The following is a 68,687-nucleotide window of genomic DNA, read 5'->3' as shown; positions in this document are numbered from 1 at the left end:
TGGGCGATAGAGCAAGACCTTGTCTGAAAAACAGAAAAAGGTGTTAGCCCAATAAACTATACTGAATGAATAAATGTCAATTCCTCAGGTTTCTTCTGATGGCCAATCTTTTTTTCTCTTTTTTTTTTGAGACACAGTTTTGCTCTTGTTGCCCAGCTGGAGTGCAGTAGTGCCATCTCAGCTCACTGCAACCTCTGCCTCCCAGGTTCAAGCAATTCTCCTGCCTCAGCCTCCTGAGTTGCTGGGACTACAGGTGCACACCACTACACCTGGCTAATTTTTTTTTTTAGTAGAGTTGGGAGTTTCATCATATTGGCCAGGCTGGTCTTGAACTCCTGACCTCAGGAGATCCACCTGCCTCGGCCTCCCAAAATGCTGGGATTACAGGCGTGAGCCACCTCACCTGGCCCTGATCCCAACCTTATAGCACCCTCCACATCATATCTTCTGGCGGCACCCATTCTTTTCCTTGTAACTTTTCATGTAGTTTGTCCTGATCTATTGATTGGTTCATTTGTATGACATCACCCCCTTGGGCTGTAAGCCCCCACAGGGCTTATGTTCTTGTCTGTCTGTTCACGACTGTGCCTTCAGCACTTAGAACAATACAAAGCACGTTTTCAATAAACATCTGGGGAAGAACAAGCGGACTAACAGCTCCCTCCCCTGCAGCCCCGGGGTTGGGTTTTGCTTGCACCTTGTTGACTCATAGGCAGGTACCCTCACCTGCACAGCAGGATGACACGCAGCTGTGACCAAGGTTCAGGGGAGTGGGGGTTTGCACCAGGAAGGAGTCACCATCCCAGAGAGGGGTGGATGCAAGAAGGGCAGAATGATATAACCTCTTCCTTCCACCAGCATCCATGGGAAATTCATTTGCCAAGCACTAGGCATGGGAGTGGGGCAGGGTGAGGCTCTCCTGCTTCCATGGCCTGGGAGAAGAACTGAAAGTAAACTAGATGTATGGGTGAGGAGGTTTTAATTAACCCAGACCAAAACACAGACAATTAAGTCAACAAAGGAGCTACATTTTGGTGTACAAGCAAAGAGGGGAAAAATACAGCATCAACAAAACCAGGATCAAAAAGGGGCTGATTTTGGCTGGGTGTGGTGGCTTATGCCTGTAATCCCAGCACTGTGGGAGGCTGAGGCAAGTGGATGCCTTGAGGTCAGGAGTTCGAGACCAGCCTGGCCAACATGGATGGTAAAACCCCATTTCTACTAAAAATACAAAAATAGCCAGGCATGGCGGCATGCGCCTGTAATCCTAGCTACTCAGGAGGCTGAGGCACAAGAATTGCTTGAACCTGGGAGGCAGAGGTTGTGGTGAGTTGAGATTGTGCCACTGCACTCGAGCCTGGAGTCTCACTCCAGTCGCAACCAAGTGAGACTCCATAAAGAAAAAAAAAAAAAAAGGACAACTCCAGGCCATTCTCAGTTATGGAGACAGTTGCCAAAGTCCTGAATTGAATCATGGCACATAGGAATAGAGAGACACATGGGTGGAGAGGGGTAGAGAAGATGGAACATAGTTCAAAGCAGAAGAAACCCCATCTTTTGGTCCCCAGGTGGGTTAGGATTCTGACGCTTATCACCCACTCTTCTCTGCCCAGCCACCTCCTGGCATGGGAAACTCCATCATCTCGGCCCTGGACCAGGGCAGAAGAACCACACCTGAGTTTGCCTAGGAATTTGGCTCTGTCCCTGGAGTGTGAAACCGGGAACAGATTTGATGAGCTCAAGCTTCTAGAGGTGGCACAATTAGTCACCTTGCATAGGCAGAGCCCAGAGAAGGCAGAAGCTCCTGGGTATCTGTCCTGGGATTCCTGCCTTTGGGTGGAGTCAAGTGTCCAGGAGCTGGGGAGGAACCCCGGGTCCTCTGAGGGGAGTGGGCCTTGGTGCCCTTGTTTGAGCAAAGCCTGAAAACACGTGCAGATTCTCGCCACACCTGGGCACCCACACACATAGCTCTGCCACCCCCGGCGGCTCACACCCTGCACATTCCTTCCTCCCTGGCCTTCCCACCAGCAATCCCACCTCCACCCCTCTCAGTCTCTCCCTTTGGCACCAAAATCCAAATATCTTTCACCCCTGCACCCACGGTACCTACCTCCTGGCTCTCGTTCTTCTGGTCTTAGCCTCCCTCCGAACTGGCTCCTAGATCCATCTGCTGCTCCAAGCCTGCCCACCACCACCTGCCCTTCCTTCCAATGCCCCTTTCACACCCGAGGCCAGACTCTCAGCTGTTTCCTCTCCAACCCAAGCCAATTTGTTGACACTTGGGACTTCAGGTTGGGGCTTAGGAGGCCCCGTGGGGGGAGGGCAGGAAGGATGAGTGCCTGGCCCCAGCCCAGGTTCTGGCTCACAGGCTCCTGCTGCCCCAGGTCTTCAGTCCCTCCCCATGGCTGCCTCAACCGGCTTTTCAGGAGACACTGCGTCCTGTTCCAGCTCATGGCAATCAGCCCCCTGCCCATGCCCAAGGGCTGGGAGGCAGGAGGTCTGGGTTCTGTGACAGGAATGGGATCCTGCCTCCAAAATCTGTGACACTCCCCAAGGGACCCTATGCTACTCTGGCGACCCAGGCACCCTTCCCTCTAGCACCCTGTGAGACCCAGTCTTGGGCTTGGAGTCTCTTCCCTCGGCTTCTTCAAATCTATCCATTTGTCCAGTCAATACATACTTACTGAACCCCAGGCAGGGTTCAAGCTGCTAGGAATACAGCAGTGACCAATATGACCAATTTACATTCCTGCTGGGTGAGACAAGCAATAAAAAATAAAGGTAATTTCATATATATATATGTTTTTGCTATGAAAACAAAAGGGGTGATACTATAGAGTATAATTAATGCCATGTTACGGTCAGGGGAGGTTTTCTTGAGAAGGTGGCATTTAAGTCAAGTACAGATGAGGAGGAGCCAGCCATGTGAAGATCTGGGTTCTGCATTCTCTGCAGAGAGAGGAGCACGTGCAAAGGCCCTGTGGCAGGAATGAGCCACTCTGTTTGTGGAAGAGGGAGAAGGCCTGTATGGCTGGAATGGAATGAGTGAGGGGCAGGGGCCAGCCCAGAAGAACGAGGTCTGATGACTCCCTCAATCCCCCTAGGATTCTCCTCTTTCCTGTCAGTGCCTCCCATCATTCTAGCCCCTCATTGCTGGAGGAGGTGGAGGCTTAGATGCCTGAGAGGAGTGCAGTGTTGAAGAATCACCTGCATCCCAGGGATGGAGAGTGGTGGAAGGTGGGTTTGAGAGAGAGGAGGCCTGGACAGTGGGTGAGGAATAAAAAGAGGAGGTGGTTGGAAGGGCAGACACTCATCTCTGGGGTGGAGGGCAAGGAGCAAAGATGCCAGAGTCCTTCTCTATCCATGACTCACCCTCTCTTCCTCCTCCTCTTCATTGCTCAACTCCGAATCTCCCTGGGAAACACCTCCTTGACTGAGGACCAAGTCAGTGCCTCACAGGGGTAATTGAGTCATGAGGGGTGGAGAAGAGGGAGAGTTAGATAAATAGCAGTGTGGCTTCCCCGGCTCCTCTCTGCATCCTTCCCCACCTTCCCAGCAATATGCATCTCGCACGTCTGGTCAGCTCCTGCTCCCTCCTTCTGCTATTGGGGGCCCTGCCTGGATGGGCGGCCAGTGATGACCCCATTGAGAAGGTCATTGAAGGGATCAACCGAGGGCTGAGCAATGCAGAGAGAGAGGTGGGCAAGGCCCTGGAAGGCATTAACAATGGAATCACGCACGCTGGAAGGGAAGTGGAGAAGGTTTTCAATGGACTTAGCAACATGGGGAGCCAGGCCGGCAAGGAGTTGGACAAAGGCGTCCAGGGGCTCAACCACGGCATGGACAAGGTAGCTCATGAGATCAACCATGGTATCGGACAAGCAGGAAAGGAAGCAGAGAAGTTTGCCCATGGGGTCAACAACGCTGCTGGACAGGTTGGGAAGGAGGCAGACAAACTGATACACCACGGGGTCCATCATGGGGCCAACCTGGCAGGAAGTGAGGCAGGGAGGTTCGGCCAGGGGGCACACCATGCTGCGGAGCAGGCCGGAAAAGAGGTTGGGAGGTTCGGCCAGGGGGCACACCACGCTGCGGAGCAGGCCGGAAAAGAGGTTGGGAGGTTCGGCCAGGGGGCACACCACGCTTTGGGGCAGGCCGGAAACGAGGCTGGGAGGTTCGGCCAGGGGGCACACCACGCTTTGGGGCAGGCCGGAAACGAGGCTGGGAGGTTCGGCCAGGGGGCACACCACGCTTTGGGGCAGGCCGGAAACGAGGCTGGGAGGTTCGGCCAGGGGGCACACCACGCTTTGGGGCAGGCCGGAAACGAGGCTGGGAGGTTCGGCCAGGGGGCACACCACGCTTTGGGGCAGGCCGGAAACGAGGCTGGGAGGTTCGGCCAGGGGGCACACCACGCTTTGGGGCAGGCCGGAAACGAGGCTGGGAGGTTCGGCCAGGGGGCACACCACGCTTTGGGGCAGGCCGGAAACGAGGCTGGGAGGTTCGGCCAGGGGGCACACCACACTGCAGAGCAGGCCGGAAAAGAGGCTGGGAGGTTCGGCCAGGGGGCACACCACGCTTTGGGGCAGGCCGGAAGCGAGGCTGGGAGGTTCGGCCAGGGGGCACACCACGCTGCAGAGCAGGCTGGAAAAGAGGCTGGGAGGTTCGGCCAGGGGGCACACCATGCTTTGGGGCAGGCCGGAAACGAGGCTGGGAGGTTCGGCCAGGGGATCCATCATGGGCTCAATGAGGGCTGGAAGGAGACAGAGAAGTTTGGGCAGGAGATCCACCATGCTGCCAATCAGTTTGGGAAGGAGGCAGAGAAGCTCGGCCAGGGGGTTCCCCATGCTGCCTCACAGGTGGGGAAGGAGGGTGACAGAATAGTCCAAGGCCTCCATCATGGCGTTAATCAGGCTGGAAGGGAGGTGGGGCAGTTTGGCCACGACATTCACTACGCAGCAGGGCAGTCTGGGAAAGAGGGAGACATGGCAATCCATGGTGTCCAACCTGGGGTCAACCAGGCCGGGAAGGAGGCGGGGCAGTTTGGCCAGGGAGTTCATCATACCCTTGAACAGGCTGGAAGGGAAGCAGACAAAGCCGTCCAGGGGTTCCACACTGGGGTCAACCAGGCCGGGAAGGAAGCAGACAAAGCCGTCCAGGGGTTCCACACTGGGGTCAACCAGGCCGGGAAGGAAGCAGACAAAGCCGTCCAGGGGTTCCACACTGGGGTCAACCAGGCCGGGAAGGAGGCAGACAAAGCCGTCCAGGGGTTCCACACTGGGGTCAACCAGGCCGGGAAGGAGGCGGGGCAGTTTGGCCAGGGAGTTCATCATACCCTTGAACAGGCTGGAAGGGAAGCAGACAAAGCCGTCCAGGGGTTCCACACTGGGGTCAACCAGGCCGGGAAGGAAGCAGAAAAACTTGGCCAAGGGGTCAACCATGCTGCTGACCAGGCCGGAAAGGAAGTGGAGAAGCTTGGCCAAGGTGCTCACCATGCTGCTGGCCAGGCCGGGAAGGAGCAGCAGAATGTTCATAATGGGGTCAACCAAGCCAGCAAGGAGCAGCTGCTGAATGTAGGTGAACAGGGATGGGGAAATGGGGGACAGGGGCGTTGTGGGGAGGGAAATGTTAAACCCCTGGGATATTTGTGGGGAGGTCCATGTAGCCTTTGTTTCGTGAAAACTTGGGCAGCTGTATCACTGTGCTCCTCCCCATTCCATATCTCCCTTACAGAGGAGCTGGTGGCAGCTAGTCAGATGGTGTGAGCCACTTTATCTGCAAAGCACGTATCAGACAGGGTGGTGGGCACCCCGTCCCACCTTCAGGGAGCTGCCCTTCTGGTTAAGGGGGCCTCAAGTGGGGACCGGGAAGTGCCTCCTGGGGAATGGGAAATAGTTCCTGAGATCAAGATCCAGTGCAGTGCAAAGGGATTGAGTGTTGAGAAAAGCCGGTTAGGAGACGGAGCATGAGGAGTAGCTCGTGGAGATGAGCCCTGGCCTCTGTAATCTTCATAATAACCCTCTGACGTAGTTAAGATGAGGCTGCTGACGCCCTGATGCCCAGATAAGGAAACGGAGGCTCAGAGAGGTTAGGGGACCTGCCAAGGTCCTGGGCTAGTGCCCAGCTTTGCAGAGGGCAGGCCAGGGTTCTCTTCCCCTACCTTGCCCAGCCAAGAGAGGTTTTCTGGAAGGTTTCTCTCACTCATTTATGTAGAGGGAACAGTGGCCGGGTGCAGTGGCTCATGCCTGTAATCCCAGCACTTTGGGAGGCCAAGGCAGGTGGATCACTTGAGGTCAGGAGTTCAAGAGCAGCCTGGCCAACTTGGTGAAACCCCATCTCTACTAAAAATACAAGAATTACCTGGCCATGGTGGCAGGCACCTGTAATCCCAGCTACTCGGGAGGCTGAGTCAGGAGACTTGCTTCAACTTGCGAAGTGACCCAAGATCATACCACTGCACTCTAGCCTGGGCAACAGTGAGACTCCGTCTCAATCAATCAATCAATCAATCAATAAAGTAGACGGAACAGACACTGGAGGCAGGCAACTAGCACCACTGACAACAGAACAGGCACCAAGGAGGGAGTGTGGGGAGCAGGAGAGGGTGGACTCTTGTGCGCTCCACTCTCCAGGGATCCACAAGATGTGACTGGCTCAGACCTGGAAGCCCAGAGCCACATCTGCCGCCAGACAGAGCCAGGGATGGGTAGGTGGGGAGGAACAGTGCAGTAGAGGAGTGGGCACGGCAGGCTGCGGGATTTGGGGCTGGCAACAGCAGCCGGGGATTGAGGTGCTGCTGGTGTGCATGGCTGAGTGTCTGGGGCTGGGTTAAGGACAGTGATCAGTGGCGTTAAGGATGCAGCTAGACAGGGCATAGAAAGGTAGATTTGAGGTCAGGGCTGAGGTTAAACTAAGGTCCTGATAGTCACGTGGGTCCCCTATCTTCCCTTTCCACCAGACCCCTCCTCAGTGACTAAGGGCACTTGGTTAAGGAAATGAAAGGGGGCTTTGGGAAGGAAAAGGCAGCAGGAGGCAGAATGCCCACAGTGAGGAGGCAGTGGGTTAAGCTGCACCTCCCACCCAGCCCCAGTCACCCTGGAGGGGACCAGGTAACTGGGGAAAAGGAATGGGGAGACACCCCCGCCCCCACTCCCTGCAGGATTGAGGGGTTGGAACAAGAGTCTGGGCTTTGTCCACAGGGCAACCATCACGGCGGATCTTCCGGCCATCAAGGAGGGGCCGCAACCACGCCGTTAGCCTCTGGGGTAAGTGCGGACACCAGGGTAGGGGAGAGGAGGCCCCTGGGAGTTCCCTAGCGTGGCTGTGGGTCAGATGCTGGAGACTGACCTTCTTGTCCTTGAATTGCAGGCCTCGGTCAACACGCCTTTCATCAACCTTCCCACTCTGTGGAGGGTAAGTGCCACACGGTCTCCTTCCTGCTCTGTGTCCTGATAGATACTCTAACCCTGACCCCTTCGCTTTGTCTGTTTGGACAGCTCCCCCGAAACCAGAGCTGCAGCCTCTGCAGAGACCCTCCAACCTGATTCCCAGCCCTGGGCTCCCCTCTCTCCACCTGCTCCCTCCCCTTCACACCCTGCCCTCATCTTTTGGGTGCTTTTCATTTCCACTGAGGCCCACACAAGCTGGCAGAAGAGACCTCCAGGCCCAGGTGCCCCTGGGAGCCAGGGAGGGAGGAGGGTGGCTGGCTGTTCTCATTCCCTCTCTTTCCCTGTCCTTGTTCCTCGATTCCCATTTGCTGACTGGTTTCCCTCATGTCCCCACTCTGCTGCAAATGCCTCTGCTCCATGCTCGGAGGGGGAGCCTGTGGCTTTGTCCTCTCCCTGGTGTGATGTCACCCCAGTGTAGAGGCTCCTGTGGAATCCTGGTTCCCACCTGGGGCTCAAAGTAACCTCCTGACTCTCTTTCTTTATTTTAATTTATTGATATGGAGTCTCACTCTGTCTCCTAGGCTAGAGTGCAGTGGTGTGATCTCGGCTCACTGCAACCTCTGCCTCCTGGGTTCAAGCAATTCTTCTGCCTCAGCCTCCTGAGTAGCTGGGAATACAGGCGCCTGCCACCATGCCCAGCTAATTTTTGTATTTTTAGTAGAGACAGAGTTTCACCATGTTGACCAGGCTGGTCTCGAACTCCTGATCTCAAGTGATCTGCCTGACTTGGCCTCCCAAAGTGCTGGGATTACAGGCATGAGCCACTGTGCCTGGTCTCTTTTTGCATTTATTCTATTTGCTGCCTGAGACTGGGCACAGGCCAGGGTGAGGGTGTGTCAAGGAGGTGGAAGGCCCACCCTTGTGTATCCTGGGCTACAGAGACAGCAGAGCATCCTCTGAGGCTAAACACATGAGGCTTGTTGGTTCCTGCAGAGGCCCCAGCCCCTCTGCCTGGGAGGGCTGGCTTCCTTGTGCTCTTAAGTCCAGATGCTGCCTTCCTGAAGCTGTTCCCCAGAACCTAACTCTGGGGCCAGAGCAGCCAGTGCTCCTCGAGCTTCTCCTGTGAGGCAGGGCTGACGTCTGGCCCACCCCCGCTTCACAACTGTGGACCCTGCATTCACCCCTACTCTCCTTCTCTCTTCTAGGGCATTGCCAACATCATGCCCTAAACTGACACCCCACCTTGCTGGGAGACTAATGCTGCCGTTGTCACATCAGCTGACATGACCTGGAGGGGTTTGGGGTGGGGGGGCAGATTTCTGGAGTCCCTGAAGGGGGTCCTACTGGGATTTGTGAATAAACTTGATACACTATGCTGTCTCTTCATGGTTCCCTGGGCTCCCTAAGGAGGGATGGACAGGGAGGCAGGAGGGGCTTGTCTTTTCTTGTTACTTTGCTGAAGGAGTCGGGTCGTCCGATGCACAGGGTGGGTTGAGCTGGAGATTTTAGGCTGATCAGCCGTAAGCAGGCAGGTAACAGGGACAAACTATGCTTTGCTGGGGTGCAAAGTTCGTTTCGTGCTTGCTACTGGCAGGAGGACTTGTGCAGGGAAAACCACCACAGGACACTGGTGGGACAGACATGCCGGGAGAGAATGGCCTGGGCTCAGGAGGTAGCATCCTCAGTCAGCGGGGTTGGAAGGCCAAAGAATAACAACAATGACTTGTCTGTATTGTACAGTTAAGACTTGCCAGGCTGCCTGCCTGGAGCGTCACCTGCATGACATCATTGACTCCTCCCACCCACCCAGTTAGGTGAAAGGCACTGCTATTGCCCCATTTTATAGAGAAGCACGAGGGCGCTTGCACAGGTTAAGAAACCGACCAAGTTTACACAGTCAGTCAGTGGAGGGAGTGAAACAGTGAAGAGCTACAGAGGATATTCGGGGAAAACAGAGGTCTTTGCCCTTTGGCATCAGCAGGGAGGGGGAATTGGTGAATAAGTAAAGTGAGACAGGGTGGGGGAACCTCTCTGAAAGGAGGGGGAAGGATGGAAGGCTCAGGGGGAAGACTCGCTGGTGACAGGAGCCACCTGAGTGGAGGGACAGGAAGCCCCATTTTCAGATCTGTGGACCGTTCACAGACCAGAGGAACAATGATTACAATTACTGGGTATTACTAGACTCAAGGTACTGTGTAGTGTTGTTCATATTCTTTTTTTTTTTTTTTTTTTTTTTTTTTTTTGAGACAGGGTCTTGCTTTTTTGCCCAGGCTGGAGTATAGAGCCATGATCATGGCTCACTGCAGCCTCAACCTCCTGGGCTCAAGCAATCCTCCCACCTCGGCCACCTGAGTAGCTCGAACTACAGGCACACACCACCACACTTGGCTAATTTTTTTTTTTTAGCCGGTTGTGGTGGCTCATGCCTGTAATCCTAGCACTTCGGGAGGCTGAGGAGGGCGGATCACGAGAGCAGGAGTTTGAGAGCAGCCTGACCAACATGGGAAAACCCCATCTCTACTGAAAATACAAAAAAAGAAAAAAAATTAGTCGGGTGTGGTGGCACATGCCTGTAATCCCAGTTAGTCGGGAGGCTGAGGCAGGAGAATCGCTTGAACCCAGGAGATGGAGGTTGCAGTGAGCCAAGATCATGCCACTGCACTCCAGCCTGGGCCACAGGGTGAGACTGTCTCAAAAAAAAAATTTTTTTTTTTTGAGAGACAGGGCCTCACTATATTGCCCAGGCTGTTCTCAATCTCCTGGGCTCAAGGAGCTCAAGAGACTCTGCTGCCTCAGCCTCCCAAAGTGGTGGGATTACAGACAGGAGCCACTCTGACTGGCCTGTTCATGTTCTTTAGCCATTTAAGTCGCCCATAACCCAAAGACAAAAGCCCTCTCATCGTCACCATTGTATGAATGAGGACGCTGCGGCTCAGTGGGAGGAGGGCACTGGCTGAGAAAGCAGCAGGCCTGGGTCTGGCTCCCTCTGTCGCCAGCAGCTGACCTCTCATGGTTGCCCCTGAAGTCTCTGTAACACTCCCAGGCACTCACCTGGCTGCTGGGAGGCTTGCGTTCCATTCAGAAGCAGAGGTCTGAAGGCAGCCTACTTCCACCTCTAGGGACCACGATTTCCTTCTGTATAAAGAGAGGCAAGGATTCTACAAGTCTTGCTTCCAGCTCCAAAATTCCATTAATTGTGGGACCAAAAATAAGAGACAGTGTTCTCGCCCTGGAGGAATTCACAGCGTTCCTGGGAGGCAAGGCCTGTAAACAGAATATGAATGCAAACACAGGAGGCCCTGTGTCAGTAAGAGCTCAATGCGGGGTCGGGGGGCCCGCATTTGTACAAAAAATGTGATGCACAGGACTCCATGTTTGGGTCCCCTTCCATGAATACTCCCATCGTGGAACCCGTCTTTCTCTCTCCTGGATTTCCCCTCTGGAGTCCCGTTCCACACTCTCTCGTGGAAGCCTGTCTTGCCCTCAAAACTCCATCTCTCTGTTCCCTTCCACTCAGCGTGGAAGTTGCTTTCCTCTCCTGGATTCCATCTTTCTGGATTCTCAGTGTGGGAGTTAGCTGTTTCTCTCTAAATAAATCACTTTCTACAACACTTCTTGAGTTCGGCATTTACTGCGCACTGTGCAATGGTCTCCTCACCCATACTTAGGAAGTGACTGACCAAGAACCTGGAGAAATATCCTCTCAGGGGAACAGAGAGGGCACCCCTGAACCCCAATATTACATTTTCATGAGCCAGCCAGAAGAGGGGTACAGCCAGGAGAGGGGTACACTAGGAAAGGGATACAGCCAGAGAAAAAGACTTCAAAACTGGGAGTAAAACTGGCCCCATTCTGTCCTGTGGCCACAGCCAGGTAGGGCTGCGGGGAACCTGAGCGGCAGAACCTCAGAGGCACAACCCCAGCTGGTCTTAAGCAGCAAGGCCCAGCTCTCTCTCTCTCTCTTTTTTTTTTTTTTTTTTGAGACAGAGTTTCTCTCTTGTTACCCAGGCTGGAGTGCAATGGCACAATCTCGGCTCACCACAACCTCCGCCTCCTGGGTTCAGGCAATTCTCTTGCTTCAGCCTTCTGAGTAGCTGGGATTACAGGCATGCGCCACCATGCCCAGCTAATTTTTTGTATATTTAGTAGAGACAGGGTTTCACCCAGCTCTTAAGTGGGGCGGGCCAGCCAGAATTAAAAGTGCAGTTTTTTTTTTTTTTAACCTCCAAGCTCTCTGCTTTCCCTCTCCTTCTCTATCCTTCAGATATTATCTCTGGGACCAAAACCTGCAGGAGCCTTTGGGGTGGAAAAGGTGAACACCCTGGCTTTCCGCTCCTTCCCCTCGGGGAACAGCCCAGCCCCGGGGGTGGAACTGAGCATGCCAGCCTTCCGCCAGAGAAAAACTGCGGGGAGGGGTGAGGTACAGCCCCAGCCTGCAGGGGACCCGGAGTGCGGCGCATGGTTCTGGCAGGGCTCTCTGGTGTTCTCCAGTCCCAGGCAGCAGGGCCCATCCTGGGAAGGACCATTTTTGGTCATTCTGTCTACCCCAACGGCAGGTAAGGTAGTAGAAATTAACTCATGGATTCATCACACTCAGCTGAAGCCTTGGCTACCTCCTGAGGAAAGTCAGAGACCCTCCACTCCACAGCCTGAAGTTCCAGGAGACAACCCTCCATCCACCTGTGAGCCATTAGAAGATCTACATATGCTTCTCCAACAAGATCCTCAGGAAAGCAACCACTCAACCATAAGGTCACAAAATCCTGCAGCTGCAACCCCAGGTGTCTTTGGCTCGTGGGCTCTACCGTGGACCTCTAGATCAACTTACATCCCTAAAGGCTCCCCTCTGGAGGAAACTTCAACTGCAGGGCCCCTTCTCTGCCCCATTTCAGCAGGAAGTAGTTAGGGAGGATCAACGCCCTGTGTCCCAACGGAAGTTGGGCTTTCCTGTTCAGAGGCGAGGAATGAGGGAAGGTGTTCTCTTTCCAGGGTCCACAGGGGGGCGTAGTTTTAAGGGCAAGAACTTCCCAACACCATATCCCCCTCCCATCCCTCTCCATCCAGGAGATTTAATGGTTTATGTTTAAATTTCATGGGCACAGGAAGAAACTAAGAGTCAATCACTCCAGCGGAAGTTCTAAGGAACTCCTTTCATTGGCCAGGGGTCTTAGAGAAGGTGGGGCTTCCTCCCAGGTTAAAAGTTCCCTTCTTCCACACCGCTTCGGACTCCATGTTTGGGTCCCCTTCCACTAACACTCCCTTCATGGAAGCTGTCTTTCTCTCTCCTGGATTTCCCCTCTGGAGTCCCCTTCCACACTCTCTCGTGGAAGCCTGCCTTCCCCTCCTAAACTCTATCTCTCTCTATTCCCTTCCACTCAGTGTGGAAGCTGCTTTCCTCTCTCAGATTCCATCTTTCTGGATTCTCTCACTCAGTGTGAGAGTTAGCAGTTTCTTTCTCTCCCCTTCTCCTGTTTCTCTCTCTTTAAATAAAATCACTTTCTAAAAAAAAAAAAAATGTGATGCGCCTCACTTTCTCGTTGCTGCGTTTTTTCTTATTTTATGGAATACCACCATTTCCTTACACATGCTCCTTCTCTCTCCCTGCAATATTGTATTTCGAAAACATTCCAAACATCGTGAAAAGATGAAAGAATTTTATAGTGAACACCAGCATTCTCACTACTTAGATTTTACCATACTTGCTTGATCACACATCTGTCCATTTAGTCCCATATCACACCTTTTTGGTGCATTTCAAAGTAAATTGTGAACATATATTTGCTGCATTTTGTCTTACTTATTAATTAATTTATTTTTGAGACAGAGTCTCACTCTGTCACCAAGGCTGGAGTGCAGTGGTGTGATCTCAGCTCACAGCAACCACCACCTCCTGGGTTCAAGTGATTCTCCTGACTCAGCCTCCTGAGTAGCTAGGATTACAGGCACGCACCACCATGCCTGGCTGGTCTCGAACTCCTGACCTCATGATCCGCCCCCCTCAGCCTCCCAAACTGCTAGGATTACAGGCATGAGCCACCGCGCCAGGCCTGTCTTATTTATTTTTTTGAGACAGAGTCTTGCTCTATTGTTTAGGCTGGAGTGCAATGTCAGGGTCATGGATAACTGCAGCCTCAACCTCCTGGGCTCAAGCAGTCCTCCTGCCTCCGCCTCCCAAAGTGCTGGGATTACAGGTGTGAGCCACAGCACACAGCTGCTTGCTGCACTGACATAAATAGAACCTTCCATTCATGTCAGATACTGATTGAGGGTCTGCTCTGTGCTGGACATCATTTCACAGGTATTGGAGGAGTCCCTACTTAAGGGAATCCTAGAGTGGTGGCTTTTGAAAAAGCAACATTCAAGGGACTCTTTCTTTGTTTTTTGAGACAGAGTCTTACTCTGTCAACAGGTGCCAGGCTGGAAGGCAGTGGCGCGATCTCAGCTCACTGCAACCTCCGCCTTCCAGGTTCAAGCAAGTCTCCTGCCTCAGCCTCAGCCTGGGACTACAGGCACGTGCCACCATACCCAGCTAATTTTTGTATTTTAGTAGAGATGGGGTTTTACTATATTGGCCAGGATCGTCTCAATCTCTTGACCTCATGATCCACCTCCTTGGCCTCCCAAAGTACTGGGATTACAGGCATGAGCCATCGCACCCAGCCAAGGGACTCTTTCTTTTGTGAAGTAAAAGCTTTCATTGACTTAAAAATTTTTTTATTTAAAAAATATATACATACTAGATATAATTTTTTTTTTGAGACAAAGTCTCTCTCTGTCATCCAGACTGGAATGCAATGGGGGCAATCTTGGCTCACTGCAACCTCCGCCTCCTGGGCTCCAACAGTTCTCCTGCCTCAGCCTCCCTTACAGGCGTGTGCCACCACGCTTGACTAATTTTTGTATTTTTAGTAGAGACGGGGTTTCACCGTATTGGCCAGGCTGTTCTCCAACTCCTTACCTCAAGTGATCCGCCCATCTTGGCCTCTCAAAGTGCTGGGATTACAGGCATGAGCCACCACGCCTGGCCATCGCCTGGCTGATTGACTATTTTTAGGCACATTTTCTTGCTGGGTTTGCTTGGATGGGGGTCCAGAAAATCCCAAAGAGATGCAAGATAATTGATATGCACTGAGTCAGTCCTGGGAGGCTGCTGACAAAGGAGAGCTTTGAGTCAGTTTTGAGGGTACAAGAGGCCCGGCTCTCTCCTGCCTGGAGGTCTTTCGTGCTGTTCCCTCTGCTGGGAACACTCCCCATGCCCCTCGGCCCCCGGTGCTGCCTCTTCCCCTCCTTTGCATCTCAGCTGCCCTGACTGCTCAACCTGAGCTACAGCCACCCTGTCACTCTCTCTCATAGCCCCAATCTTGTTTTTCCTGTTGCTTATGATCGTCTGTAATCATATTACAAAATCATATCCGTTTCCCCCCAGATGAAGAGGTTCAAGCGGTGATGTCAAGGCCAGACACGAATGTCTGGCAAGGAGCAGAAGGCAAGCCACTGGCTTGAGCAGATTGGGAAAGGCCACGGAATGAGTGTGAGCAAGACACAGGCTACTTTGCCTGATATGGGTGGAGCCAGGCTAGGGAGAAACACAGAGAGGAAGGGCCGGTTTCTGCAGATGTTGAAGAACAGGGAGAGGAGTTTGGGTGTGGCGCTCACGGGCATCTTTTATAGGGTCTGTGCTAAGCTCCTACAGACATGATTCATTTCATCCCCACAACCACCCATGAGGCAAGAACCATGCTCATTGCCCTCGAAGATGCTGAAGAAGAAGGCACAGGGAAGGGAGCCCGTTGCCTGAGGCCATCCAGCTAGTAAGTGGCGATGGCCAGGCTCTAGTTCAAGGGCACGTCCCTGCTGGACATCTCTAGCAGTGAGGTGGCATGCTGCCCTGTGACCCCCAGGAAGGGGGAGGGGGCTACTTCCAAATGAGTGTTTTTTTTTTTTTTTTGACAGAGTCTTGCTCTGTTGCCCAGGCTGGAGTGCAGTGGCGCGATCTCGGCTCACTGCAACCTCTGAATCCTAGGTTCAGGGGATTCTCCTGCCTCTGCCTCCCAAGTAGCTGGGACTACAGGCACCTGCCACCCTGCCCGGCTAATTTTTGTAGTTTTAGTAGAGACGAGGTTTCACCATGTTGGCCAGACTGGTCTCAAACTCCTGACCATAGGTGATCTGCCAACCTCAGCCTCCCAAAGTACTGGGATTACAGGCATGAGCCACCGCTCTCGGCCTCTTTTTATTTTTATTTTTTTATTTTTTAAGGCAGAGTCTTGCTCTGTTGCTCAGGCTGGAGTGCGGTGGCGGGATCTCGACTCACTGCAACCTCCAAATCCCAGGTTCAGGAGATTCTCCAACCTCGGTCCCCTGAGTAGATGGGATTACAGGTGCCTGCCACCATGCCCAACTAATTTTTGTATTTTTAGTAGGGATGGGGTTTCACCATGTTAGGTGATCCACCTGCTTTGGCCTCCCAAAGTGCTGGGATTACAGGTGTGAGCCACCGTGCCTGGCCCCAGGTGAGTGTTCTTTAAAAGTAAGTTTCTGCATCTGGCATTAAAAAGAAAATGAGGCAGGGTCTTGCTCTGTCACCCAGGCTGGAGTGCAGTGGTGCAATCATGGCTCACTGCAACCTCTGCCTTCCGGGTTCAAGGGATCTATGTGCCTCAGCTTCCTGAGTAGCTGGGACTATGGGCACACACCACTACACTCTGGTAATTTTTGTGTTTTTTGTAGAGATGGGGTCTCACCATGTTGCCCAGCCTGGTCTGGAACTCTTGGGCTCAAGCAGTCTTCCCTCCTTGGCCTCCCAAGTTTTTGGGATAACAGGTGTGAGCCATGCATCTGGCATGTTTGGAATGTGTGCATGTGTGTCTCAAGATTAAACGGCCATGAAAACATTCCAGCCACAACAATGCGATCAGCACTGCTGAGAACATGAGTGTTTCTGACACTTCTCTAAGTATACACGTATTACTCCACTTAATCCTCACATTTATCCCTCTTTACAGATAAGAAAACAGTTCCACAGAGGGTTATGATCATGGTGAGTAAGCGGTGGAGCCAGGGTTTGAATGTAGACTCTGGGATAGGCACCATGGATGAGGTGAGACTGCAGGTGCCAGTTTGAGACCTGGGACCCCACAGAAGGGAGAGAGACATCACCCACACCCAAGGCCTCCTCTTCCCACTAGTTCAGCCTCCATTCTCCGTGAAGCCTCTTCCCTGGTCTCTGTACTCCACAACCCCCAACAATCTGTTCCCCAGGGAACCCCGTTAGCACCTGTGGCGGCCCAGAATCCTTGGCTGGTTCCACCTCATTCAGATAAAAATAAAAGTCAAAGTTGGCCAGGCACGGTGGCTCATGCCTGTAATCCTAGTACTTTGGGAGGCCGAAGCAGGTGGATCACCTAAGGTCAGGAGTTTGAGACCAGCCTGGCCAACACAGCGAAACTCTGACTCTACTAACAATACAAAAAATAGCCAGGCGTGATGGTGGGCGCCTGTAATCTCAGATACTCGGGAGGCTAAGGCAGGAGAATCACTTGAACCCAGAAGGTGGAGGTTGCAGTGAGCTGAGATTGCACCACTGCACTCCTGCCTGAGCAACAGAGCGAGACCCTGTCTCAAAAAAAAAAAAGTCTAAGTCTTTATAATGATCCCCAAGACCCCAGGATCTTTACCTCTTTGACTTCATCTTCTCCCATCCCGACACTGCTCCAGCCACAATGGTCCTTAAATACAGGCAGGCTCCTGTTCCCGCTGCCTGGAATCCACTAGCCCCAGCTACCCCCAGGGCTCACTCGCCTACTCCCTGCAGGGATCAGCTCACAGGTCACATCTCAAAGGGCCTTTCTTGAGTACCCTATTTAAAGCACCTCTCTGTTGTCTATAGCCAAACTTCCCCCACCATGAGTGTAAGCTCTGCAAGGAGAATGCTTTTTTTGAGACAAGGTCTCACTCGGTCACCCAGGCTGGAGTGCAGTGGTACAATCACAGCAGCCTCCTCCTCTGAAGCTCAAGCGGTCCTCTCACCTCAGCCTCTGGAGTAGCTGGAACTACAAATGTGCAACACCACAACTGACCACTTTTTAAAAAACATTTTTTAGAGATGCGATCTCTCTGTGTTGCCTATGCTGGCCTCGAACTTCTTACCTCAAGTGATCCACCCACTTTGGCCTTCCAAAATGCTGGGATTACAGATGTGAGCTACTGCGCCCAGTCGGAGAATGGTTTCTATGCTGTATCCCCAGTGCTTGGAATAGGCATGGCATGGAGTAGGTAGTCAATAATTATTTGCTGAATGAATGATGTGGTGAATTAGAGAGAAGAGCTGGAACCAGAGGGTCTTCGACATGACGTGGGCATGTCAGATTTGTGGGTGTTATCACGCATAATAACACAGGTGGCACAGTGATAGAGAAGAGAAGGCTGTTTGAAGTCAGACTGACCGGCTCAAGTTTTTTTTTTTTCCGAGATGGAGTCTCGCTCTGTCGCCCAGGCTGGAGTGCAATGCTGCGATCTCGGATCACTGCAATCTCCACTTCCTGGATTCAAATGTTTCTCCTGCCTCAGCCTCCCGAGTACCTGGGATTACAGGTGCCTGCCACCACGCCTGGCTAATTTTTGTATTTTTAGTAGAGATGGGGTTTCACCATGTTGGCCAGGCTGGTCTTGAACTCATGACCTCAGGTGATCCGCCCACCGCGACTTCTCAGAGTGCTTGGCTCAAGTTCTGACAGCTCTATTTTACCATGATCATTTCATATATAATCTTGTGTGTGATGCTGAGCCACTTGGGCCTCAGTTTCCTCATCTGTATAATGGGAATAATACCTCTTGCAGCCATAGTGAGGACTTAAGGAGATCATGTATGTGAAAGCACCTTAAATTCTATTTGGTTCACATTAGGTGTTTAGGATGTCCCAGGGCTGACCCGAGGTGGCTCCTCAGGCCCAGCGACGTCTCAAGACAGTTTTTTTCCCAGCAGGCAGAACACAGGCCTGTTGGTGGCATGGAGAATCAGGGTGACCCATGGACACGGCTCTGAATAACTGAGTCACACAGGGAGAAACCTACTCTTCTCCATTTTTTCTTAAGCTCTCTGACTATGTTAAAGAGAAAGAGTTCATTTCTTTTTATTTTTTGAAAAATTTTAGTATTAATGTTATTTTCTTGAGACTGGGACCTACCTTTGAGAAAGGCCCCATGTCTCTCCATGCTGCTGAGCCAGAACACCTAGGTCATACTTGCTGATCTTCCTCTTAACAAAGAGGACACGTGGCCGGGCGTGGTGGCTGATACCTGTCATCCCAGCACTTTAAGAGGCCAAGGCAGGCAGATCGCTTGAGGTCAAGAGCTAGAGACTGGCCTGACCAACATGGTGAAACCCTGTCTCTACTAAAAACACAAAAATTAGCTGGGCATGGGATTACTAGATGGTGGGCACCTGTAATCCCAGCTACTCAGAAGGCTGAGGCAGGAGAATCACTTGAACCTGGGAGGCAGAGGTTAAAGTGAGCTGAGATCACGCCATTGTACTCCAGCCTGGGCAATAGACTGAGACTCTTTCTTAAAAAATAAAATAAAAATAAAAAATTAGCTGAGTGTGGTGGTGTGTGTCTGCAGTCCCAGCTATTGGGAGGCTGAGGCGGGAGGATCAATTGCACCAAGGAGGTCGTGGCTGCAGTGAGCTATGATTGTGCCACTGCAATTATTGTCATTATTACCACTGTCATTATTATCATCATTAAACGAGTCAGAGATGGAATAACAGGGAAGCAGGAGCTGAGGAGAACAGAAGGGGATTTGTTTATAAGGTAAGAGGTGTTGGATGTTACAAGATGGGGCGCGGGTGTTGGGGTGGGGAGAGGCAAGAGAGACTGACTGAGAGACATTGAGAAAGGCCGATGGAAACCAGCCCCTCCTAGCTGGGCGATGAACCCCAGTGATAGGAGACGGTAGGAGGACCTGGGTCCCTGGGAATAGAGAAGCAGCTACACTTGCTGGGCAGGGGTGAGGCGGGGGAGGCTCCCAGGTTCAGTATCCCGAGCTGGGACTGGGGAGAGGGCCGTGGGCTCACGGATGGATGGCTCCTGGCTTTGCGCTACCATCTCCTCTCTGGCCAGTGCTGCCCTGACCCCGGGGACCCTGGAGGATGGGTGGCATGAGCTGGCGCAGTCCTGCCCCTCATAGGCGCTCGCACTCACGCGTGCCCCTCCAGGGCCGAGTAAACAGGATGGGCGCCTGGGTCAGCGGCTCCCTCCCTTGGCCTTCCCTCCCACTCATTCCCTGGGGGTGGCTGGCGTGCCCAGCAGCCCTGCTCCGCACCCAGCTTTCTCAGCTGGGAGCAGCCCGAATGCTGAGACACCCTGCTGACCACTCAAAGGGCTACAGCCACCTCCTTCCCTGACACCGAGGGTCTCCCCGGGGGCTCTCCCCAGAACCTCAGAAGCTGCCACGCAGCTCCGTGGCTGCCAGTCTCTCTCTCGGCGGGCTGGAAGGTGTGGAGGATTGCGAGGGCAGTCACCTGTAGGTGGAATGCGGGAGGGGAGAGGGAGAGGAGAGGCTGAGGTCTGAAACCGAGGAAGGTCAAGGAGGGGTGGGCAATGCCTGTGACTCTGGAGCCCGAACCAGGCTGGCTGAGCCTGGGTGGGTCGTGTCCCTGGGGCTTCCCTGTCCTTACTACCCTGGTGAGGGTCTTGCCAGCAACCCTCTCTTCTAAGCCTGCCCCCACCCCACTGCCTCCAGGAACCTCGGACAACCTGTCTCCTCGGTGCCCCTGTTCCCACCCAGCACCCCAATGCCTGGGGTTGGGAAATGGGAGTGCTTTTGCATCACCTTGTCCGTTTCTCCCTCCTCCCTCATGCAGCTCACTCTCTGTTTCGACAGACTCTCAGACTCACAATTACAGCTCATTACCCTATCGGTGGCTGGGCCCTGAGTCACGGTGGGGAGGGACTTGGGGGTTGCCCAGCCCAGGTCCAACCTAGGTTGCTGCCATCCTAGCTTATAAGGAGTAGTGACAGGGAGGGGGACTCTGGAAAGGCTGGGGAGTCGGGGACAGGAGAGAGAAGGCTACAGACCCAGAGGGAGGGAGGACAAGGAGTCGGAAGGAGGAGAGAGGAGGCACACAGACACAGAGCAAGGGCGGCCAGGAGGAGACCCTGGTGGGAGGAAGACACTCTGGAGAGAGAAGGGGCTGGGCAGAGATGAAGTTCCAGGGGTCCCTGGCCTGCCTCCTGCTGGCCCTCTGCCTGGGCTGTGGGGAAGCTGGCCCCTTGCAGAGTGGAGGGGAAAACACTGCAGCAAATGTTGGGGAGGCCATTGGACATGGCATGGGAGACGCCCTGAGCCAAGGGGTTGGACAGGCCATTGGCAAAGAGGCCGGAGGGGCAGCCGGCTCTGGAGTCAGTGAGACCCTTAGCCAAGGGACCAGAGAAGCAGTCAGCACTGGAGTCAGGCAGCTTCCCGGCTCTGGCGCAGCAGACGCTTTGGGCAATAGGGTCGGGGAAGCAGCACACGCCCTGGGAAACACTGGGCGTGAAATTAGCAGACAGGCTGAGGATATCATTCGACAAGGAGCAGATGCTGTCCACAGCTCCTGGCAGGGGGTGCCTAGCCACAACGGTGCTTGGGTGAGTGGCTGTGAGGCCGGGTATGGAAAAGGGAGGCTGTGGGCTGCTGGGGTGAGATTCTTGGGAAACGGTTGAAAGGATGGATGAGTCTCTTACTTTCGGCCCTCTGGAGCCGCTTCTTTCTGTGTTCTGGCCCCTCCTCTGCCACCCTGGAGTCCCTCTGCCTATCTCTCTCCTCATCTCTCTACAATTTGCTCTGGCTCTTCTCTATCAAGGTCAGAGATGGCCCCACTAAGTGCAGGTATGTTGTCCTTGCAGGAAACTTCTGGAGGCCATGGCATCTTTGGCTCTCAAGGTGGCCTTGGAAGCCAGGGCCAGGGCAATCCTGGAGGTCTTGGGACTCCATGGGGCCAGGGATACCCTGGAAGCTCAACAGGCAGCTTTGGAACCAACCCTCAGGGAGCCCCCTGGGTTCAAGGAGGCAACGGAGGGCCACCAAACTTTGGGACCAACACTCAGGTAAAGTCACCCTCTGGCCCTGCTACCTGCCACTCCCCTCCCTCCAAGCCTACACCCTCCTCGCGCCTTCCTGGTCTTTCTGGATTCTACACTAGTCTCACCCTTTCTTCAGGGAGCTGTGGCCCAGCCTGGCTATGGTTCAGTGAGAGGCGGCAACCCGAATTCAGGGGTAAGAAAGAAGAAGGGGCTGGGGACCAACGAAGAGGCCGCTGGGTACAGGCTACAGAGAGCTGGGGAAAGACAAAGAGGAAAGCAAGGTGGGGGTGGAGGGATTCGGGTGGGAGCAAGAGATGGGGCTGGGAGCAGTGGCTCATGCTTATAATCCCAGCACTTTGAGAGGCCAAGGCGGGTGGATCACTTGAGGTCAGGAGTTCGAGACCAGCCTGGCTAACATGGCGAAACCCCATCTCTACTAAAAATACAAAAATTAGTGGGGTGTGGTGGCACATGCACCTGTAATCCCAGCTACTGGGGAGGCTGAAGTAGGAGAATCACTTGAACCTGGGAGATGGAGGTTGCACTGTACTCTAGCCTGGGCTGATATTCTGTGTCAAAAAGAAAAAAAAAAAAAAAGAAAGAAATGGGCCTGGGGAAGAGGCAGGGAGATGGGAAGGGGTGGCAGGAGAAACAGGCATTTAGGAGAAAGGAAGTGAAACCCTAAAGAACTGGAGAGGCCTGGCCTGTGTCCACGGCTGAGATCAGTGTCTCCAAACTCAGCGGCCCCTTCCCTCCGCAGTGCACTAACCCCCCACCATCTGGCTCGGGTGGAAGCTCCAGCAACTCTGGGGTGAGTGGAGAGGGGCAATGGGGGCGGTCTGCATGGGAAGGAAATGGACAAGCTCTGCTCTTCTTAGACTGGGCACCACAGAATATGGCCTGGGTAGAGAGGGAGAGAGTAGGGGCCTGTCTTGGTGCTCTGTCTTGAATCCTGGCCTGTTCCCTTCCTGCCCCTCAGGGAGGCAGCAGCTCAGAGTCGGGCAGCAGTGGCAGTGGCAGCAATGGTGGCAACAGTGGTGGCAGCAACAATGGTGGCAGCAGTGGCAGCAACAGTGGTGGCAGCAGTGGCAACGGCAGTGGCAGCAACAGTGGTGGCAGCAACAGTGGTAACAGTGGTGGCAGCAGAGGTGACAGCAGCAGCGAGTCCTCCTGGGTGAGTTTGGCACCTCTGTGGAAGGCCGAGATGGGGTGAGACCCTAGCTGTCCCTGCTGGGAGAGAGCTTCAGCTTTCTCTGAAAGCTGCCACTGCCCTGGGTTGGGCGTCCTCCCTGGCAGTCGTCACCCTGGGGCTCCCGTCGGCCTCCTATTCCCCATCCACGACCTGTCCTGGACACACGTACTATCATTTCCGCCAGAACCACCCTGAGGCTTCTGACTCTGTATCCCTATTTTCCATTCTGTGATGGTGGGAACATTATCACACCTGCCTAAGCTCTTGCAGTCAAGTCCACTTGGCAAGTCTCAGGAGAGCCTGGGGTGGCAGAGAAGAGAGGGGGGGCATGGGAGAATATGACACTTGTCCGGGAAGCTCCCAGGAGCATGGGGGCAGGACTGTGCCCACGGAGACAGACCTACGGAAGCTGACAGAGTGACTGTGCAGACAACATTCATACATGGGGCTCCTGCATGCTGGGTGTGAGGGCAAGAAGCCGGCACTGCGACCGCGCAGCTGCCATCCCAGGGCCCCGGGCTGCACTGATCCAGAGCCGGGCGTCCCTCCAGCCTCTTTCCCAATGGCCTGTCCAACCCCTTGGCCGGTGGCATCTCCCATCCCGTGTCTTGGAGTCGAGCTGGAGAGGGAGCCACATCTGGCTTCCTCGTGGGTCTGGGAAAGGTGTCAGACAGGACGAGGTGCGTGGGCACAGGAAGCCGAATAACACCAGCTGCTCTCATGCTCTGCTCCCCGCCCGACCTCCTCTCCCATCCAGGGCAGTTCTGGGAATGGTGACCAAGGTAGCTGCGGCAGCTCCCAGGTGAGGGCTCTCCGGTCCCTTCCGCTTGCTGCCTCCTAGTGGCAGGATCGCTGCTCCTGTGCGGCCGGGCTCCAGGGGCTCCCATCCTTGGCCTGCGGTGGGCAGCGGCTCAGGTCCGCCAAATCATCGCATATTTCCCAATACCCTCGGCCACACCTGGCCTTCTCCATGCTCAGCATAACTTCCTGCAGCGACCAACAGGCTAAAGAGGGGCAAGGTCTGGAGGTTGGAAAGAGGGCTGGAATGGGATCGCGGTTCCAACAGATGTGTAACACCGCTGGGAAGAATGACTGGGACCCCTCTAGGTCCATTAGGGCAGCCTTGGGACTCTCGCTTTCCCCCGCAGGGATCCAGTTCCGGCTCCTCCTCCGGCAACCACGGTGGGAGCGGCGGAGGAAATGGACGCACCCCCGGGGTGAGTGGCTAGCGCCAATCTCCCACCGACTGTGGGAAGAAAAAGGGGAGCAGCTGGGGTCTCTTGCAGGATCCGGGAGCCCAGGCTCCGCGGAGATGGGGCTGGGTGGCCGCGGAGGTGGAGCGGAAGCGGCTTACCCCAGGGTTAAAATGCTGCCATCTGGGGGCTGGGACTGATTCGGGAGGGGACTAAGGGCAAGTCTCCCCTTTCTCTCCCCGGCAGTGTGAAAACCCAGAGAATGAAGCTCGCGGGACCGGGGGATCTGGGGCTCAGGTGAGAGCAAAGTCGCTTGGGGACTGCAGTTCCTGTCTAGGACTGTGCCTGCTCCTCCTAACTCAACTCTGCCTGACCCTCTCCTGCCTTGTCTGCTGGGAATGGACAATTTAGGTAGAAGAAACCAAAATGCACTCCTAACAAACTCCAAAATACAAATTCATTGCAAATCTTGCTGTGATAGCCCTCACCTTACACCACAGATGGGGCTGGGAGAAATTCCATGTAAACCGGTCCTTTTGGAAAGAACATACCCCCAGTGATTCTGGAAATGTGGGCTTTAGGTCAGCACCCGTGGTGCTGAGAGTTAGTGTCACCGAGGTCTGTGAAAGTGCAGGTGGCTCTAACAGGGCTGGATGGGGCTGAGCTCAGTGTTGCTAACCAGCTCCCGGGTGAGGAGTTGGTAGGAAAGGGCCCATACCGCCAGAAGCAAGGCCAGCCTGGAGGTGCTGGGGCTGAGTGGAGACAGTTCTCTTTAGATCATCTGCGAGGGATACTAACCTTTTATGGGAACAAACTGGGATTTAAAAAAATTTCTCCCCAGCCTGGTGCAGTGGCTCACACCTGTAATCCCAGCACTTTGGGAGGCTGAGGCAGGCGGAACCCTAGGTCAGAAGTTAGAGACCAGCCTGGCCAATATGGTAAAACCCTATCTGTACTAAAAATACAAAAATTAGCCAGGCATGGTGGTGCTCGCCTATAGTCCCAGCTACTCTGGAGGCCGAGGCAAGAGAACTGCTTGAACTCGGGAGGCAGAGGTTGCAGTGAGCTGAGATAACACCACTGCACTCCAGCCTGAACAACAGAGTGAGACTCTGTCTCAAAAAAAAAAAAAAAAAAAAAAATCTTCCCATTTGTAACCCTCTTTCTAGTATTTCTTCTCCTTCTCCTTCTTTTTTCTTTTTGAGCCAAAGTCTCACTCTGTTGCCCAGGCTGGAGTGCAGTGGCGAGATATTGGCTCACTGCAACCTCCACCTCCCGGTTCAAGCGATTCTCTTGCCTCAGCCTCCGAGTAGCTGAGATTGCAGGCTAATCGTCCAGCTAATTTTTTGTATTTTTAGTAGAGATGGGGCTTCACCATGTTGGCCAGGGTGGTCTCAAACTCCTGACTTCAGGTGATCTGTCTGCCTCGGCCTCCCAAAGTGCTGGGATTACAGGTGGGAGCCACTGCACCCGACCTTTTCTAGTTTTTTGTTTTTTTTTTAAATATACCACAGTCTTAAGTATATAAGTAGTCAAAACACAGCCATCTTTTCCTCTCTGGTTTTTGCTGTTGGTGTACCACTTTAAGGTTTTTATTTTCTTCTAGCACTATGCATACTCCTGTAATTTCATTTTCTCAATTTAACTGGGATGCATCCGGACCTGATTTTCCTGTACACTGTCTAGTCCCACCCCTCCATCTAACCAGACTTACCCTACACTTTGTATCCGATCTGTGTGCTCCTTTATGAAGGGAAAACTGGTTAAAAACAGGAGGAAACTAACGAGATAGAACTAAAATTTCTGCCCCAAATACCTCACTGATATTTCCAGTCCCATGTATTCAATCACTTCCATCACTGATTTAAAATACCTCTTGTAAATACCTTAATATTTTGGAGAGCTTCTGGGAATTCTGTTGGACAGAGACCACACTGCTTTATTTATGGTAGCTTTAGAGTATGTTACTAACTGCCTCTTATCTTCACTTACCGTTTATCTTTTCCAGTGTTTTCTTATCTATTCTTAGACCTTCATCCTCCCAAAAGAATTTCAGTGTTCAGATAAGTTCCAAAGGAGAGTGACATTATGATTGTTGGAGGAATTATATTAAATCAATACATTTATTTTTGGGGGTGGCCCCAGGATCTTAAAACAGGGGTCTGAGTTTCACTGTCTCACCCTGCAGGACTACAGAGGACAGGGAGTTTCCAGCAACATGAGGGTAAGAGGATGGTGGACCTGGGGGTAGAGATTGTGTGGGTAGTAAGTGGGATAGAGGTCGGTTCTCCAGGAGCAATACTGGCAGACAGGTGGTCCCACACCCCTGCCAAGTCCACATGAGAGCTCTGGGAATGAGGAAGTACTGATGGGTCTGGAATTCACCATGTTTCACAGCAGATAAAGCAGGACTTTAGAGGAGCCCACCTCTCCCTTAAGAGAGGACCAGCCTGGCCGGGCACGGTGGCTCATGCCTGTAATCCCAGCACCATGAGAGGCTGAGGCGGGCAGATCACAAGGTCAGGAGATGGAGACCATCCTGGCCAACACAGCAAAACCCGATCTCTACGAAAAATACAAAAAATTAGCCAGGTGTGGCGAGCTACTGGAAAGGCTGAGGCAGTAGAATTGCTTGGACCTGGGAGGCCAAGGGTGCAATGAGCTGACATCACACTGTTGCACTCCAGCCTGGGCGACAAAGTGAGACTCCGTCTCAAGGAAAAAAAAAAAGAGGGGACCAGCCAGTCTACTCTTTGCAGCCTCAGCCCCCACTGTCTCTCCAGCTAGCATCACCTTTTCTTACTAATACAAATCAGCCCAGATGGGGTCCTTCCGTTTCAATCAATTTAGGGAAACAGCCTGGCTCACTCCAACTCCAAAGCCAGGAGAAAATTCAGATGCTTTGCTGGCAAAGCTCTCCCTGATGGATTTTGGGTAGCTTGCAGAAATGAACATAAACAGAGATGGTGATGTTATTTATGGAATAAATAAGTGAGCAGCCACTCAACCCACAGGAGCTCGAAATGAGATCGTGGGGCTATGGTAATTCCTTTGTCATGCTCATGTCTCAGTCCCCCGATTCAGGAATCCCTCACTGACAGCCTGCTTCCCTGCCCTCTCATCCCCGCCGCCCCGCCTGCCTCCCCGTTGACTCCTCTCCATTTTCTGTCTGCCTAGGAAATAAGCAAAGAGGACAATCGTGGCCTTGGAGGCTACCGAGACAATTATCAGGTGAGCCTAGGGGCAGGCAGGGTTGGCGTTAGGAGAAGAGATGGCGGAGCGTGCTAAAAGCCTGGGAAAAGAAACAGAAATGTCAGTTTCTTTTGCAAGCTACTCTGACTCTGTGTCCAGTGAACATCTGGAGACCAAAAAAGGGGTCTGGGATCCCCAGCTCCCTCTTCGGTTCATTCATCCCCTCCTTCCTTCTGATTTGGATCAGAGCCATGTTACTTTTGAAAGGGGGGGCGAAAAAACCAGATACAAGTAACAGAAGAATGGTCAAGGGTATATATTTTTTAAAAACCCACCATACTTAGGGAGGCAGTGTTGAGAAGCAGAAAGTCACTGACCTTTGAGGTAGAAGATGGGGTTTCAAAAGCCACCTCTGGCCAGGTACCAGCACACCTGTAATCCCAGCACTTTGGGAGGCTGAGACAGGAGTATCATTTGAGCCCAGGAGTTTGAGATCAGCCTGAGCAACATAGCAAGAACCTGTCCCTACTTTTTACAAATAAAATAATAGGCCGGGCGGGGTGGCTCACGCCTATAATCCCAGCACTTTGGGAGGCCAAGACGGCTGGATCACCTGAGGTCAGGAGATCGAAACCAGCCTGGCCAACATGGCAAAATCCCATCTCTACTAAAAATACAAAATTAGCCAGGAGTGGTGGCTCATGCCTGTAATCCCAGCTACTTGGGAGGCTGAGGCATGATAATTGCTTGGACCTGGGAGGCAGAGGTTGCAGTAAACTGAGATGGTGCCATTGTACTCCAGCCTGGGCAACAAGAGCAAAACTCCATCTCAAAACAAACAAAAAAGCAAAACAAAACACCAAAAAAAGAAAAAAGATTACAGAATTTAAAATATATATTACAAGCACCACCAGCTGTATCATGCCATCTGTGTATCTTCAGCCAAGTCAGCTAACCTCTCTGAGCCTGAGCTTCCTCCGGTAAAATGAGGACAGTGAAGTGTGGCACAGGCACCGTTCAGTTACCGTACAGCTTTCTGTGTCATCACCAGACCAAGGTGCTGCGGAGTCTAGACTCTGGAGATAGACGCTGGATAAGGCACAGTGCTTGGCATGCTGTGGGACTACACGTTAGCTAACCTCATGACTTGGGGTGTTTCGGGAACAGAACGGGGCAGAGGCAGGAGTCTGATTATTGAGATTCAGGGAACTGGGTGGGGTTCCATGGGAGCAAGTCATTCCAGGACGGCTTTCCCAGGTGGACTTTTAGGTACTGTGGAAGGAAGAGAAGGTGGCTTTACAGAGAGGAGGACAGGAAGCCTGGACGGAGGTGGGGATGAGCCAATCCAGGGCAGGCTGCCAGGTGGCAGGCATGCTAGGACGCATAAGCCTTGGGCATCAGTCCCCCTTTTCCCCACCCAGGGGCAAGGGTCCAGCTGGGGTGGTGGAGGAGGTGATGCTGTCGGTGGAGTCAATACTGTGGTGAGTGGAGGCGACACTCCACCTTGGGCTGGGACCATGGTGCCACGCAATTCTCGCTTCCCCTCTGCCACTCAGATCTCCCACCTCTGGCTCACAAAGTGGGTTCTTCATCTCATCCCATTTCTACTTGGTTCCTTAGAACTCGGAGACGTCTCCCGGGCTGTTTAACTTCGACACTTTCTGGAAGGTGAGTTCTGCGAGCTGGCTCCGTTCACTCACATTCGGAAAACCACCCCCTGCCCTCCCCCCACAGGCGGAGGTCCTCTTTCTAAACCGACAGTCAGCAGCGTCCCTTGACGTCTCTCGTCCAGTTATCTTATGACTCAATTCGGCCATTCTCCTTTTTGTTTCCTCTGCAGAATTTTAAATCCAAGCTGGGTTTCATTAACTGGGATGCCATAAACAAGGTAAGGGCTGGAAGGCCGTCTGATCCCTGTCTTTGCTGGAGAGGGGTATAGAGAGGAAAGCGAAACCTCTGCTCGGTGAGCTGGAGAAACAGCTGGCCACTAAGGAAGCATTTAGGCCAGTGGTGAACAGAAAAACTAAACCAACTGGGGGTGGGGAGGGAGGACAGTGGAGACTTGTAAAGTGGGGAGAATCTGGGGCAGCTGAGATTGAGGCTGAGCGGAGGGGATGGGCTTCTTTGCTGCTTCAACCTACAGACCTGATCGCAGTGAGGCAGCATCCATCTGGGCCAGCTCCTCGAGGGGCAGATCTAGAAAGTGGGGCATGGCAGAAGTGGGCAGGGGAGAGAATGGAGCCCTGTCCTTCACAGTGGGGTGAGGGAGCTGAGGACTTCAGCGAGAGTGAGGAGGGAGCAGAGGGGAACGCAGTGTAACGTTCCTGACGAGGCGGAGAGTTCTCAAGCCCAAGCCAGGATATCTGGGTTTGTTTGGGTAGCAGTGGTGGGCAAAAAGGTCCCTGTAGATTTCTGGAGCCAGGGTCTCCTCTACCCTTGCGTTGACTCATGATACCCTGGAATTCCCATTCTTCAAGCTCCCTCTTAGAACCTATTTCTGGTCGGGCGTGGTGGCTCACACTTATAATCCCAGCACTTTGGAGGCCGAGGCAGGTGGATCACTTGAGGTCGGGAGTCTGAAACCAGACTGGCTAACGTGGCAAAACTCCATCTCTACTAAAAATACAAAAACTAGCCAGGCACCTGTAGTCCAAGCTACCTGGGAGGCTGAGGCAGGAGAATTGCTTGAAGCCGGGAGGTGGAGGTTGTAGTGATCGAGCCACTGCACTCCAGCCTGGGTAACAGTGATTCCATCTCGAAAAACAAACAACCCCCCAAAAAACAAACAAAAAAAGAACCTATTTCTTTGCCCAGGACCAGAGAAGTGCTCGCATCCCGTGACCTCCAGACAAGGAGCCACAGATGGGTGGGAGCCCCCTACTCCCATCCTTAAAACACCACCCTCCCACCACTGATCTCAGCCCTTGCCCTTGAAATAAACCTCAGCTGCCCCACACTCCTGGTCTCTGCTCCTTTCTTACGCCTCCGCTGTTGTCTGGGTAGTGTGGAAGGGGTGGCTGCAGCCCCACAGCTTTGGGAAATGGGCTGCAGGGGCTCAGCAGGTGGAAAGGGGACGCTCTGGGGCAGGTGCTAGTCTTGAGATTTTGCTAGAATTAGGTTCTGCCAGAGGCTGGAGGACCTGGGACAGAGAACACTGCGTGCTCTGGGACAGAGAGAGTTGGTTAGTGTCTCCCAGGGTCTAGCCCCTCTCTCTCCCTGTATTACCAAAAATGGTTTTCTGGTGTCCCTAAAGACTCTGAGCTCCCCCCGCACCCCGCCCCAACCATAGTCACAATGACATTCTGAAGGCTGAGAAAGGGCAGTAGCAGGAGGAGGGGTGGGTGAGCAGCCCAGGCTCTCTGCTAACCTGCTCCCTGCCTTTCATCCACAGAACCAAGTCCCCCCGCCCAGCACCCGGGCCCTCCTCTACTTCAGCCGACTCTGGGAGGTAGGAGAATTCTTGCTGTTGGAAGAACTGGGGGCCTGGCCTTCCTGACTCTCCCCAAGCCTCCCCCAAGGCGGCCACCCTCTGCTCCAAATGCCTGTCTCAAAATTCACCCTTTTCAGTTTTGAGACAGCTCATCCAAATCTTATCACCCAAATCTTATCACCAATACCATCTTAAATGCTGACACCCTCAATCTCCCACGAGCTTGCCTTCCTCCAACCCCAAACCACACCCAGAAGCTCCTTCCTACCAGAGATCTGGAAACTCCCCCAATTTGCTTGAAGGACCACCCCATGAGTTCTGTCTCCCCTGCCAACTCTGCTGTCCTCCTCCCTGCAGGATTTCAAACACAACACTCCTTTCCTCAACTGGAAAGCAATTACTGAGGTAAGGGGGACAGGACCTCTCAGCTCTGGGACACAGGGTTCGGGGCCCTGGGCGAGTGGCTGACCCAGGTGTCTGTCCCAGTTTCTTCCCCTCCCTTCCCACTTTCCCAGGCTTTGTGCAATCCCAGGTGGGGGCGGGGTGAGAGAGAGAAGCCGTGAGTCACTGAGGAGCAGGGTGGGAGGCCCTCTCTAGGAATAAAAGCCGAGGCGGAGGGCTGGGCTGCCACAAGCACATGAACATGAAGCTGGCCACTGCCTCTGCTCTGCTCCTGCTGGGCCTGGCCTGGACCCAGGGAAGCCACAGCTGGGTGGGTACTGCAGGGTGTGCAGGTGCGGGGAGACCGCATGGTGGAGAAGAAGGGGCCTAGGCTAGGGCACGGGGAGGACAGCCGAGGGGGAATGGGAGGGTGGTATGCAGGGGTCAGGTCCCTGTCTAGTGGAGGGAGCTGCCGAGGATCTCCAGACCTGGGCCAGGGAGGATGGGCAGGCCCTCTGGGCTGTGCCAAAGACCACACTTGAATTCTGCATGGCCAGTAGCCTTTGACGAACGGGACCTGGGCACTGAGGCAAGGGCTGCCGGCTCCCACGTCTACGTGTGCCAAGTCCATGAGGCTGGACAAGTGGGGCCCTGCGAAGCAGGAGGTCGAGGTGCTCCAGCTGAGTGCGACCATGCATGCCTGTGTGAACAGGGTGGCATGGCATCTGATGTTTCAAGAAGAACCAGAATGCTGATCTCTAATCGTTTGTAAAAAATTACTATGTTTTTTTTGAGATGGAGTCTCGCTCTGTCACCCAGGCTGGAGTGCAGTGGCGCAATCTTGGCTCACTGCAACTGCCACCTCCTGGGTTCAAGCAATTCTGTCTCAGCCTCCCAAGTAGCTGAGATGACAGGTGCCCACCACCACACCCAGCTAATTTTTTTTTTTTTTTTTTTTAGTAGAGATGGGGTTTCACCATCTTAGCCAGGCTGGTCTTGAACTCCCAACCTCATGATCCACCTGCCTCAGCCTCCCAAAGTGCTGGGATTATAGGTGTGAGTCACTGTGCCCAGCCCTAATTTATTTTTTAAAAATGTGAACCAAGCAAAAAATATCTGGAGGCCCATGGTCAACCAGTTTTTGACATCAGTGTTTGGGCTTGCAGTGGGGTTTAGGTTCAAGGTCAGGTATGGAAAAGGCAGAGTTAATGCTGAAGTCAGGACTTCACTGTCACGTGTGTGTGTGTGTGTGTGTGTGTGTGTCTGGTGGGCAGGGGGAGGGTCCAAGTGAAGAAGCTGTGATGGCAGAAACTCTTTCCAATGCTAGAGTCTCTCCACCTGTGCTGGGGCCGGGGGTCCCTGGTGCATCTGCAGTGTCTTAAGTTGCTTCAGCTGTTTTCTTGTATTTCTCGTTTGGCTTCCCGCAGCCCAGAGCTAACCTAAGCACACAGCTTCTGCAGATAACGACCCCTCCTTCAAGCACCCTGTGGGGCACAGTGTCTGTGTGCAGGGACTAAAAGCCTGCGGGGTAGCAGAAGGGCTTGGTGTACGAAGAGGAGAGCTGGGCTGCAGTGCCTGGGTCTGCCCCAGAGGAGCCAGAGTGGCTGCAGCTCAGCTGTTGTTCTAGTTCAGTCTCAGGCTGAATGAAGCTGCCAGCTCTCCCGGTCCACGGGTGGGGAAGGTATTGCCAAACCTGGTTCTCTCCCTGGCTCCCAATGCTGAGTGTGAAAATCTGTCTATCTATCTGGGCCATCAGCTTCTCTAGGCTCACTGCCTTCTCTGTAGGTAGCATGTGGGAAGGGGTGGGGTGAGAGAGAAGCTGGGGCTCCAGATGCCTGGCAAGGCCTGCATGACTGCAGAGGCGCCAACTGTGGCCCCTTCTCCCTTTCAGGGTGCAGACGCGACATCACTGCAGAAGCGTTCAGGCGGTGCTGATCAGGTGAGTCTCTGTCCTTAGGTTCCCCTGCAGGGCCCTTGGTCCCCCTTGGCCTTGCTCTCGGGTCTGGGCAATCTGAAATTCTCTTTTACTCCCCCATTTAATGGCTTTCTCAGCCAGGTGTAGGATGGCAGGAGGTGGCAGCTGTAACTTCCAAGGTGAGACACCTACCACGGACCTGTTGGGTTAGGTCTGGGCGTTGGTCTCCTACCCTCACCTCCTAAGTAACACTTGAGGAGTTGGGAGAGGTCTGGGGAAGAGGAGGAGGAGGAGGAAGAAGAGGAGGAGGAGGCAGCAGCCATTTGGGCTAGGACAGTAAAGGTAGGTGAAGGTGGGGGCCCCAGCTGGCTGGAGGATAGTCTATAAATGAAAACATGTGATACAAGGAGGGGAGAAGGCAGGCATTTTAAGAAAGGTCTAGTCCAGGGAGGAAGGTGGGGTGTTTGTTCCAGAGCAAAATGGCCTTCGTCCGTCTGTTCTAAGTCCCCCATCCACTTCTTCCACAGAACTACAATTATAACCAGCATGCCTATCCCACTGGCTACGGTGGGCAGTACTCAGTCAAGACCCCTGCTAAGGTGAGACCTGCAACAGCCCTGTCTTCCCACTGGGGGCGCTGGATGGGAGACAGGGAGAGCGGCTTTCACTTCTGGGGTCCTCTTGGTTGGTTGCCTGAGGCTGGATCCCACTCACTTTGAGTCCAGGCCTCCCCTCCATTTGAAAGGGAGACTGGGGATCCCTGAGACAGTCTGGAAGTGGAGGACAGGAGGGCTCAATGCTCCTCACACCCACCCAGTCAGAAAAGGTTAAAAAGGAGCAGCACTGGCTAGCCATGTGCAGAAAGCAGAAACTAGACCCCTTCCTGACACCTTACACTAAAATTAACTCCAGATGGATTAAAGACTTAAACATAAGACCGTAAAAACCCGAGAAGAAAACCTAGACAAAACCATTCAGGACACAGGCGTAGGCAAGGACTTCATGACCAAAACACCAAAGGCATTGGCAACAAAAGCCAAAATAGACAAATGGGACCTAATCAAACTCCACAGCTTCTGCACGGCAAAAGAAACAGTCATTAGAGTGAGTTGGCAACCAAGAGAATGGGAAAAAATTTTTGCAGTTTACCCATCTGACAAAGGGCTGATATCTAGAATTTACAAAGAACTAAAACAGATTTACAAGAAAAAACAAACAAGCCCATTCAAAAGTGGGCGAAGGATATGAACAGACACTTTACCACAGAAGACATACGTGAGGCCAACAAACATATGAAAAAATGCTCATCATCACTGGTCATTAGAGAAATTCAAATCAAAACCACATTGAGATACCATCTCACGCCAGTTAGAATGACTATCATTAAAAAATCTGGAGACAACAGACACTGGAGATGATGTGGAGAAATAGGAACACTTTTACACTGCTGGTGGGAGTGTAAATTAGTTCAACCATTGTGGAAGACAGTGTGGCGATTCCTCAAGGCCTTAGAAATAGAAATTCCATTTGACCCAGCAATCCCATTACTGGGTATATATGCAAAGGATTATAAATCATTCTACTATAAGGACACATGCACACGAATGTTCATTGCAGTACTGTTTACAATAGCAAAGACCTGGAACCAACCCAAATGCCCATTGATGATAGACTGGACAGGGAAAATGTGGCACATATACACCATGGAATATTATGCAGCCATCAAAAACAATGAGTGTCCTTTGTAGGGACATGGATGAACCTGGAAACCATCATTCTCAGCAAACTGACACAAGAACGGAAAGTGAAACACCACATGTTCTCACTCATAGGCAGGTGTTGAACAATGAGAACACATGGACACAGGGAGGGGAGCACCACACACTGGGGTCTGTTGGGGGGAAATAGGGGAGGGACAGCGGGGGGTGGGGAGTTGGGGAGAGATAGCATGGGGAGAAATGCCAGATATAGATGAAGGGGAGGAAGGCAGGAAATCACACTGCCACATGTGTACCTATGCAACAATCTTGCATGTTCTTCACATGTACCCCAAAACCTAAAATGCAATTAAAAAAAAGGAGCAGCAACAATAGAGGAAATGAAACAACACCCTCTCCAAGAAGAATACAGGCTCTAGAAAACCACAACACCTGCAAAACTCACGAGCAGCTCTTCCTGACAGCTTCCCTCTCTGTGGACCTTTTTTTGGGGAAGATGGACTGGAAGGCGAGGAAGTAGACTAGTGCTTAGGGGAGACCGGCCTGGGAATGTCTGGTTGGTGGGGAAATGAATGCTTTATTCCACAAAGGAAATGAAAGGAAAAAAATAGGCTGGGCGCGGTGGCTCACGACTGTAATCCCAGCACTTTGGGAGGCCAAGGCGGGTAGATCACCTGAGGTCAGAAGTTCGAGACCAGCCTGACCAACATCGAGAATCCCCCGTCTCTACTAAAACAAAACAAAACAAAACAAAAATTAGCCAGGCATGGTGGCAGGCGCCTATAATCCCAGCTATAATGGGGAGAAATGCCAGATATAGGTGAAGGGGAGGAAGGCAGGAAATCACACTGCCACGTGTGTACCTATGCAACTATAGGTACATTATATGCAACTATAATCCCTCAGGAGGCTGAGGCAGGAGAATCATTTGAACCTGGGAAGCGGAGGTTGCAGTGAGCAGAGATCACGCCATTGCACTCCAGCCTGGGCGACAAGAGCAAACTCCGTCTCAAACAAACAAACAAACAAATGCGTGATAATTTGGTTTCATTCATTTGCAAAGAAGGCAATCTCTTAACAACAGTAAATGAATATACTGAGCACAAATTAGGCTGGCAAAGCAACAGCAGGCTGCCTATTTCCATCTCTCAGACAGTAAAGCCCTGCCCTTGGGGACAGGACCTGCCAGAGACCAGAAACTACAGGCCAGTAAGAGGAGGGGACATGCAGCTCCTACTGCCTGTGGCTTCCACTCCGCCAGCTTATCTGTGGCCAATGTCTACCCACCTGGCAGGCCAAAGGGAGACGTACCCTCTTTTGACCCCCTTGGTCAGTACGTGCCCAGGAACACGTTCAGTATCAACTTGGATCCAGTGTATTCAGGATGATAAGCCTGCCATGAAACTAACTCCACAGCCTGAATGTGCACAGTCAGACTGGAAAACCTTGGTGCTAGCCCTGGTATGAGCCTGCCCTTGCTACGGGGCCCTTTGTGAGCCTGGAGGCCATGCCAGGGTACAGGGAGGCCATGAGCCTCACATCACTTTCCTTTGATCTTGTTTTTGCAGGGGGGAGTCCCGCCTTCTTCCTCAGTGAGTATGGGGGCCTGATCTTAATCTGGCTGGAGAGAGAAGGGGCCTGAGGCTGTCGGGTGTGGAAGGGACCCTGGGATGGCCACTCGGACTTCCCGTTTCTCCTGCAGGCTTCCCGGGTACAACCTGGCCTGCTGCAGTGGCTGAAGTTTTGGTAGGTGAGTGTCAGAGCGAGCTACACTTGCTACAGTCGCTTGAACCCAGGAGGTGGAGGTTGCGGTCACATCCTGGGAGCAGATGCACAGTCACCCCGGGGCAGGGCCAGGATGGTGGTGTATCCTCAGATCTCAGTGGGCAGCGACAGGAAGTCAGGTTTGCTCTGGGTAGATGCTCTAAAGGTAAGGAAGAGGGGACCTCATTGTGAGGCATGGAGAAAGACCCATAATAAAATGATCTAGGGCTGGGTGCGGTGGCTCATGCCTGTAATGCCTGTGCTTTGGGAGGTTGGGGTGGGAGGATCACTTGAGGCTGGGAGTTTGAAACCAGTCTGGGCAATATAGCAAGACCCCTATCTCTAAAAAAACAAACAGGCTGGGTGCAGTGGCTCACACCTGTAATCCCAGCATTTTGGGAGGCTGAGGCAAGCAGATAACCTGAGGTCGAGAGTTCAAGACCATCCTGGCCAACATGGTGAAACCCTGTCTCTACTAAATACAAAAAATTAGCCGGGCATGGTGGCACATGCCTGTAATCCCAGCTACTCGGGAAGCTGAGGTAGGAGGATCACTTGAACCCAGGAGGCGGAGGTTGTGGTGAGCTGACATCATGCCATTGCACTCCAGCCTGAGCAACAAGAGTGAAACTCCATCACAAAGCAAACCAAACCAGACCATTCCAGCTTGGGAAACATGGCAAAACCCCATCTCTACTAAAAACACAAAAAATCAGCCAGGCAGGGTGGTGCATGACTGTAATCCCAGATACTCTGAAGGCTGAGGTGGGAGAATCACCTGAGCTTGGGAGGTTGAGGCTGCAGTGAACTGCAATCATGCCACTGCACTCCAGCCTGGGCACTCAGAACGAGACCTTATCTCAAAACAAACAATCAAACAAAAAACATTAGCCAGGCATGGTGGTACATGCCTGTAGTCCCAGCTACTTGGGAGGCTGAGGCAGGAAGATTGCTTGAGCCCAGGAGATCAAAGCTACAGTGAGCTATGATCACACCACTGCACTCCAGTCTCGGCAACAGAGCCAGACCCTGTGGAGAAAGAAAGAAAGGATGGAAGAAAAGAGAGAAAGAAAGAAGAAGGAAGGAAGGAAGGAAAAGAAAGAAAAGGAAGGAAGGAAGGAAAGAAAAGAGAGAAAGAAACGAAGAAAGAAAAGAAGGAAAGAAAAAGAGAAAGAAATAAAGGAAGAAAGAAAGAAAGAAAAGAAATGACCCTCGGAAATCACCCTAAGCTGAAAAGAAATGACCCTCGGAAATCACCCTAAGCTGGAGTCACATAGGCACAGCTCTGAGCGGGAGAAACTTGTGTTCCAGACTGAGCACCGGGAGAGGGATAGAGGTGTTACAGGGGAATCTGAGAGAGAGGAGCCTCCTGGCGGAAAGGTTCAGAGGCCGGATGCAGTGAGGCTACCTGGGCGAGAGGTGATAGCTTAGCTCGGCAGAACCACAAGCATTGTTTTAGGTGGAGCAAAAGTGAGGGGCACCACAGGTGAACAGGTAGGACAGCAAAAGAATGGTGGGCACCCAGATGCTGGGTGAAAAGATGCCCCATTTCCGCAGCCTTAGGAGTGACCACTTGCTATCATCTGATTTTCTTTCTTCTAGACAATTTCTTCCAACCACTACCGAGGCCCCGAAAAGCACTGGTCATCAGGGAACTCCTCCCCTTGGCCCCCAACCTGTGCCAGCCTTGGCTCGGCTGCTGCACCCCCACTTCCCAGGCTGGGGACCCGGCTTCTCTCTCCTCATTTCCTACCATTGCACGGTGGTGCTTCAGTGACCACCAGCCTCGTCGGAGACACCAGCCGCCTTCTCTACTTGCTCCATTTTGTGAACTGAAGGCACTGTGACAGTTTTCCAGGAAGGAGGAGCTTCCTCCTTTTGAGTTTCTCTGCAGAAATAAACATGAATCTTATTTCCCTACGACTTTCTCAAATTTTATTCTTTAATGGTTACGTTGATGGGTCGGGGAGGATGGAAGAGTGACTCGGGCAGCTAATCCGCCTTCTGCCTGAAACTGAGATAAAGCACAGCAGGCCGGGCCAAGCGGCCCGCACTGTGCCTCAGTTTCCTCATCTGCAAAAAAAATCATTGCCCAACCTACATCTGAATACCATTTTTTTTTTTTGAGACTGAGTCTCACTCTGTCACCCAGGGTGGAGTGCAGTGGCACAACCTTGGCTCACTGCAACCTCTGCCTCCTGGGTTCAAGCAATTCTCCTGCATCAGCCTCATGAGTAGCTAGGATTACACATGTGCACCACCATGCCTGGCTAATTTTTGTATCTTTAGTACGAAGGGGTTTCACCATGTTGGCCACTGTGTTCTCGAACTCCTGACCTCAGGTGATCCACCCGCTTCAGCTTCCCAAAGTTGTTGGGATTACAGGTGTGAGCCGCTGTGCCCAGCTTGAATACAATTTTATTTTATTTTATTTTATTTTTAAAGATGGGGTTTCACCATGTTGGCCAGGCTGGTCTTGAACTCCTGACCTCAAGTGATCCACCCACCTCGGCCTCCCAAAGTGCTAGGATTACAGGCGTGAGCCACCAAGCCTGGCAATACAATTTTTTTTTGCACTTGAAGTAGTCACAGGTGTTTTGGTGGCCTGAGAAAGCGACAATGGAACTATTCAAGTTAGGAGGCAGGAGGAACGATGTTATTCAAAGTGGGAGGTTAGTCCCAGAAGGTCAGGGAGAGGGCAAGAAACGGGAGCGAGGTGAGGTGCTGTCGAGACTGTGCCTCATCACGTGAACAGGCTGCGGTGGGGATGGGGGTGCAGCTGGGGAGACGCACTTAGGAAGTTGGGGGAATTGGATCAAACCTGGGGTCTTATCACAGGCACTGCCCTGTGTTTTCAGGATGCAGAGAGAGGGAGGCAAAACACTTCCACCCCATTGCTGTACCAATGAAATAGGAGAGGGTGCAGTGCAGGCTGAGCCAGGCTTATCCCATGCTGAGGAGCCCCTGGGACAGGGCTGGAGGTCTGCAGTTGGAGCCCCTGAATCCCACCAAGCTAGACCAACATGCCAGGATTAAGGAGCCCCCACTCCTTTGTTCCCCTGGCATCCCTGCAGGGGGACAGGAAGTGAAAGGTGGACACCAGTCACCCTGCCAGCCTAAGTGACTCCCTCCCAAGCTTGGGTTCCCTGAAGGCATGGCCCCTGTCTGCCTAGGTCACTATCCACCCCCAGGACAGGCACAGGGCCTCAGACGGTGGATGAATGCATGAAAGAAACCTGGTCTAACACTGACTTGAGGAGACTGAGCTGACCCAGCCCCCCTGCCTGGGAGAAGGCTAGGCCACTCCTCTGCTAGGCCTCCTGTGTCTCTGGGGCCCTGAAATCCGGGTGCTGGTTTGTACTAGTCCTCTGGGGTTCAGGAGCTCCTCGCAGTACCTCCTGGAGGCCACAGGAAGGCAAGCGCGGGGCTGTCCTAGGGAGGACGCTCAATCCTCGCTGCACAGGGCGCTTCCTGGAGCATGAGTTGGGGTGGGAACCCACGGAGAACTGAGGTCACCTCGGCCCAGTCCCTGAGGCACTGGGGGAGACACGGAGGTGAGCAACAAGGTTCTTGGCTCTTGGGGTGTTCTTGGCCCAAAGGGCTGAAACAGCCCTTGAAAGCTTAGAGTGACATTTCTGTCTTACTCCTTAGGTACCATTCCTCCACAGCGGCCAGGAAGGAGCCCCTGCTTGGGATCTACTGCCAGCTTCTCATTAGCCCTAGAAGAACATCCCAATTCCTCACTGCGGCTCTATGCGATCTGGGCCTGGCCTCCCTCTCTAAGGTGGCTCTGGGCCTGCTGGCACAGGGTCTCAGGGAACGTGGGCGGCTGTTACCAAGGTCTCCAGAAAGCCAGAGCCTCATCTGCTTTTAGGGCTTATTCCAAAGGTCCCTCCCTAGGCCACCTTTTTAAATGTTTACTTTAATAGAGACGGGGTCTCGTCATATTGCCCAGGCTGATCTTGAACTCTTGGGCTCCAGCGATCCTCCTGCCTCGGCCTCCTAAAGTGCTGGGACTACAGGTGTGAGCCTCTGCCACCCGCCCCCAGGCCATCAACCGAGGAAACCTGGCTGCATCATAGCGCCCTGTTTTCTTCACAGCACCTGTTCTCTGAAGTCATCCTGTTTTCGGATCTACTTTTTGTTAGATTATGATGTCTCCTTCACTGGGACATGGGCTCCCTAGGGCAGGTACTTTGTCCATCTATAGTACCCAGCACCAAGAGCCAAATAAATATTTACAAATGAGCGAATGGAGAGGGACTGGAATTACGTCGGACCAATCCAGGAAGACTTCCTGGGAGAGGTTTAAGCACAGGGCACATAGGGTGGGCGGCAAAGGAAGAAACCAGACCAGCTGGTGGATGAGGCTGCTTTCCTGGGTGTGACAGCACTGACGGAGGGAGGAAGGGATGGGATAGGGATGCCTCAAGTTCTGCCTGCTAATACTCCACACCCCAGCCCCCTTCCATTCCCAGGATTCCCGGATTTCCACCTAAGTGTTCGCCAAGGCCCCAAAAACCCAGTGTCTATCCCTTAGACTCTTCACTCCCTCCCTAGACCCAGGAGGCTGGCTGCCAGGCCCTAGGTGTGTCTCACAATGGAGCAATCGGGGCTGGGACTTGCCTCTTACCCACACTCAAGTTCTGGCAGATTTGGGGTGGGGTGGGGGCAGGCCTGTGGGAAACAGGGGTTTACTGGTATTCCCAGCGAGGGAACTAGGCAGTCAAGCTGCCTGCAGAGGTGATGTTGCAGAGCTAGTCTCTGCGGCTGCCTGATTCCATTAACCCTCTGTGATTCACCCAAAGCCGAGCTGCGTCTCGGGCAGATATTCCTGCCGCTCATCACCTGAACCGCTGGGATCCTCTCCCAGGGAGAACCCCCTGCCCCTCTTGCCCTCCCACCCCCCTGCCCAACCCAACCTAGGGAACACAAACCACTGGGGCAGTGTGGAGGGAGGAAGGGGGAGGAGTTCGGAGAGAGATGCTGGCTTCCAGAGCCGGCACTTACAGCAAAAATCACATAAAGATGGAACTAGCCGGGTGCTGTGGCTCAGGCCTGTGATCCCAGCACTTTGGGAGGCCTAGGTGGGCAGATCACTTGAGGTCGGGAGTTCGAGACCAGCCTGACCAACATGGTGAAACCCCGTCTCTACTAAAAGTACAAAAATTAGCTGGGTATGGTGGTGCATGCCTGTAATCCCAGCTACTTGGGAGACTGAGGCAGGAGAATCGCTTGAACCTGGGAGGTAGAGGCTGCAGTGGGCCGAGATCATGCCATTGCACTCCGGCCTGGGTGAAAGAGCAAGACTGTCTCAAAAACAAAAACAAAACAAACCTACCCTCGGAAAATCTACCAGGAAGGTGCCAAGTGGAAACAAATCCTGAGTCCAGCAGAGCCAGCTTTTTGTCAGGCACAGGAACAGAATTTCTTGGGTTGAGCACACAAGTAGTTGGCCTGTGTTTAGAGGCATGGTGGGAAATGTCCCTGTCTTTAAACACCACAATGCTGAACACGAGGGCCAGAAGCAAAACCCTATCTGAAAACACATACTTGGCGTGGCAAGATGATTGTACTACTGGAGGCATCTGGCAACGGAGGCAATCGCAGGTTCATCTGGGGGCTGATGCCACGAACCTCTCAGTTCTTTGTTTTCATTTTGTCAAGAGCGTGCAGTTTGATTCATTTAAGTTAATGCACAGACGCTTGGGGCTGCCACCTAGGACTGTGCAGGCTATGTATCACCAAGGACACTGGTAAGGGGGACCTGTGGGGGTTCGATGCAGTCTGTCCCCCACTCAGGACATGGGTCTAATTCACACAGGGTGTGAATTCATACATGGGCTGCAGCATAGCCCCTCCAGCACAGAGAGGAGCAATACAGGTTCAGGCTCTGGAAGCCTGGCGTTCTAATGCTGGCCCTGTCACATTCCGGCGGTGTGACCTGGGCTGAGTTATTTAACCTCTACATGCTGTGCTTCCCCCGCCTATAGAATGTGAGTAATTATAGCACCCACCTGTGTCAGAATCACCGGGAGATTTCAATGAGATCACGTATGTGGAGCACTTAGTACAAGGCCTGCCACATAGTAAGCCTCAATAACTCGGCTAACGTTGTTATCGACAGCATTAGGTGGAGAGGAAAACAGGGAGGACAACTTACTGTCAAAGGGGAATACACGAACCAGACTCCACAGCCAAACAGCAGATGGTGTTGGATCGTCCGATGCTCTAGACAGCCCAGGCCAAAACTGACGCTGGGTCCCCCCACCACCTGACAAATCATAGCTGATGATACAACATCAGTTCTCTTTTGTCTGATTCTTCACTCCTAGAGTTGACCCTATGCAGATGGAATGGTGGCTAATGAGCTTTTTCAGTCACTGTTTGTTAATTAGTAAGGATCCATTACACATAACTTGTGTCCTCCAGAAAACCTTTTGGGAGGCGCTCCACCCGCCTCAGTCATTCTCTAACTCGTCCCCTCCAGGAGCGCCAACTCTGTGACATCTACTGCTGCGTGGCCACCTGGGCTAAGGGAGTGTTCTCCAAACACCGTTCCCTCAGGTAGCTCTGCACAGGGGAAGCTGCCATCATAAAATCAGAGGAGGCTGAAGAGGGGCAAGATGTCTGTGACCAGGGTGTGGGGGCAGTGTGAGGATTGAGCCAAGGTTGCCCAGCTTCTGGGGTTCATAAAGATTGTTGATGGATGCCATCCAGCCCTCCCACCCAGGGCTGCCACCACCGAGCATTGCATCAGGTTCGGTTGATAAGGTCTTGCTTTGCCCTGGCAGCTCCGGTCTGTGTCCCAGCCCCTCCCTGTTACACCAGGAGCCGGTTTGCCCACCTGAACCTCATTGTGGAGAAGGCTGTTTGACTAGAGCGATGTGTCACAGTGAGGTGATCCAACTCCCAAACTGGGGGTGGGGCAAGGTGGGTTAGGGCAATGACATGGAGTGGGCACTCCAAGTTCAGAGTACCTGGGTCGCCTCTCAGCCTTCTGGCTAAGATCAAGTGCAGAGTACCTGAACCCCGTTTCCAACTGGGTACCCCAAGACCTGTTTTTTGTTTCCCTGTTCCTTGTCTTCTTAGCTCAAGTAATTTCTCTGAAGACCAAAGAGTAAAAGATGGGCAGTTGGAAAATGGAAGGGTTCAGCCCTGTGGAAGGGAAGTGTACACTGGCGGAAGGATGCTGGAATACTAAGTCTAACACATCCAATCTGACCAGTGCTGACTCCACCTGAGTTCTGTGTGAGCCACAGTACTAGGGGGATGTAAGGCGAGACCAAAGATGCAGCTCCTGACCTGAAGGAACTTGATATTCTAAAGGGGAAACAAGGCAAGAGCATGACTTACTCAGATGCAATGCCCGAGAGATACAAATGAACGAATATGGGAATTCTGAGAAAAGAAAGGTGTAGAGACGGGGACTGGGGATGGCAGAAAAAATCTGGGAAGCTTCATCCAAGATGAGAGTTGGGTTCTGAGGACTGGAGATGAGAGAAGGCCATGTTAGGAATGAGGAACAGCACGGCCAGATGCTTGCAGGATGGAAAAAGAGGGATATAGTTGGTAAGGAGTCCAACTTGGCCAGAACGTGAGGTATGTACAGAGGGAGTAAGGGAAGAAGTCATAAAGGTGGGTTGAGTTCAGAACATGGACGGACTTCAGTGCCAAGCTAAAGAGTTTACACGGATTTTAGGTGGGGGGAGAAAAAACCCTGAATCATCTTGGAGCGCAGACTCACACCTGTAGTCCCAGCACTTTGGGAGGTCAAGGCAGGCAGACCCCCTCAGTCCAAGAGTTTGAGGCCAGCTTGGGCAACATGGCGAGACCCATCTCTATAAGAAAATAAAAAAATTAGCTGGGTGAGGTGATGTGTGCCTCTAGTCCCAGCTACTATGGAGGCTGAGGTGAGTGGATCTCGAGCCTGGGAGGTCAAGGCTGCAGTGAGCCATGATCACACCACTGCACTCCAGCCTGGGTAATGAGTGAGAGCCTGTCTTTAAAAAAACAAAAAAGAAAGAGAGAGAGAAAAAGAAGCCTGAATTCTAAGAGAGGAATGGAGGATATAAGGAAAAGAGACAAAGACAAAAGGACAGGTTGCTTGGGTACCACTGCCAATCTCTCGGAGGGACAGGTCCAACCTGTCTCCGTCCCAGCCCCATCTGCATGAAGAGACCCATTTCAGTCTTACCTTCCACATGCCTGGGGCAGAATGCGAATTGAGAAATCCAAGGTAAATGAGGAACAGTCCATGCCTCCCCCTCCCAGAGCCCCGGGGGTGGGCCACAGGATCTGGGGGTGAGTCAGTGGGGTGGGGACCCCATTTCTGTACTCATCTGCCTCCTTAGGAATATAAGGAGCAAGCAGTGAGGCTCCGCCTCAGAGCACCCCAAACTTGACGCCATGAAGATCCCAGTCCTTCCTGCCGCTGTGCTCCTCTCCCTCCTGGTGCTCCACTCTGCCCAGGGAGCCACCCTGGGTAGTCCTGAGGTGAGCACGTCACCTGTGTTTTTATTCTTATACCTGTTACCCACCTGCCCCTCCATCTCTCTACCTCCTGTCCATTCCTGGATAAGCGGCTCTTAGTTTTCAAGACTAACAGGGTCTGAAGAAGCTGGGATTCTGAGGAAGGGAGGAGGGAACAGAACATCCCTGGGGAGATGTTTAAGGAAAGAGATGCTTCTCTTTCCGGAAGGGATGCTGAAGTGTGGGGGGAGGCTCGTGTACTGAGCCCTGGGAAGAGACAGGACTGAGTGGGTGGTCGAGTTCAGACGATCTCCACCACGAGCCCTCGGAGTGTTCACCCATTCCCACCCAGCTGTGCACAAGCCTGGGGACATGCGGGGGAGGAGGGGAACTGAAGGGCGGCACATGTGAGACAGAGCAGCTCCAAACCCAGGCCTGTGTCCACATGGACAGCAGGTGGTGACGGTGGAGCAAAGAGGAAAACTGGCTAGTGCTGCCTGCAGCTGACTTACTCTTAAGAGGAGTGGGGGTTTGAGCACTCGAGACACCCCTGCTTAGCCCCTCTTTGCTTCATTTGTGCTCCTGTGAGCAGCGCCCAGGTGATGGGTGGCTCCCTACTGTCTCTGGAGTGCAGGACACAGTGAGAATCTTTACTATCCAGTCCTCAGCCATAGAGGAAGCCTGATGCCTACTCTGAATTGAAAAGTCTAAGACAGGGGCACAGGCTCAGTGGCTGAGGATGGAGCCAGTGGTGTCACTGAGCGGGAGGTGTCAGGGCCTCAGGTGCTGTGGGGCCGACTTCCCCAGTCTGAAAGGGCAACTTTCACCCCACCTGACCCCACGGAGTAGGAAGACGTGCCCAGAGTTTTAAAATTTTCAGGGGAAACTACAAATCTGGATGATTTATGAATGCTTACTAATTCAAAATGCCTAATTTAAACCAAAAAACAAACGAGCCAAACTTCCATGAGATCTAAGCATCTGGAGCCAGCCTGCAGGCTTCGTGTTTGGCTCTGTCATGGGGAGGACAAAAGGGGACACACTGAGGCTGGAATGGGGTCTCCATGGAGGAGGGTAATGGAGCCTCCAACATTGGTCTCAATAAAGCTACAAAGCAAAGCAACCTTGGTCAGTGAGAGGCAGGTGGGTCACCTCAGCAGCTGGGCTCCCACCTGCACATGAATCTTTCCCACCCAGTATATGGACTGAGTATGGGTGTCTCCAGAACACTCCAACTCTTAGAGTTAAGTCCACTTCAGGACAACGCTAGCTAGCATTTCCCGAAAGGAATTCTCAGCTCCAGGCTTTCTGCCTGCTGCCCATCGTGACACTGCTTACATGGACCATTCTCCAATCCCCCTCCTTACCCTGCACATCCGCCAACCACGTGCACGACTGGAACGGAGCCCACGGCGGAGAACGGGTTGCGTTCTCTCGGGGTCTGGCCTGTGGATGAAGTCAGAGCTGGCAGAGAGGGATGTGGGCAAGGGCCAGCCTGTGACCTTCTGCCTCTGTTTCTCCCTCTGCCTTTCCAGGAAGAAGGCACCATTGACAACTATGCGTCACGACCCGAGGTAAGCATCTGCTTTCCCCGGCCCTCCAGCCGAGAGTTTTTCCTGTCTCTCTCTTTGTGCTTCTTAGCAACTTTCCTAACACCCTGCTTTTCTGCCCAGGCCTTTAACACCCCATTCCTGAACATCGACAAGTTGCGATCTGTGAGTATACTTCCCTGGTGCTGCCCCCACGAATGTCCTCATAACAGAGGGGATAAACGCCTTATAGAGAGCTTGCAAAGCTACTACGGCTCCTTCACCTTCTCCAGAGGGCTGGGGGCTAAGCTCTGGCCTCCCCAGAGCTGACCTGCTTCTGCTGTCTCTCTTCCTCCACAGGCTTTCAAGACTGATGATTTCTTTAACTGGCATGCCCTCTTTGAGGTGAGTGCTCCGGTGCCCCTCAGTTGTCTGCCATCCCAGGGTGGGGGCAGCACATTCTGGCTTTAGTCGTTTGGGTTGGTTCCTGAGCTCTGGGAGGGAGTGATCGCCCTGCCTTGGTGCTGCCCAATGGGCTGTCAGCCTAAGAAAGCTTCCCCTGGCGACTGTCCTGGCTACCTGCATTTTTCTAAGATGGCAGTGGAGGAGCACGGCCCCAAAGACAATTCCAGAAGAGGAAGAGCCTAATCAGTCAAGATTTTATTTGAATCCCCTCATCCTCTACAAATAAACTGAGGCCCTCCCGCACTTAGAAGGCTAAGTCAGAGACAGAGCTGGAGCCTGAATCCCCTGGCTCTGCACTGACTGAACAGACGACCTTATGCAAACGCCTTTGGTTCTCTTGGCCTCGGCTTCCTCATCTGTGATGTGGGATGATGACAGTTCCCACCACAAACGGTTGCTGTAAAACCCACTGAAATCATGCTTGTAGAGCAGTTCTCACAAGGCAGGCACGCAATACGGCCTCGGGAAATATTAGCTCCTGATTAAGTCATGATAAAGCAATAACATTATCGTTGCTGTTGTTACTGTGGGAGCTCATTCAGGGACCGCTTACTGCTCCATGCCCGGCCGACCTGCAACACATCACTCTCTTTCTCTTTCTTTTAGTCTATCAAAAGGAAACTTCCTTTCCTCAACTGGGATGCCTTTCCTAAGGTATGAGGTGTGGGCATTACGAGGATATAGAGCTTGGGGGCAAGGAAGCAGCAGAGGATATGGGAGACGGAGTGGGGACAGGGAAAGGATGATAAACCTTCTCATCAAACTGAAGGGGAATCTCAGCTACTACATATAGAGGAGGATGGGAACTCACACTGAAGCAGAAATTCCTTTCCATCCCTGCCATCCTATACTGGGCACCCAGGTGTTCCCTATCTAACCCTGACCCCCCTCTCCCTCCAGCTGAAAGGACTGAGGAGCGTAACTCCTGATGCCCAGTGACCATGACCTCCACTGAAAGAGGGGGCTAGTGTGAGCTCTGATTCTCAGCCTACCACAACTCTTTCCTGGCTCAAGAAGTCCAATAAAACATTTTCCACCCACCAGCTCCTGTATCTGTGTCTTTGTCCTTCTCCTACTGGGCTTTGCAAAGAAATTAAGATGAAATGAGCCTCAAGGCTGGTAGGTAGAAATCTTGACTTCTGAGAGGAGAGGAAGTAGGGAGATAGGAGGAAATAGAAAGGACACACCAAGATGGCAAGAGACCCCCTCGTATCTTAGCTCCTTCCTGTTGGCTGAGATCTCTGAGGAGCATGAAGCTGTGACTTGCTTAGTAAGATGCCCAAGAAATCTGTAAACCAGAAAGTATCTGAGACAGGTCCCATTCTCTGGAGTGGGAGCTCCTGGACCCAGAAAACTCTCCTGTTGGTTTGAACAATAAAGACAGCTCAAACTAGTACCAAGCATCGATAGATTTGCTGGAGGTCAGGGACACCTTCACTCAGGCCATTCATTGGTTGCCAATTTGTAAACCAAAAAGTATCTGAGATATGTCTCAATTGATTTAGTAGTTTATTTTGCCAAGGTTAAGGATAATGCCTGGGAGAAAAAATACAGAATCAGAGAAACAGTCTGGTCTGTACTTTTCTCCAAAAACGATTTTGAGATCTTCAGTATTTAAAGGAATAAAGAGGAGAAAGAGGGAGGGCATGATCATATTACTGAATCCACATGTTATAAGAGAAAAGGAGCAGGTAGGGAAATAGTTATAGATTTGTCTCACGGTCAGTAAATCTGGCACTTTACATAAGATAAGGTGAACACAGAGTAGCTATCTGTTGAGATATTGAACATTTTACCTGTAGCTATCCTTAGGAACAAAAGGAAAGGCAGCTTCTTGCATGTCTCAAATTTCAGCTTATCTTTTTTCCTTTCGACAGAGTGAATTGGGGTCCCAAGTTTTTATTTTCCTTTCACAAATCAAACCTGCTCCCCGACCTCTTCCCCACGCACCTTCTGAAAACCTGATTCCTTCTGTAATGGCGACTTTGTATAACAGAGTTATCTAAAATCTAAGGTTCAGGACCCAGCTTAAATCATATGAACCCATCTGAAATCCTTTTTCTGGAATTAGGTAGGCTCTAAATAAAGAAAACCAGCAGTGTGACCCTGAGCGAGAATGTGACCACGGCGAGAGTCTTTCAGGGTCTTGCTCTGTCACTCAGGCTGGAGTGCACTGGCATGATGTCGGCTCACTGTAACCTCTGTCTCCCGGGTTCAAGCAATTCTCCTGCCTCAGCCTCCTGAGGAGCTGGGATTACAGGCACTCGCCACCACACCCAGTTAATTTTTGTATTTTTAGTAGAGATGGGTTTCACCACATTGGTCAGGCTGGTCTCGAACTACCTCGGCCTCCCAAAGTGATGGGATTACAGGCATGAGCCACTGCTTCTTTATCCGTGAAATGAGTATGGAAATAAATAAGAATGATAATAACCACCCTGCGGTGTTACGAAGGTCAAATGAGATAAGTACATAAAACTTGCACACCGCCAGGCATACAGTGGATAATGTATTGCGACTCCCCCAGTCTCAACCAGAGAGCTGCCACAATGACCCAGATTCACTCATTCACCCGCCCACCCATCCATCCATCCATCCACCCATCCACCACCCACTGCAAAGATTCTGAAACACAGAAGGATTAGTTTTGCTTCCTATAGATGTATTTTCTGTGATCCACTTTGTATACTTAAAATACTAAATTAGTTGGAATTATTTCTGGTTTCTCTTGAAAACTGGGAAAATTAGAGAATAGTGGACGTGCGACTGGCTTAAAGCCAAGCAGCAGCTGCCCTCCTTGCACAGGACATGGCTCCCAGGTAAGTTTCTACTTGGCAGGCTTCACTTGCTTACACTGCCATTGGCCTTTATAAGCAGCTGAGTTTGTAAACCATGACCTGCAGTTTAACTGAGGACGTACGCTTCAAGGGAAATGAAACTGGGTTCCTACTTTCAAGGTGCTTACAGACCAGGTGAATAAGACATGTAAATGTTGCTGGCTGGGCACGCTGGCTCACACCTGTAATCCCAGCACTTTGGGAGACTGAGGCAGGCAGATCACATGAGGTCAGGAGTTTGAGACCAGCCTGGCCAACAGGGTGAAACCCTGTCTCTAGTAAAAATACAAAAATGAGCCGGACGTGGTGATGCATATCCTGGATCTATGCTAGATCATGTGAAATCCCAGCTACTCAGGAAGCCGAGGCACGAGAATCGCTTGAACCCTGGAGACAGAGGCTGCAGTGAGCCGAAATTGTGCCACTACACTCCAGCCTCAGAGACAGAGCAAGACTCTGCCTCCAAAAAAAGTTGCTTATGCTCTTCCTTCCAATACACACAAAGGAGAGGAAAGCTATAAATGGAAGGGCCAACAGAGAAGAAAATCAAGGACAGTGGTCAAATGCCGAAATCAACTGAAATACTTAGCGAAGATTGCCTACTCACAAACCGGGTGATAGGAAACGGCGTACAGGAGGAAGAGGGAAGGGGCTTAAGGGACACCAATCAAGTGACTAGGTTTTAGAAGAGGAGTAAAGCGTCTTCAGAGGATTGGGAGTCATGATACACAAGTGAAGAGTATCCCTGAGATAAGGTGGAAGTTCTCAAAGTGTGGTCCCCAGGCTGGCAGCACCGGGATCCCCTGGGAACTGAAAAGAAATGCAAATTCTTGGGCCCCTCTCTAGATCTACTAAATCCGAAACAAGGGGTGGGGCCCAGCAATCTGTGTTTTAACAAGTCCTCTAAGCAAGTCTGATTCACTAAAGTCTGAGAACCACTTCCAAAAGGAAAGTTAGAGAATGATTCACCCAAAATCAGGATAGTGGTTATCTCTTCGATGGAGACATCCCATGTGATAAGAAAGTGGCACGTAGAATATAAGGGGGTGACAGAAGCCACTTCTATATAACGTTGCATTTCTTCTTTAAACACATACATTTTATACACACTTATGCATGCTGTATTTCACAATAACATATTACTAAAGCCAGAGACTCTCAGACCAATTTGCAAGTGCTGACAGAATACAGAGTCAAGACACAATTGGAGTCTAGAGAGACTGCGGTCTGAACCAAAAATAGAAAAACAAAAAGACGAAGTGCAGTGTAGACAGACTTGTGTACATGAGTGATAGATGTATCCTAGATCATGTGAAATTGACAAAATATACAAACCATGGGTCAGGCCATTCACAGGATTCAAAGAACGGAAGACACAGCACTTGTTCTCCCAAGGGATGACCTGTGCAGGATGACGAAGCCAGGATTAGTCACTCTTCATTTTATACTTTATAAAAACAACAAGTGCATCTTTTTTTTTCTTTTGAGAGGGAGTCTCACTCTGTAGTCCAGGCTGGAGTGCAGTGGTGCAATCTCAGCTCACTGCAACCTCCATCACCCAAGTTCAAATGATTCTCCTGCCTCAGCCTCCCGAGAAGCTGGGACTATAGGCACCCGCCACCATGTCCAGCTAATTTTTGTATTTTTAGTAGAGAAAGGTTGTTGGCCAGTTTGGTCTTGAATTCCTGACCTCAGGTGATCTGCCTGCATTGGCCTCCCAAAGTGCTGGGATTACAGGTGTGAGCTACTATGCCTGGCCAACAAATGCATCTTGTATGGACGCTATACCACCTGTTCAACAGGATGAACAGATATATGCTGAGCTATGAAACAATCTCCAAGATAGAGTAAAATGAAAAAAGAATGTCGGATCATTAGGCTGCCATGTGGTTAAAGATATGGTACAAATATGTGATATTATCTGCATAAAATATCTCTGGAATAAAACTTAAGAAGTAACAGTGATCACTTTTGGGGAGTTAGAGACTTTCACTGTGTGCCTTTTTTGATTTTATGAACAATTTTTTCACCATGTACAAATTACGTATTCAAAAGAATAAATTAAAAATCAAAACTCTCGAGTAAAGCAAACAAAAACACCAAAAAACTCTTTGCATTGTAAAGTGGTAGGGCCTAGTCCATGCACTGACCCAGAGTGGGTACTTCTTAACTGAGTAGATGAAACTGACTTCTCACATTGACCACACCCTTTTGCTACTCAGAATGTGGTCCCCGAGCCAGCAGCATCACCATCACTTGGTGCTTGCTTGCTAGAAATGCAGAAGCTCAGGCCCGGCATGGTGGCTCATGCCTGTAATCCCAGCACTTTGGGAAGCTGAGGTGGGTGGATCACGAGGTCAAGAGATAGAGACTATCCTGGCCAACATGGTGAAACCCTGTCTCTACTAAAAAATTAGCTGGGTGTGGGCCTCTGACCTTGGCCTCCCAAAGTGTTGAGTGCCTGGTTGGCACCATGCCCAGCTACTCAGGAGGCTAAGGCAGGAGAATCGCTTGAACCTGGGAGGCGGAGTCTGCAGTGAGCGGAGATCACGCCACTGTACTCCAGCCTGGTGACAGAGCAAGACTCCGTCTCAAAAAAAAAAAAAAGCAGAAGCTCTGCCCACCCAGAGCTAATGAAGGAGAATTTTTTTTGTTTTTTGTTTTTGAGATGGAGTTTTGCTCGTTACCCAGGTTGGAGTGCAATGGCGCGATCTCACAACCTCCGCCTCCTGGGTTCAAGTGATTCTCCTGCCTCAGCCTCCTGAGTAGCTGGGACTATAGGCGTGCACCACCATGCCCAGCTAATTTTTGTATTTTTAGTAGAAAAATACAAAACCCCATCGGGTTTCACCTTGTTGACCAGAATGATCTCGATCTCTTGACCTCATGATCCATCCGCCTCGGCCTCCCAAAGTGCTGGGATTACAGGCTCAAGCCACCAAGCCCGGCCATGAATGAGAATTTTAACAAGACCCCTGCCCCCAGAAGATTCACATGTGCAGTAACATTTGAGAAGCACGGCCTTAGACATAATGTTGAGTGCTATGCAGACCCACCTGCCGCTGACGATAAAGGAAGCACCCGGGGAGGAGGCACCAGATACCCCAGAACGATGTGTTTAAATATGACGGAAGGGAGGAAATAGTTTTGCACCAGGATAAGAAAATTAGGGAAAGTAACTCTGAGTTTGGCATTCATAAAGAAACTAAAAAAAAACAAAAAAGTCCTTGTCGTACTCAGCCAGGACACAAAGGGACTAAACACCAAAGCCAAACTCACTGATTACCTTTGGAGGCTGCTGGGAATCAACTCATTTTAAAAACTGGTAAATAGGCCGGGCGTGGTGGCTCAAGCCTGTAATCCCAGCACTTTGGGAGGCCGAGGCGGGTGGATCATGAGGTCAACAGATCGAGACCATCCTGGTCAACATGGTGAAACCCCGTCTCTACTAAAAATTACAAAAAATTAGCTGGGCATGGTGGCGCATGCCTGTAATCCCAGCTACTCAGGAGGCTGAGGCAGGAGAATTGCCTGAACCCAGGGGCCGGAGGTTGCGGTGAGCCGAGATCGCGCCATTGCACTCCAGCCTGGGTAACAAGAGCGAAACTCCGTCTCAAAAAAAAAAAAAAAAAAAACTGGTAAATAAAAGAAATGAATCAAGCAAGCATCCATCCTGACTTTCCTCTATGAACTATACTTCACAGTAAACAGTTTCTCTCTCTCTCTCTTTTTTTGTTTTTTGAGACAGGTCTCTGTCACCCAGGCTGGAGTACAGTGGCATGATCTTGACAAGGAAGACTTCACTTCCCTGACTCAAGCAATCCTCCTGCCTCAGCCCCCTGAATAGTTGGAATTACAGGCACAAGCCACCACATCTGGCTAATTTATAAATTTTTTGTAGAGATGGGGGGGGTCTTGCTATGTTGCCTAGGGTGGTCTTGAACTCCTGACCTCAAGTGATCCTCTGGCCTTGGCCTCCCACAGTGTTGAAATTACAGGCATGAGAGCTCATGCCCGGCTGGCACAATTTTTCTTTATACAAGAATTTGAAGCTAGTAAATGCAAAAGAAATAACAAAATATTATCATCTATCAAAACTTAATAAAATAATGTAGGCTAGCATCTGTAGGGAAGGAAAGAAACCTTTTCCTCTGCTGTCTTAGGTTCAGCGGCTGTGGCATCCTAATTAAATTAGCAAGAGGCCAGGCATGGTGGCTCACACCTGTAAACCCAGCACTTTGGTAGGCCAAGGTGGGTGGATCACCTGAGGTCAGGAGTTCAAGACCAGCCAGACCAACACAGTGAATCCCGTCTCTACTAAAAATATAAAAATTAGCTGGGCATGGTGGTGTGGGCCTGTAGTCCCAGCTACTCAGGAGGCTGAGACAGGGAACTGCTTGAACCCGGGAGTCAGAGGTAGCAGTAAGCCAAGATCATACAACTGCACTCCAGCCTGGGTTACAAAGCAAGACTCCATCTCAAAAAAAAAAAAAAAAAAATTAACAAAAGATACAAAAGATAGATTAGCAGAAGAAAAGGCATATTATGCATGCATCCTGAAGCTGTGAAGAAAAGAAGTGAAAGCCTAAAGAAGTGGTCAGGCTGGAGGCTCATCTAGTGTTTTAACAAAGGGTGACAAATTGTGGAAAAGTAGGCTGGGTGCGGTGGCTCACACCTGTAATCCCAGCAAGGCTCTGCCTAAAAAAAGAAAAAAAAAAAAAATGTGGAAAAGTGACAAAACAATGAAAAAGGAATTTGGACATCCAGGTGAGGTAACTTGTGGGAGGGTAAGTAAAACAAACAGGGGAAATTAATGGAAGATAAGGGTTATTTGGTAAGGTTAGCCTATGCAGATTTGAATCTCCAGTTCATCTCCTCTACCCATGGGAAATGTATGCCCTGCTTTTGGCAGAAAGGGAGAGGACAGTTCCTCCCCTGTCTGCTGCTTCTTAAATGCCTTCAGCTCAAGATAATCCTTAGGCTAAAGCAGTATACTTTGGAGTGGCACATTCTAATCCCCTTCACAATAATGACGGCCAAAACTGGCAGGTGAAATGCTGATGGGGAACTTTATGGTGGTGAATCAGGCTCACGACCCATGAACCCATGGGTCTGTCCAACACCAAGAGAGAGAAGAGACAAGCGTCTACAGACTTGATGCACCAGAATGCACACAGCCCCACACCGAAGCATTCTTGCCAAAAAGCAACCCCAAGCCTGATTAAAACTCCAGAATCTAGATCTAACTACCAGTTTGCAGGCAGACGAAAAGGCACAGAAAAGCATGATAAAGGATTCTACAGGAAAGACATTAGTAATCCCCCCCACCCTTGGCATTTCCTATGAGAAATTCTTCTTGAAAACTGATAACCCAGTTTCTTAAAAAAAAAAAAAAAAAAAAAACAACACTGTGGAAAAGCTGGGCTCGGTGGCTCATGCCTGTAATCCCAGCACTTTGGGAGGCTGAGTTGGGCAGATCACTTAAGGTCAGGAGTTTGAGACCAGCCTGACCGACATGGAGAAACTTCATCTCTACTAAAAATACAAAATTAGTTGGGTGTAGTGGCGCATGCCTGTAATCCCAGCTACTCGGGAGGATGAGGCAGAAGAATCACTTGAACCTAGGAGGTGGAGGTTGCAGTGAGCCGAGATAGCACCATTGCACTCCAGCCTCGGCAATAAGAGGGAGACTGCTTCTCAAAAACAAACAAACAAACAAAAACATTGTAGAACAAAAGGGGGAAAAAACTTAAAAATAAAAATTGATAGGGCTGCGTGTGGTGGCTCATGCCTGTAATCCCAGCACTTTGGGAGGCTGAGGGGGGTGTATCACCTGAGGTCAGGAGTTTGAGACCAGTCTGTCCAACGTAGTGAAACCCCGTCTCTACTAAAAACACAAAAATTAGCCGGGCATGGTGGTGTGCGCCTGTAATCCCAGCTACATGGGAGGATGAGGCAGAAGAATCCCTTGAACCCGGGAGGCAGAGGTTGCAGTGAGCTAAGATCGTGCCACTGCACACCAGCCTGGGTAACAGAGCAAGACTCTGTCTCAAAAAAAAAAAAAAGATGTAAGGGACACATGACTTAAATGCAGCATATGAATCTTGTCTATACCCTAATTTGAACAAACCAACTGGGAGAGAAAAAGATTTAGGAGATGATGAAGGAAATCTGAACATGGTCAAATTGATATTAAGAAATTATCATCTTTGGTCTGGGCACAGCAGCTCATGCCTGTAATCTCAGCACTTTGATACGGAAGGCTGAGGTGGGTGGATTGCTTGAGTCCAAGAGTTTAAGACCAGCCTAGGCAACATAGTGAGACCCCGTCTCTAAAAAAATTTAAAAAATAAAGAAACAAACAAAATAAATAAAAATAAATTACCTTTGGCTAGAGTCACGGAGTGAAAAATAAAATTAAGGAAATAAAAAAATTATTAAATTTTTTTAGATGTGAAAATGTTATTGTAGTTATGTTAAAAGAGTCTTTACCTTACAGATACATAACGATGAATTTATGAACGAAGTAATAAACTCATTAGGATTTGCTACAAGATAATCCAGTAGGGGGAATAGGTTGGGGTACACAGGAAATAAGGTCGGTAATTGCCTAATAAATACATAAGGGTTCATTATGCTAGATTTTTATTTTTGCACATTTTGAAGTGTTCTATAATAGTTTCTTCAAATATTCAAAAAATTTAAAGAGTATACTTTTTTTTTTTTCAAGACAGAGTCTTGCTGTGTCATCCAGGCTGGCGCGATCTTGGCTCACTGCAACCCCTGCCTCCTGGGTTCATTCGATTCTCCTGTCTCAGCCTCCAGAGTAGCTGGGACTACAGGCGCGTGCCATTACACCCGGCAAATTTTTTGTATTTTTAGTAGGGTGGGGGTGTTTCACCGTGTTAGCCAGGATGATCTTGATCTCCTGACCTCGTGATCCACCCGCCTCGGTCTCCCAAAGTGCTGGGATTACAGGTTTGAGCCACCGCGCCTGGCCAAGAGTATACTTTTAGAGGAGGGATGGGGGAGGAGGGCCCTCTAGTGGGCAGAGCGCACAGAACTGGTAGTGCCGCATACTGGACTGGGAACACCGTCCTTCAGCCTGGCTATCTTGCAGGCGTGGAAGCCTGGAAATGCAGGTTGGGTCAGATGATAGGGGGCTGAGAAATTTCCACTCAATCCTGTGGTCAATAAAGATAGTCCTGAAGGTGGTAACAACCACAGTCACAACTGCAATCGCAGCCATTCTTATTTGGTGCTTACCATGCACCAGGCTTTATGCCAAGTGCTTTGCATATATTATCTCAGTTGATCCACATAACAACCCTATTAGGCTGGCATCATTATCTCCATCTTATAAACAAAGAAACTGAATCTCAGAGAGAGGAGTACAGTCATGCTCTGTAGAATGACATTTCCGTCAACAACAGGCCGCATAAACGACAGTGGTCCCAAAAGATTATATCACATTTGCACTGTACCTTTTCTATGTTTAGAAACACAAATACTTATTGCGTTACAATTGGCTGCAGCATTCAGTCCAGTGGCATGCTGTGCAGGTTTGTAGCCTAGGAGCCATAGGCTATACCATCTAGCCTAGGTGTGGAGTAGGCTATGCTATATAGGTTTGTTTAAGTGCATTTTGCTGTTCTCCATTTCTCAAAAGGTGTCTCCATCTGCTCAAGCTCCCACAGCCAGGATTGAACCCGCACCTACATTACCCCTGCTTCAACTGGAGTAATTTGGTCTTCACTTGCTTTATAACCTACTGTTTCTTTTAAGACTTTGCTTGAAAAAAAAAAAGCTTCCATTCCTTAAAAAACATTTAAAGCTGGTCATGGTGGCCCACGCCTGTAATCCCAGCACTATGGGAGGCTGAGGTGGGTGGATCACCCGAGGTTGGGAGTTCCAGACCAGCCTGACCAACATGGAGAAAGCCCGTCTCTATGAAAACTACAGAATTAGCTGGGCGTGGTGGCGCATGCCTGTAATCCCAGCTACTGGGGAGGCTGAGGTGGGAGAATTGCTTGAACCTGGGAGGTGGAGGTGGCGGTGAGCCAAGATCGCGCCATTTCGTTCCAGCCTGGGCAACAAGAGCAAAACTCTGTCTCAAAAAAAAAAAAAAAGTTTGGAAACCACTGCTAAGGATCCATTGTAGGCATTTAAGGCGGTACAACTTAACGGTTAGAATATCAGTTATAAGATCAATAAGACCTGATTTCAAATTCCGTTCCTACCACCTTACCAGCTATGTGAGCTCTGCGTGGTTACTCTGCAGGGCCAGAGTTTCATCATTTGTAAAGTGGGAATAATAGCAATACTTCACAGGGGTTAAAAAAACCTGTGTAAAACCTCAGTAAATGTTAGCCTAGTTTTTTTTAATGTTAATAAACAGTAGCTGTTATTATTATGCCATAAAACTCCATTCAAATAATGGCTCAGATAGAGTCTTACTTAGAGAAATAATATTTGCAACTGCATTCACTTGCTCTCTTCTGACAGATGAGGAGACTGAGGCCCAGAAAGATGAAGTGACTTTCTCAAGAGCCCCTGAGAAGAAATAGCAGAGCCAGGCTTTCAACTCTGGCTCTTAAGACTTTGGAGCCCTAGAATTTTTAACTATTTTATTTTCTTGTGTTGGCTGGGCACAGTGGTTCACATCTGTAATCCTAGCGCTTTGGGAGGCCAAGACGGTAGGATTGTTTGAGGCCAGGAGTTCAGGACCAGTCTCAGCAAGACAGTGAGACCCCTGTTTCTATAAAAAATCATTTAAAAAAATTAGCCAAGCATGGTGGTGCTTGCCTGTAGTCCCAGCTATTTGGGAGGCTGAGGTGAGAGGATCACTTAGGCCAAGGAGTTCAAGGCTACAGTGAGCTATGATTGCAACACTGCACTCCAGCCTGAAAGAGACCCTGTCTGAAAAAAAACAAATTAGCTCCCAGGTATTGAGGGCCTATAGTGTGTCTGATATTGTGGTAAGTTCTTTACATTCATGGTCTCATTTAACTCTTATGGGTTTATGAAGCAGCCATCGTTATCACGTGTACTTAACAGAAAGAAAATAAAACACAAAGGGGTAAGGCATGGTTGAATTTAACTTTCTCATTGAAGCTTCTCATCAGATTCCTGAATGCCAAAACCAAGACAGAAGCACAGTTGTGGATGGCGCACCCCAGCAATGACCGTCCTAGGGGTACACTAGAGAGAAATTCTTGCATATATATGCAAAGAGGCAGGTGTAAGGATTTTCACAGAAGCAATGCTTGGAATAGCTCCAAGCTGGAAACCACAAATAAAAGAGTGGCTGTCTAGGCCAGGCGCGATGGCTCACACCTATAATCCCAGCCCTTTGGGAGGCCAAGGTGGGTGGATCACTTGAGGCAAGGAGTTCAAGACCAGCCTGGCCGACATGATGAAACACTGTCTCTACTAAAAATAAAAAAATTAGTTGGGCATGGTGGCAGGCACCTGTAGTCTCAGCTACTCAAGAGGCTGAGGCAGGAGAATCACTTGAACCTAGGAGGTGAACATTGCAGTGAGCTGAGTTAATGCCCCTAAACTCCAGCCTGGGCTACAGAGCAAGACTCTGTCTTAGACAAACAAAAAAATAATGGATGTCTAAAATAGGGTAGACCACATGGTGGAAGGGTAGCTGTCCAGCAATAAAATAAGAGTGCCACGTGCATCCACCTGCCTGCATACAAGCAGAAAGGGGTAATCTCTTTCCTCCTCGTTGTTAAAAGTAAAACTTAAAATGAATTAAATCTAACAGTTTAACTGAGCAAATAACAATCTGTGAATCAGGCAGCCTCAAACCAGACTGGCTCTGGCATAGCCACGTGGTTGAACAAGATTTATGGAAACAGATTTATGGACAGAATAAGGAAAGTGATGCACAGAAAACGGAAGCGAGGCACAGAAACAGCTGACATTCGCCTTATTTGAACATGGTTTGAACAGCTGGCCTCCTCTGATTGGCTGAAACTCAGTGATTGGCACAAAAGTAGGTTACTGTCTGTTTACAAGTCAAATTAGGTTACAGTGTACAGAAAAACTTTTAGGGTGAACTTAAAATATAGAAAGAGGCAGCTTTAGGCTAAAACGTTATGGCCAACATCCCTATAATAAAAGACAGGTTAACAAAAGAAAAGCATAACAAATGTATCGCCTGCACACCTGTGCACAGGAGCCATATAAAATATGAAAACTCACAGAAAGGGCCAGCTGGTTGAAGTCTTTATAACATTTGAGGTAACAGAAAGAACAGAGGCTTAGAGGGTGGGTATCGAGACAAGTTAGGGAGGGAGAGAGAGGAAAGGTCTAGCTGGAAAGGTCAAATGCGATGCAGATGAAACCCCGCATGTAGCAAGCAGCTCTCAGAATGAACAGATGGTAGCCTGTGGTACAAGTTTCTCTGTGAGGCCGGGCATGATGCTCAGGCCTGTAATCCCAGCACTTTGGGAGATCAAGGCAGGTGGATCACTTGAGGTCAGGGGTTGGAGATCAGCCTGGCCAACATACCCTGTTTCTACTAAAAATACAAAAATTAGTCAGGCTTGATGGTGGGAGCCTGTAATCCCAGCTACTCAGGAGGTTGAGGCAGGATAATTGCCTGAACTTGGGAGGTGGAGGCTGCGGTGAGCTGAGATTGCACCACTGCACTCCAGCCCGGGCGACACAGCAAGACTCCATCTCAAAACAAAAAAAAGTTTCTCTGTAAGACCTTCAAAAGGTATCAGACTCCCAATCTCTCTCTCCTGTGAGTTAATCTTCTCTAGCTCAGGACAAGGTGGGGTGGGGATGGTTAGAGAAAACCTGGCCCTCTATTTCACTAATGTTGACGTTCTCTGTAGATGTAAACCTCCACAAAATGTACAACCAGGGCTTCGGCTCTATCTGAAATACTTTCTTTCCTTTCCTTTTTTTTTTTTTTTTTTTTTTTTTTTTAAGACTAGGTGTTGCTCTGTTGCTCAGGCTGGAGTGCAGTGGCACGATCACAGCTCACTACAGCCTGACCTCCCAGGAGGTCAGGGAGGTCAGCTTCCTGAGGAGTTGGGACTACAGGCACACACCACCACCACACCTGGCTGATTTTTGTACATTTGTAGAGACATGGTCCCACCATGTTGCCCAAGCTGGTCTTGAATTCCTGGACTCAAGTGATCTGCCCACCTTGGTCTCCCACAGTGCTGGGATTACAGGCGTGAGCCACTGTGCCCAGCCTGAAATGCCTTATTTCTTAAAACAAGTCTGAAGCAAATGGACCAAAATGTTCAGATGGATTAAAGCTGAGGGATGTGTACACAAGAGTTTGTTAATATGGGTTCTCATATCTTTATGTGTGTTTGAAATACTTCATAGCATAATATTTTATTTTATTTATTTTTGACACTGGGTCTTACACTGTCACTCAGGCCGGAGGGCAGTGGCACAAACAGCTCACTGTAGCTTCAACCTCCTGGGCTCAAGCAATCCTCCTGCCTCAGCCTTCCATGTAGCTGGGACTTCAAGTGCACACCACCTTGCCTGGCTAATGTTTAAAAGTTTTTGTAGAGATGGGGGTCTCACTATGTTGTCCAGGCTGGTCTTGAACTCCAGGGCTCAACTCATCCATCTGCCTCAGCCTTACAAAGTGTTGGGATTATAGTAGTGAGCCACCACGCCCACCCTAACAATATATATTTGATGGAGTATCGCTCTGTCACCCAGGCTGGAGTGGAGTGGCACGATCTCGGCTCACTGCAACCTCCACCTCCCAGTTCAAGCAATTGTTCCACCTCAGCCTCCCAAATATCTGGGACTACAGGTGTGCCCCACCACCCCTGGCTAACTTTTAGTATTTTAGTAGAGAAGCGGTTTCACCGTGTTAGCCAGAATGGTCTTGATCTCCCGACCTTGTGATCTGCCCACCTCGTCCTCCCAAAGTGCTGGGATTACAGGCGTGAGCCACCGCACCCAGTCCTAACATAATATTTTAAGGCAACCACAATAAAGATACCTTAACTTCAATCTGTCCAAAGCCATTTAGCTGTGAGGGCCAAGACCGATAATTCTGGTGGTTGACAGGGTGCTCTTCATGTTACCTCCTAAACACTGTTCCTCCTAAGAGCCTGATTTACTTGATTACAAACCCCAACAATGATGGCACTGTGGAGGTGGCCCAAGAACTTCAACAGAATGACATGGCCTCAGATGCTCCTGAGAAACGAACACAGCACCCCGCCCTTGATGACTATCCTCCCATTAAGACCTCCCACTACATTTTCTGACAACCAACCGACCAACCAACCACAACATTCCTGGGTCCTCCTCCCCTAAATCAATGACAACTCAAACAAACAAAAAGTCCCCAGGCCTCTCCCATGGACTTGGGAGGCCTCTCCCACTACGGCTCCTTTCCCTCACCTGCACCTGAGTCTCCTTCCCGGGCTGGTGACCTGAGGTAATGCTCCTTAGCGCCTCCTACAAGTGACCGCTTTTGTATTTACCCTCCTACTGTGCCTCTATCACCCATGGGATATAGTCACTTCCCAGAATCTCCAAAAGTCCTTTTTATGTTAAATCAGTTCACGCTATCTCTCTACTCTCTACCCTCCCATGATTTCCCATTACTTCATAATAAAACCCCATATGGGCCTATCTCCCACCTCCCCCTCCCACCTTAATCACTTTGCTCCAGCCCCCAGCACCCCATTCCAGCCTCCTGGAGGGCTCTTCAAACAGGCCATGCCCCTCTGTCTGCATGACTCACTTCCTTCTTCCCTTGCTCCCTCATTTCCTCTGTGGCAACCTCACCTCCTCCAGGAGGCCTTGCCAGTCTGATCATCCAACCTAATCTTGCTTTATTTGTTGTTATAGCCAGAAACCCTTGCCCATTATGAAAAACCTTACTCCCTATACAGAACACCCTTCATCACTCATTCGCAGGGTAGCGTCAGGGATGGAGCCTGGATGTCCCTCCAGCACTGGTGATTTGATGAGAATATCCCTCAGGACATCCAATGATCATAGATTCCCCTTGTGGCTTACTCTCAGATCACCCTTCTTACTAATTCCTAACAGAACATCGGGGGAGGCTGAGGTGGGTGGATCACCTGAGGTCAGGAGTTCGAGACAAGCCTGGCAACATCACGAAACCCCATCACTACTAAAATTACAAAAAAGTAGCCAGGCATGGTGGTGCCCGCCTGGAGCTACTGAGGAGTCTGAGGCAGAAAAATCGCTTTAATCCAAGAGGCGGAGGTTTCAGTGAGCTGAGATCACGCCACTACACTCCAGCCTGGGTGACAGAGCAAGACTCCATCTCAAAAAATAAATAAATAAATAAAAATGAAAAATTGTGTCTCATTAACAGACCACCTCGTTATTTCTTATAAATCCAATCGTCTGCACAATTGTTTGCCCTGAGTATATTTTTGCATAATTCATTCAATGTAAACATTTACAACACGGCACAATTTTTTAAACAAATTTCATTTTGGCATCTGTTCATTTCTCAATATTTTATACTTAGCATGCAGTTTCTCAATGAAACCTCCCAAGACCTTACTGGACTTCAGAGAAACCTTGTCCAGCTGCCTTCCCAAGAAGACCCTGCCTAGAAATAAAACTTCCTCTCCTTGAGGCCCAAATTCACAGTTCTTACTACCTGTGGATATGGCAATTTTCAGCTCCAACTCAATTTCCAATTAAACACCGACTCCTCCTCTGGCCCTGTTAGCTCCATGGTGTGGGCAGGATCCCAAATTTCAGCATCTGCATCCAACACTCTTCTCAGCCGGAACACCTCAGCCCCAACTTCTGCTTCCCTCTGACCTCGCGCACTTCCGGTCGGAGCTAACGTGCGCATGCGTCCGGGCTCTGGACGTGCTCTTTTTACCATCCACTTCCTGCCAAAATGCTCCCCGAGGCACCTCAGCCCCTGGGACGCATTGCTGGCCTTTTCTCACACCTGTTTGGTTGAGTCACTGCACTGATAGGCACCTCGAGGCCTCATCGGAGGATAACCCCCCTTTCTCTGGGCGCAGGCCCTGAAGGACTTATCACACAAAGACATCACAAAACCCCATCAGTTACAGAAAAGGCGGGAAAGTCGAAATGCAGTGTTGGAGGCATTGAGGCTGTCTTGAAGTGCGACCCCTTGAGTCCCCAGACAGCAAGGCAGCCGCTGAGCTTCTCAGAACCCAGAAAAGTATAGAGGATCTCACACGGACACACCCCCCCCAATCTATCCATCTGTCATCTACTCATATCGTTATTAACTAATTACATGATGGGATGATAATCCTCTGAACATGTTTAAAAAATATTAATTTAATCTGTTTCTTTTCACTTCTTTTAATTTGATGATTAGACAAAGATTTTTAAATGGTACCTGTAGCTACTCAGGACGCTGAGGCAGGAGAATCGCTTGAATCCAAGAGGCTTGGATTTTTAAAAAAGAATAGCTTTCATTATATTTCTTTCTTTTAATTCTTTAAAATTATTTTTATTTTTATTTTGAGACAGAGTTTCTCTCTTGTAGCCCAGGCTGGACTGCAATGGTGCGATCTCGGCTTGCTGCAACCTCTGCCTCCTGGGTTCAAGCAGTTCTCCTGTCTCAGCCTCCTGAGCAGCTAGGATTACAGGCATCCGCCACCATGCCCAGCTAATGTTTGTTTTTTTAGTAAAGATGGGGTTTCACCATGTTGATCAGGGTGGTTTTGGAACTCCTGACTTGAGATGATCCACCACCTTGGCCTCCCAAAGTGCTGGGATTACAGGCATTAGCCACTGCCCCTGATCCCTTTCTTTTAATTTTTGTAGAGACAGGGTCTTGCTATGTTGTCCAGGCTGATCTTGAACTGGTGGCCTCAAGAGTCATTCATGCCTCAGCCTCCCAAATTGTTGAAATTACAGGCATGAGCCACTGTGCCTGGTCTTGGCTTACATTGTATATCTATTGGACAATGCTGGAGCTGATAAAAGGATTTATTGCAAAGCTCTTAATCCAGTGACTGGCTCAAAATAAGTATCTGATGAATTCTCTAAACATATTTTTACAGATTGCTTCCCGGTGAAAAGGTTTCTGACCCGTGGAGCTCAGTGTTAACTTGGGAGACATACAACAGATGAGTGAACACACAAAGTACTTTCAGATCATTATAAGTAAGTACTGTAAAGGAAAAAAAAGGCAGGGATTGGCAACATTTAATTAAGGTGACCGAGAGGGCCCCTCTGAGCTGGTGGCCTTTGAACTGAGCCCTGAATGTTTGACAAAAGGAACAGGCTCTGAATGGCTTGGGCGGGGATCCAAGGCCATGGGAATAACCCCTGCAAAAGCTCTAAGGCCGCAGTGAGACTTCTACGATTGAGGGAGGGAGAGAGGTCCTGTGCTTGGGAAAAGGGTAGTAGGAAATGTACCTGCAGAGGTCAAGGTGTGGTGGATGGCAGGTCACGGGGGCCTTCTAGGCCGTGGTCACTGGTATCTGAAGCGTGACAGGAAACTTTTGCAGTTGTCTCCACCCAGTTCTCGGTAGACTTAAGTGCTAAGAATCTAAGGCATCCATTGCATGCAATGAATTAAGTCACCTCCTACTGTAGTAAGTAATGGTATTAGCCAGTAGCATCCTTCGGGAAAATCAAGAAAACAATCACTCAAGCCATTCTCTGTGGGGCTTGATTGTCTCCCAAAACCCTAAGAAAGGTTTCAGGAGAGATATTTAGCACAAGAGTTGAAAAAAATCACTCTGAATGCAATGTAGAGAGTGGATGGGTGGGGGCAAAAGGCAGGAATGGAGGGAGGGAGTTCAGTGGGAAGTTCTTCATATTGGCCTGGAAGAGAGATGGTGGTGGCTTCCGCGGGGCCTGCAGTAGTCAGATAGTGAGAAGTGAACATGTATATATATATTTTAAGATGGAGTTTCGCTCTTGTTGCCCAGGCTGGAGTGCAATGGCTCAATCTTGGCTCACTGTAACCTCTGCCTCCTGGGTTCAAGTGAATCCCCTGCCTCAGCCTCCTGAGTAGCTGGGATTACAGGCATGCACCACCATGTCTGGCTAATTTTTTTTTTTTTTTTTTTTTTTTAGTAGAGACGGTGTTTCTCCATGTTGGTCAGGTTGGTCTCAAACTCCTGACCACAGGTGATCTGCCCACCTCTGCCTCCCAAAATCCTGAGTTTACAGGCGTGAGCCACTGCATCCAGCTGTGAACATGTATTTTGAAAACTGGAGTCAACTAGAACCAATGGATTAGATACGGAGGAAAAAGAAGGAGAAGGAGGAGTCAAGATGGCTGCTGCGATTTTGGTCTGAGCCACTGGATGGATGGTGGTGATTTGGGTTCTAGTCCCAATTCTCCAGGATGACCCTGGGCAAACAAGTGACTTCTCTCTGCTGAAGCTCAGTTTCCTCATCTGTGAAACGGGGATTGCCAAGGAGGTGTGATGAGATTATACGTGAAATGCACAGGTCTGGCACATGGCAAGCATGTAAACTGCTATTATTATCATTTCCATCATTCCTGCGCCACAAACATGCTGATGTAGCCACATGCATAGCCTCAGAAACCAGTCAGGCCTGAGTTGAGTTCCTAAGTTGTGATGTGACCTTTAGGGAGGTCACTTCACATTCCTGAGCCTCAGAGTCCTCCTCTGTGAAGGGAGTTAATGAAAATACCCTCCCTCCAGACCCAGTTGTGAGGATTCAGTCTGCGATATGAAGTACTTAGCCTTCAGTGTAGCACACAGTATTTGCTCAGTTAACAGGGCCTAAATGTTAGAACAATTTGAGTTTTCTTCTCAGTATACGTTTGGTAAGCAGTATTAATGAAAAGAGTCAAACTCTGTAAAATATTTTGAAGAGGTTTATTATGAGTGACCATGGCTCGTGACATAGCCCAAGGGAGGTCCTGAGAACATGTTCTCAAGGTGGTCAGGGTGCAGCTTGGTTTAGGGAGGCATGAAACATCAATCAAATACATTGAAGAAATAAATTGGTTTGGTCCAGAAAGATGGGATAACTCAAAGTGAGACGGGCTTCCAGGCTATAGGTAAATTTAAATATTTTCTAATTGACAATTGGCTGAGTTTGTCTAAAGACCTGGGATTGATAGAAAGGAAATGTTCAGGTTAAGATAAAGATTGTGGAGACCAGGGTCTTTTGAAGTCTTATTGTGGCTGTCCTTAGAGACAACAGATGGCAAATGTTTCCCATTCAGATCTTTAAGAGGTGCGAGACTCTTAGTTAATCTCTTTAGGATTGGGAGGGCTGGAAGAAAAAGATCTAGCTATGTTAATAGAGATTTTTTACAGATGCACATTTCCCCCACAAAGGACAGCTTTGCAGGGCCATTTCAAAATATGGCAAAGAAACACGTTTTGGGGTAAAATATTTTGACTTTCTTCTTTGTCAAGTAATATTATGCCAGAGTAATATTGGAAAGTAAGTCACGATATATAGAGTTAAATAAAACCCATTTGATGAGAATTTATGGTTTGTAAGGCATGGTTCCCTGGGCCCCTTAGACAGGAATTTGGGCAGGATAAAAAAAATCAGAGCTTAGTCCTCAGCAGAATCAACTTAAAACAATACTTTATATGTTTATTATGAAATAATATATGCTCATGGGGAAAATGTAAACAGTATAGAATTATGTAAAGTAGAAAATGAGGCTGGGTGCAGTGGCTCATGCCTGTAATCCCAGCATTTTGGGAGCCTGAGGTGAAACAATTGCTTGAGGACAAGAGTTCTAGGCTACAGTGAGCTGTGATTGTGCCACTGCACTTCAGACTGATTTTTAGTGATAGCCTCACTCTGTCACTAACAAACCATTTTTTTTTTTTGAGGCCGAGTCTCTCTCTGTTGCCCAGGTTGGAGTGCAATGGTGCATTCTCGGCTCATCACAGCCTCTGCTTCCCAGGTTCTAGCAATTTTGTCCTGCCTCAGCCTCCCGAGAAGCTGGGACTACAGGCACGTGCCACCATGTCCGGCTAATTTTTGTATTTTTAGTAGAGACGGGGTTTCACTATGTTGGCCAGGCTGGTCTTGAACTCCTGACCTCGAATGATCCGCCCACCTCGGCATCCCAAAGTGCTGGAATTACAGGTATGAGCCACCGTGCCCAGCTAACAAACAAAATTTTAAGTGAAAAAAAAAAAAGAAAGAAAATGGACCTACCTCCCTCCTCCCAATTTCCTATCAACCACTGTTGACTATCAATCAAATCGTCTGAGAATTTCACGTACATATGCGCACACCCACGCATTCCTAGCAGAAGCTCAGAATTCAGACTTCAGAGTCATACAGATTCAGCTTCTAATCCTGCCCTGCCACTTATTTGCTGTGAGATACAGGACAAGTTATTCCATAGTCACTCTAAGTCTCTGTTCCTTTTTTTTTTGGAGACAGGGTCTCACTCTGTCACCCAGGCTGGAGTGCAGTGACGCGATCTCGACTTGCTGTAACCTCCATCCTCCCACCTTAGCCTTCTGAGTAGCTGGGGCCGCAGGTACATGCCACCATGCCTGGCTTATTTTTTGTATATTTTGTTGAGACAGGGTTTCTTCATGTTGCCCAAGCTGGTCTTGAACTCCTGGATTCGAGTGATCCTCCCAAAGTGTTGGGATTACAGGTGTGAGCCATGCTCACATGCGATTGGCCAGTCTCCCTTTCTGTAAAAAGAAAAGTCATGGCAATAGCTATGTCATTGTGCTTTGGTAAGAATGTATCGAATGGTGCCTGCAGAGAGATAGCTCCGCGCTCACATGTATGAAGGTCTCAAAAACACTCAGCTGCTATTATTATGTATATATAGTCATGCACCACATAAGATCATTCTGGTCATTGACAGACTGTGTATACATATGATGGTGGTCCCACATGATTAGAATGAAGCTGAAAAAACCCTATCACCTAGTGACATTGTAGCTGCTGTAACATCGTAGCACAACGCGTTACCTTTTCTATGTTGAGATACGCTAGTACTGTTTGCTCCAGTTGCCTGCAGTATTCAGTACAGTACCATGGTTTGTAGCGTGGGAGCAATTGGCCATCCCATTATAGCCTAGGTGTGCAGTAGGCCATGCCATCTACGTGTGTGCAAGTACACTCCATGATGTTTGCATAGCGACAAAATTGCTTGCATTTCTCAGAACATATCCCCAGCG

The 68,687-nt window shown here is 50.5% G+C and overlaps 3 protein-coding genes and 1 long non-coding RNA gene across 18 annotated transcripts; 3 read left to right on the top strand and 1 right to left on the bottom strand.

Annotated features, from left to right (window-relative positions):
- The first annotated feature begins 3,530 nt into the window (after positions 1 to 3,530).
- Positions 3,531 to 8,758, top strand: SBSN (suprabasin). Of its 4 annotated transcripts, none has more exons than XM_078359061.1 (5): positions 3,531 to 3,848; positions 5,073 to 5,570; positions 7,197 to 7,262; positions 7,366 to 7,410; positions 8,591 to 8,758. In XM_078359061.1, exons 1-5 carry the CDS (start codon positions 3,561 to 3,563, stop codon positions 8,612 to 8,614), a joined length of 921 nt encoding a protein of 306 aa, XP_078215187.1. In that variant the 5' UTR covers positions 3,531 to 3,560; the 3' UTR covers positions 8,615 to 8,758. The 4 variants fall into 4 exon arrangements, with proteins under 4 accessions (XP_078215187.1, XP_078215186.1, XP_078215188.1 ...); XM_078359060.1 differs by having other exon boundaries at positions 3,531 to 3,935; XM_078359062.1 differs by lacking the exon at positions 5,073 to 5,570 and having other exon boundaries at positions 3,531 to 3,935.
- An 11,662-nt stretch (positions 8,759 to 20,420) lies between these two features.
- On the top strand, positions 20,421 to 38,156 carry DMKN (dermokine). Of its 11 annotated transcripts, none has more exons than XM_035284844.2 (19): positions 20,421 to 21,016; positions 21,275 to 21,475; positions 21,588 to 21,644; positions 22,212 to 22,262; positions 22,431 to 22,625; positions 23,792 to 23,860; positions 24,083 to 24,133; positions 26,025 to 26,060; positions 27,014 to 27,067; positions 28,649 to 28,696; positions 28,869 to 28,916; positions 30,420 to 30,476; positions 30,816 to 30,863; positions 32,731 to 32,778; positions 32,892 to 32,933; positions 33,282 to 33,353; positions 36,041 to 36,064; positions 36,175 to 36,222; positions 37,839 to 38,156. In XM_035284844.2, the coding sequence occupies exons 1-18, from the start codon at positions 20,591 to 20,593 to the stop codon at positions 36,220 to 36,222; spliced, it is 1,575 nt and encodes a 524-aa protein (XP_035140735.1). In that variant the 5' UTR covers positions 20,421 to 20,590; the 3' UTR covers positions 37,839 to 38,156. The 11 variants fall into 11 exon arrangements, with proteins under 11 accessions (XP_035140735.1, XP_035140740.1, XP_035140736.1 ...); XM_035284849.2 differs by lacking the exon at positions 32,892 to 32,933 and adding an exon at positions 28,450 to 28,509; XM_035284845.2 differs by lacking the exon at positions 32,892 to 32,933.
- LOC108589702 (uncharacterized) lies at positions 36,725 to 63,354 on the bottom strand. Its single transcript, XR_001908992.4, has 3 exons — positions 63,191 to 63,354; positions 50,875 to 50,941; positions 36,725 to 38,124 (listed from the first exon to the last, which is right to left on the bottom strand). It is a non-coding gene; the product is annotated as an uncharacterized LOC108589702 (long non-coding RNA).
- Positions 44,624 to 47,745, top strand: KRTDAP (keratinocyte differentiation associated protein). Of its 2 annotated transcripts, XM_003735545.4 has the most exons (6): positions 44,624 to 44,732; positions 46,244 to 46,282; positions 46,382 to 46,423; positions 46,598 to 46,642; positions 47,309 to 47,356; positions 47,603 to 47,745. In XM_003735545.4, exons 1-6 carry the CDS (start codon positions 44,646 to 44,648, stop codon positions 47,639 to 47,641), a joined length of 300 nt encoding a protein of 99 aa, XP_003735593.1. In that variant the 5' UTR covers positions 44,624 to 44,645; the 3' UTR covers positions 47,642 to 47,745. The 2 variants fall into 2 exon arrangements, with proteins under 2 accessions (XP_003735593.1, XP_008985993.1); XM_008987745.5 differs by lacking the exon at positions 46,382 to 46,423.
- Positions 63,355 to 68,687: the final 5,333 nt, after the last annotated feature.

The sequence above is a fragment of the Callithrix jacchus genome, chromosome 22, assembly GCF_049354715.1.
Source record: "Callithrix jacchus isolate 240 chromosome 22, calJac240_pri, whole genome shotgun sequence".
NCBI lineage: Eukaryota > Metazoa > Chordata > Mammalia > Primates > Cebidae > Callithrix > Callithrix jacchus.
This window is presented reverse-complemented; position numbering and strand designations above follow the sequence as displayed.

Coding starts and splice junctions, on each gene's coding strand:
- SBSN (XM_054250303.2), top strand. CDS start 3,561: ATGCATCTCGCACGTCTGGTCAGCTCCTGCTCCCTCCTTCTGCTATTG. Junction 5,571..7,196: donor GCAAGGAGCAGCTGCTGAAT/GTAGGTGAACAG, acceptor CTTTGTCCACAG/GGCAACCATCACGGCGGATC. Junction 7,411..8,590: donor ACCTTCCCACTCTGTGGAGG/GTAAGTGCCACA, acceptor TCTCTCTTCTAG/GGCATTGCCAACATCATGCC.
- DMKN (XM_078359049.1), top strand. CDS start 20,591: ATGAAGTTCCAGGGGTCCCTGGCCTGCCTCCTGCTGGCCCTCTGCCTG. Junction 24,134..26,024: donor CCGGGGGATCTGGGGCTCAG/GTGAGAGCAAAG, acceptor CTCACCCTGCAG/GACTACAGAGGACAGGGAGT. Junction 28,917..30,419: donor ACTGGGATGCCATAAACAAG/GTAAGGGCTGGA, acceptor TTTCATCCACAG/AACCAAGTCCCCCCGCCCAG.
- KRTDAP (XM_003735545.4), top strand. CDS start 44,646: ATGAAGATCCCAGTCCTTCCTGCCGCTGTGCTCCTCTCCCTCCTGGTG. Junction 46,283..46,381: donor ACTATGCGTCACGACCCGAG/GTAAGCATCTGC, acceptor TTTTCTGCCCAG/GCCTTTAACACCCCATTCCT. Junction 46,424..46,597: donor ACATCGACAAGTTGCGATCT/GTGAGTATACTT, acceptor CTTCCTCCACAG/GCTTTCAAGACTGATGATTT.